The 72,089-nt window shown below is 32.8% G+C and overlaps 5 protein-coding genes and 1 long non-coding RNA gene across 7 annotated transcripts; 2 read left to right on the top strand and 4 right to left on the bottom strand.

Moving 5' to 3' along the window:
* Nucleotides 1-31,491: 31,491 nt before the first annotated feature.
* Nucleotides 31,492-34,599, bottom strand: LOC131629939 (amino-acid permease BAT1 homolog). 2 transcript variants are annotated; one of them, XM_058900744.1, is made up of 5 exons: nt 34,282-34,599; nt 33,926-33,988; nt 33,615-33,699; nt 32,930-33,250; nt 31,492-32,836 (listed from the first exon to the last, which is right to left on the bottom strand). In XM_058900744.1, exons 3-5 carry the CDS (start codon nt 33,651-33,653, stop codon nt 32,627-32,629), a joined length of 570 nt encoding a protein of 189 aa, XP_058756727.1. In that variant the 5' UTR covers nt 33,654-33,699; nt 33,926-33,988; nt 34,282-34,599; the 3' UTR covers nt 31,492-32,626. The 2 variants fall into 2 exon arrangements, with proteins under 2 accessions (XP_058756727.1, XP_058756728.1); XM_058900745.1 differs by lacking the exon at nt 34,282-34,599 and having other exon boundaries at nt 33,926-34,261.
* On the bottom strand, nt 32,007-32,579 carry LOC131629927 (cytochrome P450 71D9-like). Its single transcript, XM_058900734.1, has one exon. The coding sequence runs from the start codon at nt 32,577-32,579 to the stop codon at nt 32,007-32,009; it is 573 nt and encodes a 190-aa protein (XP_058756717.1).
* A 15,815-nt stretch (nt 34,600-50,414) lies between the features above and the next one.
* Nucleotides 50,415-53,454, top strand: LOC131629908 (UDP-arabinopyranose mutase 2). The gene is made up of 4 exons (XM_058900710.1): nt 50,415-50,806; nt 51,986-52,236; nt 52,448-52,616; nt 52,752-53,454. Exons 1-4 carry the CDS (start codon nt 50,495-50,497, stop codon nt 53,079-53,081), a joined length of 1,062 nt encoding a protein of 353 aa, XP_058756693.1. The 5' UTR covers nt 50,415-50,494; the 3' UTR covers nt 53,082-53,454.
* Nucleotides 53,455-53,691: 237 nt separating this feature from the next.
* Nucleotides 53,692-55,025, bottom strand: LOC131629909 (uncharacterized). The gene is made up of 2 exons (XR_009292141.1): nt 54,539-55,025; nt 53,692-53,984 (listed from the first exon to the last, which is right to left on the bottom strand). It is a non-coding gene; the product is annotated as an uncharacterized LOC131629909 (long non-coding RNA).
* Nucleotides 55,026-55,611: 586 nt separating this feature from the next.
* Nucleotides 55,612-58,502, top strand: LOC131629906 (COBRA-like protein 4). Its single transcript, XM_058900709.1, has 6 exons — nt 55,612-55,804; nt 55,884-55,963; nt 56,370-56,826; nt 56,976-57,123; nt 57,347-57,624; nt 57,956-58,502. The coding sequence occupies exons 1-6, from the start codon at nt 55,753-55,755 to the stop codon at nt 58,246-58,248; spliced, it is 1,308 nt and encodes a 435-aa protein (XP_058756692.1). The 5' UTR covers nt 55,612-55,752; the 3' UTR covers nt 58,249-58,502.
* A 137-nt stretch (nt 58,503-58,639) lies between these two features.
* On the bottom strand, nt 58,640-62,015 carry LOC131629905 (protein COBRA-like). Its single transcript, XM_058900708.1, has 6 exons — nt 61,737-62,015; nt 60,632-60,711; nt 59,862-60,318; nt 59,610-59,769; nt 59,243-59,520; nt 58,640-59,168 (listed from the first exon to the last, which is right to left on the bottom strand). Exons 1-6 carry the CDS (start codon nt 61,822-61,824, stop codon nt 58,879-58,881), a joined length of 1,353 nt encoding a protein of 450 aa, XP_058756691.1. The 5' UTR covers nt 61,825-62,015; the 3' UTR covers nt 58,640-58,878.
* Nucleotides 62,016-72,089: the final 10,074 nt, after the last annotated feature.

Raw genomic sequence — 72,089 nt, 5'->3', positions numbered from 1 at the left:
CAGAATCTGAAGAAGAAGATGAACTGTCCCTGATCTCCAGAAGGCTAAATCAACTCTGGAAGACCAAGCAAAGGAAGTTCAGAGGCTTCAGAAGTTCAAGGAAATTTGAACGTGGAGAATCTTCTGATGATAGAAGATTTGACAAGAAGAAGGTCATGTGCTATGAATGCAATGAGCCTGGACACTACAAGAATGAATGTCCAAATCTTCAGAAGGAAAGTCCCAAGAAAAAGTTTCATAAGAAGAAAGGTCTTATGGCAACCTGGGATGAGTCAGAAGATGATTCAGAAGATGAGCAGGCCAACTGTGCGCTGATGGCGACAGAAGATGACGGATCAGAATCTACATCAGAATCAGATTCTGAAGAGGTATTTTCTGAACTTACTAGAGATGAGTTAGTTTCCGGATTAACTGAACTTCTGGAATCCAAGTCTCAGATTTGTATTAAATACAAAAAGCTGAAAAAGCTATTTGAATTTGAAACAAAGAGGCTTGAATTGGAAAATTCTGAATTAAAAGAAAAACTTTTAAAATTATCCAATAATGTTGGATCTCCTTCTGATTCAGAAAAATCCACTCCCAGTCTAAACCATATTCTGAAAGAATATGATTTAAGTTTCAGGAAATTCTTATCTAGAAGTATTGGCAGAAGTCAGCTAGCTTCTATGATATATGCTGTGTCTGGAAACAAAAGAGTCGGCATTGGTTTTGAGGGTGAAATCCCATACAAACTTGAACCTGTTGATGAGATGAAAATCACATACAAGCCATTGTATGATCAGTTCAAGTATGGCCACTCTCATGATATTAGGCACACTTCACATGCACAAAGTTTTCACATAACACACACCAAGAAGCATGTAACACAACCTAGGAAATATCATGAAACTCATATTAAAAATTATCATGCTGTTCCTCCTATTGCTTACAATGTTAAATCCAAGTTCAATCAGAACTTGAGAAAATCTAACAAGAAAGGACCCAAAAAGATGTGGGTACCTAAGGATAAGATTATTCCTATTGCAGATATCCTTGGCTGCAAAAAGGACAAGGCACAACATGTCATGGTACCTGGACTCTGGATGCTCGCGACACATGACAGGAAGAAGGTCTATGTTCCAAGACCTGGTGCTTAAGTCTGGTGGAGAAGTCAAGTTCGGAGGAGATCAGAAGGGCAAGATAATTGGCTCTGGAACTATAAAGTCTGGTAACTCTCCTTCCATCTCTAATGTACTTCTTGTAGAAGGATTAACACATAACCTCTTATCTATCAGTCAATTGAGTGACAATGGTTATGATATAATCTTTAATCAAGAGTCTTGCAAGGCTGTAAATCAGAAGGATGGCTCAATCCTATTTACAGGCAAGAGGAAGAACAACATTTATAAGACAGATCTGCAAGATCTTATGAGTCAGAAGGTGACTTGTCTTATGTCTGTTTCTGAAGAGCAGTGGGTCTGGCACAGAAGACTAGGTCATGCTAGTTTGAGAAAGATTTCTCAGATTAACAAACTGAATCTGGTCAGAGGACTCCCTAATCTGAAATTCAAATCAGATGCTCTTTGTGAAGCATGTCAGAAGGGCAAGTTCTCCAAACCTGCATTCAAGTCCAAGAATGTTGTTTCTACCTCAAGGCCATTAGAACTCTTGCACATTGATCTGTTTGGCCCAGTCAAAACAGCATCTGTCAGAGGGAAGAAATATGGATTAGTCATCGTAGATGATTATAGCCGCTGGACTTGGGTAAAATTCTTGAAACACAAGGATGAGACTCATTCAGTGTTCTTTGATTTCTGCATTCAGATTCAATCTGAAAAAGAGTGTAAAATCATAAAGGTCAGAAGTGATCATGGTGGTGAATTTGAGAACAGATCCTTTGAAGAGTTCTTCAAAGAAAATGGTATTGCCCATGATTTCTCTTGTCCTAGAACTCCACAGCAAAATGGGGTTGTAGAACGAAAGAATAGGACTCTGCAAGAAATGGCCAGAACCATGATCAATGAAACCAATATGGCTAAGCATTTCTGGGCAGAAGCAATAAACACTGCATGTTATATTCAGAATAGAATCTCTATCAGACCTATTCTAAATAAGACTCCCTATGAATTGTGGAAGAATAGAAAGCCCAACATTTCATATTTCCATCCTTTTGGATGTGTATGCTTTATTCTGAACACTAAAGATCATCTTGGTAAGTTTGATTCCAAAGCACAAAAATGTTTCCTTCTTGGATATTCTGAACGCTCAAAAGGCTACAGAGTATACAATACTGAAACATTGGTTGTAGAAGAATCAATCAATATCAGGTTTGATGATAAGCTTGGTTCTGAAAAACCAAAGCAGTTTGATAATTTCGCAGATTGTGATATAGACATATCAGAAGTTGTTGAGCCAAGAAGCAACGCATCAGAAGCAGAGCTTCTCAGAAGCAAAGAATCTGAAGATCAAGTATCAGCTTCTCTGGAGGATCTAAGCATATCTGAAGAACCATCTGTCAGAAGATCATCCAGACTCACCTCTGGTCATTCAGAAGATGTCATTCTTGGAAAGAAGGATGATCCAATCAGAACAAGAGCATTCCTTAAGAACAATGCAGACTGTCAATTAGGTCTTGTATCTTTGATCGAGCCAACTTCTGTTGATCATGCTCTAGAAGATCCAGACTGGATAATTGCTATGCAAGAAGAACTGAATCAGTTTACAAGGAATGATGTTTGGGATCTTGTTCCTAGACCAGATGGATTCAATATAATTGGTACAAAATGGGTCTTCAGAAACAAGCTCAGTGAGAAAGGTGAAGTGGTAAGGAACAAAGCCAGATTGGTGGCTCAGGGTTATAGTCAGCAAGAAGGGATTGACTATACAGAAACCTTTGCACCAGTGGCCAGGTTAGAGTCTATTCGTCTATTAATTTCTTTTGCCACTCAACATAACATCACTCTCTATCAGATGGATGTTAAGAGTGCCTTCTTAAATGGTTATATAGATGAAGAAGTTTATGTCCATCAACCTCCTGGTTTTGAAGACTCTATGTCTCCTAATCATGTTTTTAAACTTAAGAAATCATTGTATGGATTGAAACAGGCTCCCAGAGCTTGGTATGAACGCTTAAGTTCTTTCCTTCTGGATAATGGTTTCACTAGAGGAAAAGTGGACACTACTCTCTTTTGTAAAACCTTTAATAAGGATATTTTAATCTGTCAAATATATGTAGATGATATTATTTTTGGAACATCTAATGCTACACTTGGAAAGGAGTTTGCTAAGTCTATGCAGGCTGAGTTTGAAATGAGCATGATGGGAGAACTCAAGTATTTCCTTGGAATTCAAATAAATCAAACATCAGAAGGAACATATGTTCACCAAACCAAGTATGTGAAGGAACTTCTGAAGAAGTTTAATCTTCTGGACTGCAAAGAAGCCAAAACTCCCATGCATCCAACATGCATCCTAGGTAAGGATGAGGTAAGTAAGAAGGTAGATCAGAAGTTATACAGAGGTATGATTGGATCTCTTCTATATCTGACTGCTTCTAGACCTGACATTCTGTTCAGTGTTTGTTTGTGTGCTAGATTCCAATCAGACCCTAGAGAATCTCATTTAACTGCTGTTAAGAGAATTCTAAGGTATCTGAAAGGTACTACTAATGTTGGTTTAGTTTACAGAAAATCTAAAGAATACAACTTAGTAGGATTCTGTGATGCTGATTATGCTGGAGACAGAATTGAAAGAAAAAGTACTTCAGGAAGTTGCCAATTTCTTGGAAGTCATTTGATCTCCTGGTACAGCAAGAAGCAAGCAACCATTGCTCTATCAACCACAGAAGCAGAATATGTCGCAGCTGCTGGTTGTAGTACACAGATGCTCTGGATGAAGAGTCAGTTAGAAGATTATCAGATATTTGAGAGTAACATTCCTATATTCTGTGATAATACTTCTGCTATATGTTTATCTAAGAATCCTATTCTTCATTCAAAAGCTAAACATATTGAGATTAAACATCATTTCATAAGGGACTATGTTCAGAAGGGTGTTATATCTTTAAACTTTGTTGATACAGACCATCAATGGGCTGATATCTTTACAAAACCCCTGGCTGAAGATAGGTTTAAGTTCATTCTGAAGAACATCAGTATGGATTTATGCCCAGAATGAGAAGATGAGAAGTTCTCATGTATGAGTATCTTCTGAAATGAAAATGGATTATTTTTCCAATCAGAAGTTCTGATTGAATTCTTTTAGAAATTATGATTCGGTTATTACTAACGTTTCATTGTCTAAGTTGATTCAGAACCTCTTTTAAAGCAAAACAGCTGTTACGTTTTATCTCGGGATGGTAAACCTGTCGTTACTATTCATGGATAAGCGCGCGTGCAGTTGAAGGGACGCCGACCATAGGTAACTGTGCTAGTCATCTCATGTGTCTTTATTATCTCTCCTCACGTCACGTAACATTAAATGTTTTTCATCATTCGTTTCATTTTATTTTCCTCTTAAATACTCCTCTAAATGGTTTTTGTATTTGCTAGGAATGTTTCTCATCTTGTTAAACATAGGAACCTTTTGTAATATCTTTTGATTATCAATGAAAAGTTTCTTTGTGTTTTACATTCCAGTAAATGTTTTCTTTTGTCTTATGCATCTGAATCTTTTGAAATATTCTTTTTGATGTTATGACAAAAAGGGGGAGAAGATAAATGATAAATGATTTGATTAAATCTATCAGTTGCTGGGTAAAAGCTCCCACACATTCACTAACAAGAACTGCAAGTTCTATATGGTTTAAGTGTTTTGCAGGTACAGAGAAGTGAAGTAAATCTTCAGAAGCAAACACTAGAAGCAAAACCATAAGAAGCGTTATTCTGTAAAAGGAATAAGCTCTTGGAAACCGAAGCAAGCTGAGTGCTGTCAAGCTTCAGAGATCAGAAGCGAGAAAGAAGAATGAATCAGAAGCACTGATAATAGAATTTGAATATCATTGTCTATCCTGTTCTGACAAAATTCTATTTGCTCTGATACATATAATGTTATGGCTCTGATACATTATTTGCTCTGATATATTATTTCAGCCTATATGGCTCTGATACATATAATGTGTTTCAAAAATACATTTTATGTTCTAACTCGTTCATGCTGACTTTTGTCGTTTAGTTTTTGTTCTGTAACATTTCAGGATGTAGAGATGCTCTGATGATGCTCTGGTACATTCAACAATGTTCTGATACAAATCTAGCATGAAGTGATGTTGGTAGACATTCAAAGTTCTGAAGCTATCCGAGGGAAGCAGAAATCAGAAGATGTGAATGTTCTAAAAGATCCAGAAAACTCAAGTTCTGAAGCTATCCTGAATGGAAGCAGAAATCAGAAGCTGTGAATGTTCTGAAGATCAAAGAAATTCAAGTTCTGAAGCTGTCCTGAATGGAAGCAGAAGTCAGAAGCTGTGAATGTTCTGAAGATCAAAGAAATTCAAGTTCTGAAGCTGTCCACGATGGAAGCAGGAATCAGAAGCTGTGAGTGATCTAAGGATCTAAAGAAATTCAAGTTCTGAAGCTGTCCAATGGAAGCAGAAGTCAGAAGCTATGAATTCTCTGAAGACAGAAGCTTATATGATCGTCTCTACCGAAATAATCAGGGAAGTCTTTTATTAAAGTTCTTCGAGTATTTATTTCAGGGGGAGATTATTTATCTCAGGGGGAGATTGTTAATCTCAGGGGGAGACATATTCATATGCTTATGCTATAGCTGTGTAATTTGTCTTTTGCCGTCTACTCTTTCTGATCGCAAATTCATATCATTTATATATGTTTTTGTCATCATCAAAAAGGGGGAGATTGTTAGAACAAGATTTGTTCTTATCAATTATCTTAGTTTTGATGATAACAATAATATGAATTTTGCTTAAGATAATATGGTACTCTAATCCAATGCAATTTCCCTTTTAGGAAATATATAAAGAGTACGCATAATTCAGCGCTCAGAAGTTGTGTCTCAAATGGTTCAGCATGCAACATCAGAACATGGTCTGGCAAGACATCAGAAGATGGTCGAAGCAGAATCAGAACATGGGTCTATGGAAGCATCAGAAGAACATGAGATCAGAAGCACTGAAGATCAGAAGATGGTATCACGCTCAGAAGCACTTCAAGGTCAGAAGATCAGAAGATGCTATGCACCAAGCTGTTTGACTCTGATGATATTCAAACGTCGTATTCACAAACATCAGATCAGAAGAAAGTACAGGTGGCAGACTACGCTGACTGACAAAAGGAACGTTAAAGCTACTAAAGGCTACGTCAGTAGACACAACGTGAACAAGGCTCGAGGTAGTTGACAAAAGCGTATAACATTAAATGCAATGCTGTACGGAACACGCAAAGCATTAAATGCACTCAACGGTCATCTTCTCAACGCCTATAAATATGAAGTTCTGATGAGAAGCAAGGTTAACGATTCTGCACCAAAACAACTTATATTAAACTTGCTGAAACGCTGTTCAATCAAAGCTCAGAATCTTCATCAAAGCTCACTACATTGCTGTTGTAATATTTTAGTGAGATTAAGCTTAAACGTTAAGAGAAATATCACAGTTGTGATTATCGCTTTTAAGAAGCATTTGTAAACTCTTGAATAGATTACATTAAGTTGTAAGGAACTAGAGTGATCGTGTTGATCAGAATACTCTAGGAAGTCTTAGCAGTTGGCTGAGCAGTTTGTAACTAGAGTGATCAGGTTGATCAGTAGACTCTAGAAAAGTCTTAGAGGGTATCTAAGCAGTGTTCCTGGAGTGATCAAGTTGTGATCTGTAGACTCTGGAAGACTTAGTCGCGGACTAAGTGGAAAACCATTGTAATCCGTGCGATTAGTGGATTAAATCCTCAGTTGAGGTAAATCATCTCTGCGGGGGTGGACTGGAGTAGCTTCGTTAACAGCGAACCAGGATAAAAATAATTGTGCAATTTATTTTTATCGTCCAAGATTTAAAGTAACACTTATTCAATCCCCCCCTTTCTAAGTGTTTTTCTATCCTTCACGGGCTACACCAAGTTCAAGCATTACAAGATACATTTCTTAGTCATATGACTTGGTTTTCCGCAGTTGAAACAAAGGGAAAACAATGTCATTTCTTTGAGGTGGTGTTGTTGTCTAGTTGGAGCAACTAGGGCCATAGAAGGGTTCCCATTCTTAACTCGGTTCACAATATTGCAGTTCTAATTCTATAATGTTTTTCCATATGGCTTTAGTGTAACACCCTTCTAAACCCCGCGGAAATTTTAATAAATAATCAGAGTAAAAATATAAATACAAGGGTGCCACAATTATTTAAAAACAAATAAACCAATCATGGTCAAGGTCATGCTTTATTAGGAAACGATTCACCAAAACACAATCATGTTTAACCCAGCGGAATACGAAACATCATCAAATACAACCAAAATGGGATCATAATCCAACACCAAATAAATTAGATAATTTCATAAAACTCTATAACTATCGTTCCCCAGTGTTACAGATCAGAGCATGACCGACACGACCCAACATAAACGGATAAACTCTATGAGTCATCCTCACCGAGCACTAATGCCGCTACTTCTCAAATCTGAAAAATGTCAACAAGTAAGGGTGAGTCTCATTCTCAATTAATCAATGTTATGCAATCATAAGCAATAAAACATCATAACATATCATTCATCCAATTTGACATATATTCAGATATTCAATTATTATTCATCTATCACAACAAATACAACACCAAACATAACACAAAAATCAACTTAATCATGTTATGACAAAGATGCATATGACCGACTGACACTATGCATGTGGTACCAATAATCCGTGGAATCAATCCACCTAACCGATCTACGCCTCATCGAGATACGGCCCACCGACACAATTTCCACACAATGGGAAATATGTCCACCAACGATCCAAACCTCACCGGGATCCAACATCAATGCATATGAATGAATGTACACATATACCATACTTAAAAACATCACCGATCCGATGCACCACATCGTCTCATCATAACTCACCATTTTCATCACCGAATAAGTATGTACACGCTGCACAATCATTCAATTATTCACGTATATTTACATCAAATATATCATTCAATCATCACCGTCATATTATCACAAAAATCATGATAATAGTCACAACAAATCTATCACCGCATCAACACATTGTCACATTCAAAAATATATGCACACAATGTTACATTCAATCATACATGTCCACATATAACATATAATCATCACATTAATAATAATAACGGTTCATTCACCATCACACTGAAACATTGTCATGTTTACACAATTCCACATACCAACAATGTATATCACCGAAGCAATTAAATAATCTTTTAAAAATAATTCGGGTCACTACCCATCTCACCAATTCATCATATAAAATATTTAATTTGCTTCACAACGCCCCAAACGGCACTAAGAAAGGATACACGGATCAAAAGATACGCTATTTCTAAGTTTGGAAAAATGTTCTGCCCAGCAAGGTCCGCTCAGCGGAGCACCAGCGGGACTAGGCAGAAGCAAACTATGTTGGAACCTCCGCTCAGCAGACCCCCCTCCGCTCAGCGGGCCGGCGATTTCAGAAATTCTCAGGTCTGTGACAGACATACGATTTCGCCTTCCTTTCACCCAAAATTCATTCCGAACATCATATAAAGGTATAAAAACACAGTAGACATCATCACACATCATCAAACATCATTAAAACACATTTTCCAATCATAATTTCATGCAATATCATCAATCTCCCCAAATCCAACAATCCCAATCCCAATATACTCAATCGAATCGAATCACATATCAATCTATTCTATTACCTACAATCGCATAATAGAAATTAACTAGAAGAGTCCCCCCTTACCTCGATTCACGGTTGGATTCTATTTCTCTTCGCGTTCTCTATACGTATTCCTCCATGTTCTTCGTGCCCTAGCTCTCTCCTTCTGCCTCTTCTCAAAACTTTAATCGTGCAGAATGATTCCCTCTTTTCTCTTTTCTCTTTTTACCCCTAAGACCCCTAATATGGTCTTCCCATATTGCCCTCAATTACTCTTCACAATTGACCACTCTTGCCCTTAATATCTCTAACACTGATATTGTTTTATTTTACTAATTAAAATAATTCCACTCATTATTCTAATTATTCTAAAATACACCAAAATTCATCAATACAGCTAAGCATCACGCTAAAATAATTAGTTTAGAATTTGGGGTGTTACATTTAGAACCACACCGAATTTATTTTTGTTGTTTAAAACAACCAAGACTTTTCTATTTAATCATGCCTTTGATATTCTTCTTTAATGAGAATAATCAGTCTCTAAATAAAAATTATTTTATTTTGTAATAAAACATAATTCTTAAAAACTTTCAAACTAGGGGCAGTTTGTCAATAATAAAAGAAATTCGAATCGCTTATAAATACATACCTTCAGTGATGATCTTATGAGCAATCTTTTGAAGTTCGTGACTGAGTTTCTTTGGACCTTTCAACTACCATCTGATACTTCACGTAGTTGCTAAAATCATTCTTCTGTTCTCCAGCTTCTTCAATGTCATACTTGTTTTTCAGAGCATCTTAAACATATTTTTAAGTATCACAGTTACTGTAATAGTCATACAGATCATTTGTGATTCCATTCAGAATGTTAAAATCATTCTTTCTATAAGGTGATTTCTTTTCTAAGCTGTAAATTATTCGCTTTAATTTGTGTAACAGATTCAACTTCAACACTATTACGTGTTCCTTTTGATCCTCAGATTTCTTAACGTTAGTTTGTTCGGTTGATCCAAAAGGAGCAACAAAATGTCGTCGGTCAAAAAGTTAGCTATCTTTTTCAACATTAAGAAGAAAATCATCATTTCTTGCCAACATTTGAAGTGACATTTCTCAAACATCAATAGTTTTTCAAAGAAAGTATCCGCAGAAGTACCAATAATTTCTTCAGTAGCCATGGCAATTCGAAACGTCTTAAAATTGTTGGATCACGATTCTAACAAGTTTGCCACCGAAGAAATTACCGGGTCGAGTCGCGGATCGGTATGCTTTCTTTAAGACGTTTCGCGGTACTGCCAAAATTATGCAAAGCAGCTCTTAATAACCACGACGCCTCCAGGATAAAACAACCCAGTTCTATACTATACGATTACTACTTGCACGGTAGATGATCGGTTTAGAAATACACCCTCAGATGGTACTAGGACCATTCAAATATGGTATGAATACCATTTTAGTATCTGGTATAAAGACCAGTCGTAGTAATTTCTCAAACCAAGAGAAATTTCAATAATTCTCTAAAGAGAATCCAAAAAAAAAATTATACTTATAATTTCTCAACTCAAACGAGGAGAAATTAACGTTATTCTCTAAAGAGAATTCAAGAAGGTACTCGGAAAATTCAACGAGTAGAAAGAAAGGGGGAGAAGTTGGCGCTTCGACAATTCGAAAGACGCGGAGTTATGAGAGTGAGGAAGGAAAAACTCAAAATAAGTTTTTGGTGTGGTTTGGAATGAAACAAGTGACTTCCTTATATAATGAAGTAAACAAGCCAAGATTTTTAATCTAAGCGATGTGGGACTAAGGAGTATTTTCAACTAACACACAATGTGGGACTTGACTTAGGAACTTTTTCAATTCATCTCCCTATTTTGGAATAATAACATAATGTTCCAACACCTTCCACTTTAACTTCCACCTTAACTCCATCATTATTTTGACTCTTATTGGAAGCCTTCTTAATAGCTTTAAAACTTTAAAGGTGGAGCATACAAGTTTTTTTATGCCTGTGACATGCTAAACCGAAGATAACACCAACGTATGCATTACTCTTGTCTCACAATGTGGTGTTTCAAATCTATGTAGAGAGGAGCACATTTAAGAGATAAGTAATTGTGATTTTGTTAGAAGATTCAATCACAATCATAAGAGGAGCACATGAGAAACAACATTGCTTGCACACAACAACCTATGTTGATCTTTGTTGTGTTGGTCTTTATTTTGCAGTATGGAAATTACCAGAGGAAACTACTTGCAGTATAGTCTTTGTTGTGTTGGTTTTTCCTTGCCTACATTACTATTCCCAATCTTTCAACAGTTTCATTCTACTATGAAACCGAGGTTCTAAAGCTTGAAGAATCTTTCTTAGGGACATCACGAGTTGTTGGGTGGTTAGGACTCATGCTTGGAACATTCACTTATAACAGTCACCTAAAGCATATGACGCTGCGAAGAATTCTCATGTACGCTCATGTTGCGTTGGCCTTCTTGAATCTTCTGCAGATTGTTGTTGTGTCTAGAAAAAATATTGCCTTTGGAGTATCAGACAAGGTTATGGTGCTCTTTGGCTCAGCTCTTGTTGATGCAATCAATCAATTCAATATTGAACATAGATTCAAGATCTTTTGACAATATTCTGCAAGTTTATTATATGGTTGTACTTGTAGAGTCCCACGTCGAAAGTATTTTACCAAAAGAAAGAGTTTATAAACCTCTTTTATACAACAATGTTTAAATAATAAATATTGGGCTTTGTGGAATGTCAATGGACTTAAAGTTCCAAAATATATTGTAGTAATTGATTTATCGATAAATAAATACTTATAAAAAATATTAATAAAAATAATTTAAGAAAAAGTAATAAAAATTTAATATATATAAAAAAAGGAAAAAAATATACTAAAAAAATTATTAATGAAAATAATTTAACAAAAAGTAATAAAATATAATAAAAATTGTATATATAAAAAAAACTAAAAAAATTTCCACGTGGAATTTAATTAATAATTAAAAAATGAAATAAAAGTCCACCTGGAAGTCCATGTCACTAAATAAATAGAATCTGAGATGAAATAGTGTGCACGGGGTCAAATTGACGATCTGAGTATTACGAGGGGGGAATCAAAAAATATTTTTTTACAGGGGCTAAAATCAAATCTCGCTAATATTACAGGGGGATTTATATATTTAACCCTATTTTTAATAATAAATAAAAGGGTATTTTTGTATTTTAAGTAACTTGTACTATGGTCAAAATGTTGTCATATGGTTTAGTGAATGAATTTTAGTTTTTGTCTAGTCCATAATCTTGATTTTTATCCTGTCCCATAAATATTTTTTAAATCAGACGTTATACAACTAGAATTGTGATGTCCAGTCCCTTATTTTTTTAACAGATCAAACACACCCATAATGTTAAAAAGAAGCCTACAAAATATAAATTAGTAACAATTCTTTAATACAAATTTACTATGGATAACTAGGGCTAGACAATCGGTCGGTTTAGATCAGTTTCGGGTTTAAAACTTAAATCCGGTGTACACCGCAATTTCATTTTTAAGGTCCAACTCCGACCGATAAATTTTGGTTTTTGACGGATTAGATTAACTCGGTTTGGCGAATAAATCAGGTCGGTTTAGTCGGTTTAACATTTATTAAATAAATTTATAAAAATGACTCATCATTTATAAAATTCAAAGACATTTAACTTTTAATGTTTTTTTTAAAAAAATTATCAAAATTTGAGAATAAACAAATGAAAAAGTATTCTTTATTATTGAAAAAAATTATTATTATGTTATAATATTTTAAATATCATTTAACGTTAATTTGACCATTGTCATATTTTAAACCACAAACTAAATAATACTCAAATTTTCATGTTGCATATGTAGTCTTGTGATTAGACAATGACGCAATTACATTATAAAAATTATAATAATCTTATAATATTATGAACCCCATTTTTATACTGAGTCAATCACATAGTAATAAAAATAAATAAAATAATTATTAATCAAGTTCGATCGATTTTGGTTTTCGTCGGGTCCTAAATAATCATCTGAACCCGATCGAAACAACCATATACTATCCAAATTAAACAACGGAATCAACCCGACCCGATCCGTTTGCATAAAAAAAACTATGTGTCGGTTAGTTTGAATCAGACTGTTCAAATTTGTCCACCCCTATGAATAACTTTAGGATTCGATTATGAGTACAAAGCATTTTTTAAATATGATTACAATATTATAATAATAACAAATTTATTTATAAGCAAAAAGTTTATCTTTCTATCATTTCATTTGTCACTTTAATAGGAATATGAATGACTGGATTGCAGAAATGGTCAATTCAATGTAGGGATGGCAATGGGCAGGGTTTGGGCAGGGTACTATAGTACCCATCCCCATATCCGCAGTTAAAAAAAAACCCGTACCCGAACCCAAACCCGCGTGGGTATCAATATTCATGCCTGTACCCTGCGGGTACCTCAATGCCCATACCCGTACCCGTTTACCCGCATTTATAGTAAACTTAAATCGTTTCATTACAAAATATCATATAATTCAAGTCTTTTTAACAATATTAAAAAAATTATGTATGTTATTGTTGCATTAAGAAACAAATAAACACTTTTATTAAAATGTGTAATGATTTAATAGCGATATATTTTTAAAAAATTTAGAATCATGCATTTTTATATAATAATATAAATGACATTATAGAAATATGTAGTGTGGGTATGTGGGGCGGGTTGGGTAGTAAGGTACCCGTGTCCGCACCCATACCCGCATATTTTAATGGGTAATTACCCGTGCCCATACCCATTTTTATGGGTATTTACCCTACCCGATATGGGGTTTTTTGTGGGTACCCACTGGGGATGGGCCAAATTGCCATCCCTAAATTTAGACATTATCGGTTCATTGCAGAACAAATTCAATTTGTGTTTTGTAATACACTATTCTAGGATTATTTCCTAAGTTAGAAGAATAGAGTATTTGTTTTATAACTGTGATTTATCATGCCATATATTTAGTAATTATACAAGCACTTGGGAGAGTGTTTGAGTGAAAGTAAGAGGGGTCTCAGACTAAGGCAAAGTCTAGATCAAAGATCTTGGGTAGTATTATGAAAAGGGCATTGAACTGGGAGAGTTCAGATGAAACTGTCTTGTTCTATTGACTACTAAGAGTGAATTTCCTTTCATTTAACTGATGTCCTCTAAACGTAGGTGACTTTGTCCCGAACTAGGTTAATGATTCTTGTGTCATTTACTTGTTTGTTATTTTTGTTACGCCTTTTTATTGTCATACACATTGTTCCAACATTGTATGTGAAATCCTATCACATATCAAACAGAATTTCACATTTACACGATCGAATCCTAAAGTTCAAATGATATTTTGGAAGTTATGAGATGCGTGAGAGGGGTGGGGGGAATTTCTCATGAAATTTTTGAATAGCGAGTTAGACTAAACCTAAAGAGTAATCGATAAAAATCATTTTCGTTGAGAGATTTTATTTTTAAATAACTAAGAATTATTTCATATATTTATTCCATAATTGTTTGATTACTTTTAAATGGCTCAGGACTCAGTTTGTTACTCAGATCTATTAATGATAGCCTAAATATTTAAGGGGTCATTTATCACAGGGAAGAATGTGAAAAACTTAATTTTCATAAATTAGATTTTTAGGGTAACCCTAATTTATCTTTGGTAGTTTTTGAACCCATTATAATAGGTGTTTTTGTTCCTTTACACAATATTTTCTAAGTCGACTAACCATTTCTCCAAAGATTTTGAAAAAACTATTTAGGCTACCAACCAGTGCCTAGGTGATCTAATTCAAATCGACAACCAAGCTCTTGAAATAACCATTGGAACCAACAACCAACCCAAATATGCAATTGGGTTAGATGAATACTAGGTTGGACAACTAGAATGAGCTTGTAAGTTCTAGGTTTGAAACTCTTACATTCACGTTGACAAATGTTTTTGCATCCTTTGCAGTTTCTTCCTCCCATATATCAGTTTCGTAAGTATATAATCTTCTTCATCAATTCCCTCTAGTTATAAAAATATTTTTCACATTCATCAAATTTTCCTACTATGTTTCCTCGCTCATTACCATTGCTTATACTAGTCAGAGACCCGTGTTGTCGCCCGGGTGCATTATTTGTGGTGTAATATTTTTTGAAAAATACGAAAAAAATATGAAGTAAAGAAGTTTGACCGGATTGCATATGTAAAATAAAAATTAACCATTTAAAAAAAATTATTAATAAAATATTAATAGTATAAAAATTAGGTTCTAATGAGATTTAATAGCTAAGTTATAATGAGAAGTTTTAAATTGTGAAATGGAGAAAGAAACTTGTGACATGGGAGAAAGAAAAAAATCTTGCTTGGAGCTGGATCGGTGGCGATCGCTTTGTATTAACACTGTTGTTTTGATCTATTGATATATCCTTATTTAAGAAAAAGTAATAATTTGATAATGACCCGTAAGATTAAAAGTTAATTGTTTGAATGACTATGTAGTATTATTCAGTTTGATAAAATACATTTTTAATGATAATAAACAAAAAATATGATAAAATTATTGAATTAATACATTTAAAAATACTGATTAGAAAGTATTGTTCATGTGGTTATATATAAAATAATAGAGGCCATGAAACAAATAGACATGAAACAACAAATAGAAATTAAGGAACAAAATTGCACCCAAAAGTGATAATACATACAAACTACAGCTCTCCAAAGTAATACACAATAAAAATGATAAGACACAAATTTCTTTCAAACATCCTGATATATCTACATTTTCCAAAATAAATAACTAACATAATCTTCATAACATTGTAAACCAAAAAGTTATAGTGTCATATTCTGATGCACTTTGTAATAAAAAATTATGATAGATGTATATATAGAGTTTTAGTCTACCTCTCCCTTTCTAATTCAAGACAATGTAATGTTAGATATTTTTCTAAGTTGAATTACAGCCAATTGCAAAGAACTACTAAGACAAAGGCATCACATTTAGGTCATAGAATGTGGCACGACCTTAAACATACCATATTGAAATATATATCTAGCACTTCTCAGAATTCTTGTTAAGTATTAGAAATTCAAATATGCAATTACATTCTGGCAGGTTTTGTGTTAGATTAAGTGAAGACAGTAGGAGTAAAATTATATTAAACCTATGTAACCTTAAATAAGGTTTTAAATTGTGTCTTGTTTCTAGATAACACCCCTTCACCCTTGCACAGTAAACATATATTTCAAGTATACCAGGTCATATATATATATATATATATATATATATATATATATATATATATATATATATATATATATATATATATATATATATATATATATATATATCATCTACACAACAATGAACAATTGTTAGTGCATATTCTCCGACATCGGTTGCAACGGAAACAGGCTGGTGGACAACTGCAACTTTTAGCATCAGTTGATGCCTTCCACAGCTGCCGTTGCTGAGAATGCCTAACAATTTCTTGCATCAAGTTTTATACTATCATCATCCCAGCTTGTCGTTAAACACAAATTTAAAAAATGTTAAAGCATGATCTTTAGCTCCTGAAATCGTCAGCAGATAAATATTAGAAGACTTCAAATATGTTTAGTTCTTAGGCAATCCATTAAGATAAAGAATAACTTTCTTTATAGATATAACTATGAGACTAATTTATCCTGTCAAATTCTAATTGCAAACACTGAAACATTTCATATAAAAATCTTATAGATTTAACGTTTGGTCGTGTTTGGAAGTGAATTCTATATCGTTGGACAACTAACTACACGAGGCTCAATTATACCTCTACAACTAATTAAACTATTGAGGACCATGGTTAGTGTATGTACGTAAATCCTAGTGTTACTATTACTATGGAGATTTTTTTAATGGCTACAATCTTCTACCGTTGAAATTTAACTACTGAGAATCATGGTTAGTGTATGTACGTATATCGTAGTGTTATATATGAGAAAACACAACCCAATAGTTTGTCACTCACCTAACATTGAGAATAATATCATAAATCCAACAGAAACTTGAATGACTCTTCGACTTCCGACACATGTAGGAGCACCCCATTTAAGAGGGTATGGAATCTTTATCCAGCAGTAACATGTTCAAGAAATCAACATCTTCTTTGCTACACTGATACATAATAACATAAACATATTCAACAATCAAGATGCTATTGGTACCAACCAAGGAGCAGAAGAAATGAGATTAGCCCAATCTGTCCTATAATTATGCACCCATAAATCCGGTCGGTGTTTGTATGCTCCACTCACTATCAATAGATGTGCATATGCCCATATCACCGTTGTTGATATGAGCAGCGCAAATCGCTCTAGTATCGGCAAATGTCTTGTGTGAAAGTTTTTCAAGTACTGCAAACAACATTTTATAATACATTAAAATCAGTTTCATTAAAAACATAATTACTAAAAACATAAACACAAAATTATATAAAAGCAAACATAGAAAAACACCTGATAAAATGCATAAGAAAACACTTTAATTAATACCATCTCTTACTTAATCGGAAATGATTTCTGATCCAGAACTGAGATTGTGTTAGCTTCAATACACACATAGACAACTAATGAAATTTGAAGCATTGCCATTAAACTTAATGTATTGAAATAGATAATGTAGAGGTCATTGATCTTGGAGTTGATAAGATAAAATAAACTCCAAAGATAGAGTAAATTGAACATTGAACACCCTCATAGATTTACTTTGTAATATACAAATCTACATCAAGCAAATACTGAAAGTAGTAGATTTAGAATCATTAACACGCCTTCTTAGAAATAATTTGTTTTCCCCTATTTTCTGCAGCCGTAAAGAATCACTTAAATCTACTATATAATGAACAACAATATATGAGACAAAAAAGTTATATAGTAAAAGTTAGGTGGTTTCTATGTTTTACTAAACCACAAGAAAGCCTCTGTCAAATAAACCAAAACCAACTAATGTAATTACTGGAATCATTCCAAGTGGGCTGAAAAATCTGCATTAAATGAAATATGGCGTAGTTAATTTCATACTTGATAGTAATACATATTTTTATATAATAATTTTCACTCTTTTACTTCAAAAGAAAGGTTTACCTAGAACAAATTGTATTACTTTGACTAAATCCCAAAATAATTTTTATACTTGGTGCTATAATTCTACTCTTTGCAAAAGCAGTAGAAAAGAAAACCTATTCAACTAAAACTCAAAGGAAAACCATAATAATTAGTCAGAGACGAGGAAAACTACGATGCAAATATAAAAGAACATTTATGTCCACATAAATCTATAACGAAAAATCATAAAAACCAAAAAGAAAAAGGGAAACGAAACCCAGGAGACAAGAAAAAGTATATTCACCTGTGAAAAGCTTGAAATCAGTTGTTCTACTTCTCCTCTGTGTAACCCAAAACACATCTTGCTTCTTATTCATGTACGACCCGGGATCAACAAAGTTCTTCACTCATGAAAGCGGCTGCAGTATTAAGGAATGACAGTTTAGGTAGAATGGTGGATGAAAGCGGCGTCATTATTAGGGTTTGTACAGACATTTAGGGTTTGAGGAGAGAGAAGAGGGAAGGAGAATTTGAATTGTGAAGAGAGAATGAATTGTGAAGAGAGAGTGAATCGTGAAGAGGGAAGATAGAAGAAAGAGTGACACCTTGCAAAAGCATTCATTTTCATTGGACAATAAAAAAGTGATAGGGTTATTTTGTTAAATACTAAAATGTCCAAATTGTAGTGTTAATTTTTTTGAAGGGAAGGGTAGTTTAGGTAGAATGGTCAATTTCATAGTATATGTTTGTATAGTAGATAGTAGATAGTAGATAGACTAGGAAAAATTAACCCACTACTAACCTATCTAGTCATCCACCACTACCATCTTTTACACCACGCCCCCGATTTAATGTCGGTGCCACTACAACTCAAGAACCACAAGTATATTTCAACCTCACCTCTCTTCATCGATCTCACATATTCCCCTTTTAAGCAAAATCATCACTTTCCACAATCCTCACACTGAAAACCAAAATTGAGCAAATAATATTCTATAAAATAAACCTTATAAAATGGTTATTTTTAAGTAGTCAGTTTTTCTCATTTTATATTATTTTGTTGAAAAATCACTTAACCATGGTTGCATTTTGTAATAAAGGAATTTTTTAAGTTAATATAAGTGGATGTTTCAAAACCACTAATTAACTTATAGAAATGTTTTTTTTAATATTCATGAATTAAGATTGGAATCATCCATATATGAAAATCACCAAACTCAAATATTCAAACTTAGACGACAACCATTTACTTAGACAAAATACCAATAAAAAAACATGGAAATTAGTAATTGATATTATACTTTCAAAATAAAAGACCACACCTTACAAGAAATTTAGTATAAAAAGAAAACAACTGTTTAAGAAATCTGACATAATATCATTTTTGTCCTGTATGTTAACCTCATAGTTCATTTTGGTCCCCTAAACTTTAAAAAGGTCCATATTAGTCCTTTAACTTTTCAAAATGTATCATGTTAGTCCTTTTTGTCTAATTAGCAACGAATTTAGCGACCAATTTCTAAGTTTTTCTGTCGCTAACTAGATGAAAAAGACTAACATGAAACGTTTTAAAAAGTTAAGGGATCAATATGGACCTTTTCAAAATTCTGGGACCAAAATGAACCTCGAGGTTATCATACGGGACAAACAAGGATATTATGCCAAGATATTTCCATACTTTCTAAGAGATTATTGACCAAAAAAGGGAAAATAATAAGGAAAGAGTGACATAAAACTTAATATCCATCAAACAAATAGCAAAAATGATAGTTAGATATGTCCAACCTATCCCACAAAAAAATTTCAAAAGCACAAATAGGAAGTGAATTTCACCAAATATCCTAATCCAAAAAAAAATTCTACATTGGTTAATCTACTCGCACAAACATTATCCTCTCTGAAAATATGAGATATCTTGAATTTAAATAAACGTATAGTGTGTACAATATTCTTTGGTTTAATTAAAAGATACCAAGGGATAATATTCATATTAGAAAATGCACAACTAGCCAACATTGAGTCAGTTACAAGTCAATGTTTTCTTCAAATCCTTCTAATAGCATATTCAATAGAAACCATGATTCTATGCAATATATAACATCCCGATTTTATTAATATTTTTATTAATTATATTAGTAATTATACTATTTGGTATTTTTAATAATTATTTATTTATTTAGTTATTATGTGATATAATAATTATTTGAAATATTTAATTGTATGTGTGTTTGTGTTATTTGGGTTAATTAAGTTGTATGAAAGATATAGTTAATTGGGCCTTAGTAGTAGAAACGTAATAGATGGATTATGGGTTGAGCCCATTAAGAGAAAAGAGATAGTAAGAGGAGAAAATTAGGATTTTAGAGTTGGAGTCTCATAACTTATTTTTGGGGAGAAAGGAAAAACAGAAAAGAGAAGAGAAAGAAGGGAGGAGCACTTGATAGAAGAATAAAATTATGGAGGAAGCCTTAATTTTTGCAGCAAGTTTCGGCATAGAGTCACCTTGGCAAATCCGGCATATCTCTCAATCCAACCGTTGGATCGTTATGGTACTTGGACACAACGTTCCTGACTCATAGAGGAGTTCTGACCGGAGTGATTTTGATTTTGAGGGTTTTAAGTTTGTCTGATAAGCTGATTGCCGAACTGGTGTTTAGGTGTGTCTCCAATTGATGTTAGAAAGGATTTCTTTTGGAGAAAAACTTAGAGCTATGATGAAAGAGTCAATATTTACCAAGGTAAGGGTGGGGTTCGAATTATATAACCGAGAATATGATGATTGTATGTGGGATTATGGTGTATTTAGTTATTCGGAATTAATTGAAAATTGTAGAGGTAGTTCGTATATGCTAGTAGGTGATTGTGATCGGCTTGTTTTGTGAATTATGATGAGTACATTGTGTTGTTATTTCTTTGTGATTTTTGAGGCGATGTGTATATTGTTGTTGTTTTATGCGAAGTTGAAGGATGTTTCAGTGACGATGTATACCTCTATTTATTGGTATAGCGACGATATAGGCTTATGCCTTTGTGACGATGATGTTGTTTGTTGTGTGTGTTTGTTGCATTCATATACATATGCATTTTTGGCGACGGCCTGAATTGACAAATTGGTGACGAAGGCTTATGCCTTGATGCCTCTGTTAACTGGCAATTGGCGATGGGGGCTGAAGCCCTGTGTACCACATGCATGTGCAATTGTAGAGTCTCATTATATGTGGCATGAGTGTGATTTAATTGTGACGTGATGTGACTTGAGTTGTTGTTGAATATGACGATGTGAAGTGAATTGTGATAATGTGAAGTTGTAATTATAAGCTGTTATGCTAATGACTTGTTGTGACAGGTACCGTCTGGAAGATGAAAAATAGTTGTTATAACTATTATTATTATGTTGTTGATTTTGTTATTATAACTGTACAGTTTTAAATTGTTGTTATAGCTGTCGTCTGAAAGTTGTAAAGTGATAATTTTGTATGATTTAATTCTAACATATTAATTATCATACTTTTGTATATTTTTTGATATCTCACCCCTTCTGAATGATGTTTCCCTTACTGTGAGAAACGGACAGGTACTCAAGATAGCGATGGATGTTTTGAAGTGATTTTATGAAGTCTTTAGTTGCTGTTAGTCGAGTTGGTGTCTTGCTCTGATATGTAGCACTCTGGGGGATAAAACGATTGTTTTAATTATTATTTCTTTTGCTGAATTTTTATATGGTTTTGGTTTAAACTGTAACTTAAAGTTACAGTGCAATGATGCAACGACTTGAATTGAATATTTATGAAGTTTGTTGATTCCGCTGCGAGTTAATTATTGAATTTAAACAAAGTGATTTTTAGTAATGATTTTATTATCGTTTTAAATTTTTGTGCTATGTATCTATGTGAAGGCAAATAATCCGTAACTATTTTTGAAATGACGAATATGTGATACCTCAAATGAACTTGTTTGGAATTTATACTCTGATTTCCGTATAATTTATCGGGTAGATTTGGGGTGTTACATTAGTGGTATCAGAGCAGGTCGGTCTGTCTGGCCAGAGTTGTCTAATTGTTGTTTATCCCTTAGTACGCGACAAGTGTGTACAACACTGTCAGTATTTGTTGTTTTTGATTGCTTGTTGTAGGAGTTGGTTTGGAACTAAGTGAGGGAGAAACTGTACTCCTCTGTTATGATTCGGCTGTAAGTTGTTGGTGCTTCGGTAGCGAAGGACACCTAAATATGGAAATAAGAATTGCGTATGCGTTGGGTGTGGAATAGGTTGCCGAGGATGATGAAGTGAGATTGTATAACCAGATGTAAGCAAGTGGTAGTTTTTGCTACGTTGTAAGATGTTTCAAGATATTGCTTAAATGGTTGGCAAGTTAGTAAGGATTATGTTGCAATCGTATTAGAAGATTGATGGTATAAGTACTAGATTTAAACCGTGACTGGGTTGTCGTTTGATCGAAGGATTGGATGTGAAGGATGTGTTAAGTATGGTGATGTCGTATAGATTTTCGAGGACGGAAATATTCTAAGTGGGGGAGAATTGTAACATCCCGATTTTATTAATATTTTTATTAATTATATTAGTAATTATACTATTTGGTATTTTTAATAATTATTTATTTATTTAGTTATTATGCGATATAATAATTATTTGAGATATTTAATTGTATGTGTGTTTGTGTTATTTGGGTTAATTAAGTTGTATGAGAGATATAGTTAATTGGGCCTTAGTAGTAGAAACGTAATAGATGGATTATGGGTTAAGCCCATTAAGAGAAAAGAGATAGTAAGAGGAGAAAATTAGGGTTTTAGAGTTGGAGTCTCATAACTTATTTTTGGGGAGAAAGGAAAAATAGAAAAGAGAAGAGAAAGAAGGGAGGAGCACTTGAGAGAAGAAGAATATTATGGAGGAAGCCTTAATTTTCGCAGCAAGTTTCAGCATAGAGTCACCTTGGCAAATCCGACATATCTCTCAATCCAACTGTTGGATCGTTATGGTACTTGGACACAACGTTCCTAACTCATAGCGGTAAGTTCTGACCGGAGCAATTTTGATTTTAAGGGTTTTAAGTTTGTCTGATAAGCTGATTGCCGAACTGGTGTTTAGGTGTGTCTCCAATTGATGTTAGAAAGGATTTCTTTTGGAGAAAAACTTAGAGCTATGATGAAAGAGTCCATATTTACCAAGGTAAGGGTGAGGTTCGAATTATATAACCGGGAATATGATGATTGTATGTGGGATTATGGTGTATTTAGTTATTCGGAATTAATTGAAAATTGTAGAGGTAGTTCGTATATGCTAGTAGGTGATTGTGATCGGCTTGTTTTGTGAATTATGATGAGTATATTGTGTTGTTATTTCTTTGTAATTTTTGAGGCGATGTGTATATTCTTTTGGAGAAAAACTTAGAGCTATGATGAAAGAGTCCATATTTACCAAGGTAAGGGTGAGGTTCGAATTATATAACCGGGAATATGATGATTGTATGTGGGATTATGGTGTATTTAGTTATATTCGGAATTAATTGAAAATTGTAGAGGTAGTTCGTATATGCTAGTAGGTGATTGTGATCGGCTTGTTTTGTGAATTATGATGAGTACATTGTGTTGTTATTTCTTTGTGATTTTTGAGGCGATGTGTATATTGTTGTTGTTTTATGCGAAGTTGCAGGATGTTTCAGTGACGATGTATACCTCTATTTATTGGTATAGCGACGATATAGGCTTGTGCCTTTGTGACGATGATGTTGTTTGTTGTGTGTGTTTGTTGCATTCATATACATATGCATTTTTGGCGACGGCCTGAATTGACAAATTGGTGACGAAGGCTTATGCCTTGATGCCTCTGTTAACTGGCAATTGGCGATGGGGGCTGAAGCCCTGTGTACCACATGCATGTGCAATTGTAGAGTCTCATTATATGTGGCATGAGTGTGATTTAATTGTGACGTGATGTGACTTGAGTTGTTGTTGAATATGACGATGTGAAGTGAATTGTGATAATGTGAAGTTGTAATTATAAGCTGTTATGCTAATGACTTGTTGTGACAGGTACCGTCTGAAAGATGAAAAATAGTTGTTATAACTATTATTATTATGTTGTTGATTTTGTTATTATAATTGTATAGTTTTAAATTGTTGTTATAGTTGTCGTCTGAAAGTTGTAAAGTGATAATTTTGTATGATTTAATTCTAACATATTAATTATCATACTTTTGTTTATATTTTTTGATATCTCACCCCTTCTGAATGATGTTTCCCTTACCGTGGGAAACGAACAGGTACTCAAGATAGCGATGGATGTTTTGAAGTGATTTTATGAAGTCTTTAGTTGCTGTTAGTCGAGTTGGTGTCTTGCTCTGATACGTAGCACTCTGGGGGATAAAACGATTGTTTTAATTATTATTTCTTTTGCTGAATTTTTACATGGTTTTGGTTTAAACTGTAACTTAAAGTTACCGTGCAATGATGCTACGACTTGAATTGAATATTTATGAAGTTTGTTGATTCCGCTGCGAGTTAATTATTGAATTTAAACAAAGTGATTTTTAGTAATGATTTTATTATCGTTTTAAATTTTCGTGCTATGTATCTATGTGAAGGAAAATGAGCCGTAACTGTTTTTGAAATGACGAATATGTGATATCCCAAATGAACTTGTTTGGAATTTATACTCTGATTTCCGTATAATTTATCGGGTAGATTTGGGGTGTTACACAATACAGCTTGAAAGATGGACAAACTTTAATCTTAGCTGAGAAAGCTCCCAAGAATGTTCCTAAATTATCCTTAAATATGTAACTATAAGTTGATATTTCAAGATTTCCTATTGAAACTCTACCAGTATTGCATTTAATCTAATTATGACTAGGAAAGCAACAATTAACTTGTATGATTCTATGTGCGGGAGGAACTCAAAATTTGATGTCAAAGCATATAATAATAATAATAATAATAATAATAATAATAATAATAATAATAATAATAATAATAATAATAAGGGGTGTTCAAAACCAAACCAACCCAATAGAAAACTGCAAACCAAACCAAACCAAATCGAAACCGCAAAATATCACATTTGGTTCGGATTTGTTTGGGTCATCTTTTAATAAAACTGCACGGTTCGGTCAGTTTGCAGTTTGTATTTTATAAACCGAATCAAACCGCATTATGTTACAACCTAATTTTTACTTAACTCACATCCAACCTAAAGTTAAACCTATTATACCTTAGCCTTATGGTTACGAACAATTTTCTCATCCTTACACATATGATTTCAGTCCCGATCCTCTGAAATCTCTAATAGCATTATCGCGTCTTCTTTGCCACATACATCTTCCTTCTTCTTCTCTAATATCTACTCTCTTATATTCTTTCTTTTTCACCTTCTCATTTTTATGAAATGTTCCCTATTTCAGTTTCTTTTTTATCGCGCATCTTCTTCTTTAATATCTCAACTCTTTTGTTTTTTCTTTTTCATCTTCACTAATCTCTCGTCTCTTCTATTTTTTTGTTTCATTATAATAAATTTTATATTATTTTATGCTATTATTTTATGTTTATTATTCCACTTTTGTCTAATTTAATTTTTACATTTTAAATAGAAAGTTGTTGTCAAAATATGACAAGTTTTGTGGTTATTTGATAGTGTATGAATGTGATGTAGGAGGATTGTGCGTATCAAAGAAGAAATCGCACGTCAGAAAGCATTTTAATATTTAAGCAATTTTAGTTTTAATATTTAAGCAATTTCTATTTTATTTGTTTTATTTAATTTTATTTTGGATTAAAGGCCCATAAGGCCCAATAGGGTTTATTTGTTTTCTGTATTTAAAAACCTTTGGCATGGCCATAAGGATTATCTTTTTTTGTTAGAGTAGAATCCAAAGTTTTCTTTATTCCTGGTGAATTCCAGAGCTTATCTATAAGGTTTGCGCTTGCAACCCTGTTTTCATCCAAGGTTTAGCGCTTGCTATTCCTTTGGGCGGCTTCCGACTGCGTCAGAATGTCTAAATACAAAGTTATGTTGTCATCTATATGTTTATGTATGGTTCAATAAAATATTTGTAAAAAATCGAACCAATCGAACCGAACCAAACTGCACGATTTTTTCTCTTGCGGGTCAGATGATTTTTTTCGTCAAAATCGCTCAAACCGCACTGCGAACACAATAATAATAATAATAATAATAATAATAATAATAATAATAATATAAAACTCGTGAATTGAAGAGTACATGTGTGCCTTGAAAGAAGAATGTCTCTATCAAAGTCAATATTTCCATTTTGAAACCTTTAATCATATCTCATTTGTCAAATTTTCCAAAGAATTGTCATGATAAGAATCATGGTCAAGTTCTTCTTCAATATAGTCTGACATTAAAAATTCATTTTTCTTTCTGGAGGAACATAGTAAATGGTAGGTTGGTAATGGGAAGGACATTGATTTATGAATTGAAAATTGTTCGATATACAAAATTAGAGATTAAATAGTATTTCCAGTGAATATTCAATTTATGCAAACTGTTAAGGTCAACTCAATTATCCAAGACATCAATTGGAGCATTCCTTCTGACATATCTATTTTGGCTCCTTAAACTATTGAAGACATTTTGAATATTAACACACACAATGATTATAAAAAAAGTACGTATTTGGAGAATACATAACCCTCTTGTTCCACCAAAATACGATCATGAAGAATATCTGACATGTTAAGGTCTATCTTCACAAGCACAAATTGCCCCCAAATTCTTTTTCTTGTAGACTCGTTAATTGATAAATAAATGACAATACCAAAAACAATTGAAAATAAAGTAGTTGGGTTCCCAATGCTCAAAGGATGGACCATGCATCCTCGGCCAGAATTGAACATGTGTAATCTTCAAATTTTCAAATTCTATTTCTTACAATTTTCTCTATACATATGCAATTTCCTCATATTTTCATTCTCTAAACGATATTTACATCTATTTGTCATTTTTTTAAAAAAAATTAGTAAAAACCACACCTCATTGCTCCTCATCTAACTACTAGTTAACGTGAATTATAGGGTAAGTTCAAGATTCTATTTCATTAATTTTTAAATTATTCAATTTATATGAATTATTAAATACAACTACTTACTTCTCTATAATCATAAAATATTTTTAAAAGTTTTCAATTGTTAAATTTTTTTTATTAGTTATATATTTTCTTCACTTTAATAATATAGTATAATAAGAGAATATATTTTTTGATAACAAATTTTTTTAAGAAAGTCATTAATACATATTAAAATTTATATAGAAAAAGAGAGACTTATACTTTAAAAAAAAGTAAAAATATATATATTTAGAAAACATTTTAAATAAAAATAATATTCTATAGAAAAATTAACCATTTCATTTCAATTTCTAAAAGCATTAACTATGCACATTTCCAAAAAAAATTACTATTTTAAAGTCTTAAAATGCCTTAAGGCGGTGGTTAATATTTCCCTAACATTAATATAAAGTCAAACATTGGTGTTTAAATTAATTCAACTAATTAACGTAAAGGTGAAGACGTGAAAAATGGGATGCAACGTGTAGGTTTATAGATACATACGTTTTCCAAATTCCTTTTCTGCCATTTTCGTCGCATTGAAGGGCACAAATTCATTCCATAAGTCACCTCAATTCCCTTCTTTGCACCCCTAATAGGGTTCTTAAATTATTTAATACTCTATTGACCAACTCATTAATTAGGCATCTCTATATTAGAGCTAAATGACACCTAGGAAGGTGAAACAATAACAATTGATGGTAGGTTATAAATTTTAGGTGGGGTAGTAATAAAAATTGAATTTAGAATTAATTAATATTATTAAATTGAAAAATAAATTTCAATATAAAAATTATATTTAAAGTTAAAAATTATAAATTCTAATTTTAGTTGAAATCAATTCTAAAAATAAAATTAGAGTGAGAGTTATAGCTCAGTTAATTTGAATTAAATGAATTTAAATTAGAATTTAATAGAAATGCACCGACAGTATAAAGCAGTTTTACACTGTCATTGAAATCCAAACCGTTAAATTTTATAAAAATTTGATTTTTTTTTCTTTTTTTCAATATAAAGTATTTATTTTTAAGGGTTGTGATGCACTGACCGTGTAAAAAATTTTATACCAACAGTACACTACTTTAACCCCTTTAAATTATTAGTCCAAAGCTTAATCTATAACATCAACATTTTAAAAGAATATATGCACTCATAACTGACATAATGTTCAGGCTGAAATCCTTAAAAAATGGAATTATATTTGATTGAACTAGCATATAATTAAATTTTTTTTTTTTAATAATCAGGTTTTGAAAAAAAAAACATCAATAATTAGGTTTTGAAAAAACATCAATAATCAGATTTCAGAGGAAATTATGCAAATAACCAAGTTTCAGAAACGGCTCAAACGTGCACGTCAGTTGAATTGACGCATGTATGCAAAATTAACACGTGACGTCACAAAGATCGGAAAAATAAAAGATTACATGATCGGAAAAATAAACGATTATCACAAAGATCTAATTTTTATGTCTTCGTCCTCTCCTAGTAACCCATTATCTAAGAATTTTCTGTTGTGATTGGGTCGAAGACCCCATAAAATCACTATGATTTGAGTCCATGAAATCCAACTATTACAGCAAAGATCTAATTACTTTCACATTACACTAACTTATTTGTATGTATTCACTATTCACTATAAATTTACATTGTTATTTTTTAATTTTTTACCTCTTCAATTTCTTTTTTTTTTATATTTTTCTAATTCAATTTTTTTAATAAACAAAAATGCAATAATGCAAGTACAAGAGGTACTTAGCCTTAATACAAAGATGATCAAAGAAAGAAAGTCTTACAAGTCACTCAAAACTGCAACATACAACTCGTCAGATTAATAAGTTAGTCGACAAATTCAAAATCAACTAAACCTCCTTTTAAAGCCCCAAACCACTCACATAAAAATATGCTTTGCTAAGGAAACAATATCCTCAACCCCTTTACAAACCTCTTTAAATAGAAGAGTTAAATATGTTTGTAATTCTTCTAAATATTTTAAATTTCACTTTTAGTTCTTCAAAAATATATTTTTTTTAAAATGGTTTTTTTAATATTTTTCATCCATATTTTTGGTTCTTTCTGCTGCTAACGTTCATTAACAAAACTGACGTGACATTGATATGTTGTAATTCCAGCACGACAAAAATGCTGATTTGGATGTTATATAACATTTTGTCCTCATTTTATATTATTTATGTAAGTTTAATTTATAGTGACAAATATTTCATTGATAAATCCATCACTAACATGAACACTATACAAAAACTCAAAAATTGTAGATAAACAGTAGATAATCTATGGCTAATATGTAATTAATTTGTAGTTAACGTTAATTCCTAGTCAATTCAAACACGTCATTCTTATGACCTATATTTTGTTTGTTTTTTTATAAGTTTATTATATTTTAAGAATCTCTCTCACAATTCTCATGACTTATACTTCATTTTGTTTTTAAGTTTAACTTTTTTAAAGAAAATTTATTACATTATAAGAATCTCTCTCACAATTTTTTTTAAAAAAATTGAGATGAATTAAATACAAATTATTTTACGAGTCTATTTTCTATAAACATAAACAAGAAAAATATTAATATACGATTGAGTTTTAAATTGTTATTTTTCAGAGAATTATCTCATATATATATATATATATATATATATATATATATATATATATATATATATATATATATATATATAATATATATATATATATATATATATATATATATATATATATATATATATATATATATATATATATATAATCTGAAAAACTTTTATTTTATTCCAAATAAATCTCTAATAATTTGAATATTTCGATCACATTTTTGTGAGAAACTTTCTCAAACACCTAATACATGTCTTGCATCAATCACCTCTAATCTTTAGGATTATTCCCTGCAACGTTCTAATCAATTATATTATAAAATCATTTCTCCATTGCAAAGAAACCGGGAACTTTGAAACAAATTCATTTCTCAAATTAAAAAATTAATTTTTACATGTTTAAGGAAGAAAGAAATCAAGAAATATTAAAAAGTCTTAAATAATATTCATTGAATACACTTTATATTGAAACTAGCGGGATACCGTGTCTTCGCACGGGTACCGGTCGGGTACATTCATTGGTTTAAGACATTATTCTTTTTAGATAAAAGAATAATTAAGTATTATTTTTATTAGTATGTAATACAAATTGGAAAGATTAATTATTTGCCTTAAAATATTACTGTTTTACCAACAATAAAACAAAATGTGACCCGCATAATAAAGAATAAACAACACAATGTCGATTGTCCAATGCAATAAACTTAGTCACATTTACTTTTAACATATTAACATCGCTTCCCTTTAACATTCAATATTTTAATTAATAACTTCATGTTCTCGTTAATATTCAATAGTTTGATCAATAACTTCATGTTCCCGTTAATATACAATATTTTGATCAGTAGCTTCATGTTTTCGTTAATATTCAATATTTTGATCAGTAACTTCATGTTTTCATTAATATTCAATATTTTGATCTGTAACTTCATTTTCCCGTTAGTATTCAATATTTTGATCAGTAATTTCATATTTCCGTTAATATTAATATTTTGATCAGTAACTTCATGTTCCCGTTAATATTCAATATTTTTATCAGTAACTTCATGTTTCCGCTAATATTAATATTTTGATCAGTAACTTCATGTTCCTGTTAATATTCAATATTTTTATCAGTAACTTCATGTTCTCGTTATTAGTAAATTCATGTTCCCATTATTATTCAATATTTGTTCAGTAACTTCATGTTCCCGTTAATATTCAATATTTTTTATCAATAATTTAATATTCCCGTTAATATTTGACATTTTGATCACTAACTTCATGTTCCCGTTAATATTAATGGAAGTAAGTATATTATTCCATATATAAAAATATTTGAATCAATCGAATAATTATTCCTATATATAAATAATTTTGTTTTGGAATTATCTCTAAAAATATTTAAATCAATAGTAAACTTATTATTGTTGTTATTCAATATTTAATTAAATGTGTTAATATCAGTACCATATAAGTACCTGTGTGTATTTGTACTATATTATTTCGTATTTTAATGGAATTGGCCCATTAAAGTTTTAATTTGAATATTTCAATTATTTTATATTACATACATAAATAAATATATATTGATCATTGATGAACTTGTCCGATTAAAAGTTTAAGTTTTATAAATAAGAAACAAATTGTATGATTAATAAAAAATATCATACAATACTTATGCAATGAAAAATATGAAAAAAATAGATATAAATATGAAAGAAATATTTATGATATTTGTTTCAGAACTCTTTTTTCTTACATTGAGAAGCAAGATTGAACATAACATTGAGATGGTTTCGAGAAAAGGGATAAAAGTCTTAAAACAAAATTATGCAAGAAATGCTCTGAGTCCTAATTTTTTTTCAATTTGGTTGTCAAATGGTTACAATTGTGGTACTATAGCTTTGTTCTAGTGGAATTTATAGAAATTGATAATGTTTTGCATACACAATTAAGTGAAAACTGTTGTCAAATTGTCGCATAAGCAGTGTTATAGCACTTAGTGTAGCGGAAATTAATCAGGCTGCTATTTTCCAATCTGCAATTGAAGCCACTGCTTTCGAATGGAAATAAGTGTGTACAGATAATCATGAACATGATGGATCACATAATTATAAGAATGGAATACTTGATTTAAAGTGATTTAAAAGCCATACATATTACGTGCAATCTAGAAAGTAACCCAAAAGTACGATCAAGAAAACATGGTTAAGTTGCACAATCTTTATTTATTTTAACTCTTATAGTTTTTCAGTTTCCTCATGTGAATCTCACTTGACATTCAAAGGATGATAAACAAAAGGGAGCAGTAAAAGATCATCTTTTCTTCTCACCGCAATTCTGAATTACTCTGTCATGTCCAAATCTTCACTTTAGGTTCCACTTGGAAGCTTCTAGTCAAAATGATATAACAACACTACAAGCGTAAGGTCAATATTTCTCAAACCAAATGTGCTCCCTGGGCATATTCTTCTTCCAGAACCAAAAGGAATGTACTCAAAATTACTCCCTTTATAGTCAATATTGCTGTCAATGAATCTCTCAGGATAAAACCTCTCTGGTTCAGTCCAATCGTTTGGATCTCTTGCAATAGCCCAAGCATTGATTATCACCTTAGTCTTAATCAGTATGTGAAAGCCTTTTATCTCACATGCTTGACCATTTTCTCTTGGTAGAAAAAGTGGTACTAGAGGGTGTAAACTCAGGGTTTCTTTGACAACTGATTTCAAATAATTTAATTTGTCGATGTAATTTTCACCAACCCTTCCTTTAATTTTGAAAACCTCTCTCACCTCATCTTGTGTTTTATTCATTATTCTTGGATCCCTTGTCATTTCTGCCATTGCCCTATCTATGGTGCTTGATGATGTGTCACCTCCAGCCCCAAACATATCCTGAAAAGTATCTATCAAGTCAAAACCTCCTGCAACCTTTATCTTTGGCGTCAAGTTATGACTGAGAGTCATTAGAACAAAAGCAGCAACATGTAAAGCTCGTGGATTCCATCAAACTTTCACGGAGCTGCATAACCACCAACCCAACCAATTGTGCATATTGAAGTTATTGTAGTAAACACTACATTCACCTTCAATATTGGTAGGCCAAGAAGAATGCATATTGCTGCACATAGCCATACAACATTTGTAGGAACCTTGTGTTTTGGATGCAATTTTCTCCATAATAATGAAAACGACACTCCCTTATCTATTGACGGCGCATAAGCCTGAAAAGTAGTTACGTGTTTCGTAACTGTTTATTGTTTCCGAGATAAACTAAAATAAATCAATCATAAGGCTTGTAGGGTTGTAGTACTTACGACTTTGGCGGAACTTGTGGTGATTGAAAGTCCACCAAAGAATAATGAACCCCAAATGGCAAATAGTAGAACTATTACTCCTGCAGAATTCTGATACCTTACATGGAATGCATCATACAATATCTGAGATGGCACAAATGCACCAGCAGTCTCATTGTTTGGATCATAAAGATACGTGAAATCCTGAATCAGAGTTGAAAACCAGTTCTTCTTGATGTTTGTGTGGCTTTGTGTATTCAGCTTCCTCCCTCGCATCCACAGGAAAAACTCGAAGCTCACGCAAGTCATTACAAGTTGCAGGCACTGGCAGAATGCCTTCAACTGCATTTTGACAGATAAACACCAGCACACAATTTCATATCAGTAAAATTACCTAACAATAAATTTATGTTTAAATCCATCAAATTATATAACAGTAAATAAGAAGTTGTATATGAGATAAATGCAAATCAGTAAGCAAAATATCTCCCTCAGAAGTTGAATTAGTCATTTTTATATCACTTTGTGAGAGCCGTTATGTTCGCCTCTGGCTAATTTGACGCAAAGTCGGTATCCCGTTATACACAGATGTAAAAAGCCAATACTCGACCCAAGTAAAAATGCTATTTGAAAGTGCTAGTGTTATAGCAGATGCTTTAAGGGATACAAAGCTAATTATGAAACCAATTATAACAGGTGCAAGTACCTTGCAGGTTAGATCGTTGCGTCTCGTAACTGAATTCATCTTTGTTAGTAAATGCGGTGGTTGACCTTCGGATATAACCAACAACCTGTATAATAAAAACATAGTTTACATAGAAAAGTCAAAACTACAATCCTTATTATAAACAACTTTATATCATAGAAATTTAAACCCAAGCAAGCAGCATCCATATTTCCATATCTCCATATTTCAAAAATTGTTTTCAGATCAAGGAAAACGGAGACATCTTTTTAACATCAACAACAAATACCAAAGTTCATTTAAATAAGAATGCATGAAGGAGAGATACTTACACCGGGAGTCTCGAGACCTTCTTGCATTGTTAAAGTTTTAGCTTCAGATTGTTCCTCCAAAACCTATACAATACATGTTGAATCACTAATAGAAGAAAAGAGTTTGGCTTTTACAATACATTGTTAAAGACTTTAAATTGTTGTTGCTTATGCTAAAGACGTTCTGATCATCTCTTGGGATAGATTGTGGAAGGCCCCTCAACAATCAGCAAACACAGCCAATCCAATATGACCAATCCAATATGACTTGCATACACACATTAAACCAACATAAGTCATGCATCACGTTCAATGTCCAAACAGTGATGCACATATTAACCTAATGCCAATTTGTAAACAATCATCAAAGTTCTAACCAAAATTCAAATCCAAGCTAAAGCACCATGACTTCATACATCCATATGTTCACCGAATTAATTTCGAACTTCACCACATTCTAACCTGCATAAAACACCTCTGCTTCTCCTTCCATTTATAAGCCTGCACAACAAAAATTAAACACAATGGTGTTAATGAGTGAGGGGATTTATCTGAGATATGATTGTGAGGGAAGTGTAAAGATGAAGAAGTTGTGGAATAAATTGAAACGTGGATGGTCATCCCATCAATTAGCCAAAGTGTAACCGGTGGAGGTTGCAAATTCCATGATAGTAAGTGCAGGAAGTTATGAATTGAAGAACAAAACAATAGTAAGTGCATGAAGTTATAAGAAGAACAAAACATTAAGACTGATATAGAATTTTGTAGAGAATAGCTGATGTGACATCATGAGAAGATTGAAAATTCTTCTTTTTTTATATGATAGATATCAAAAAATTGTATTGAGTTAAAAATTTATCACCCTCTATGTGAGAGTCATACTATAAAAACTTAAATATTTTTTAATCATTTTATTATAATATTTGAAAAGACATTACTCAAATATTTTTTTTAATCATATTATTATAGCCAACATATTTGAGAAGACATCATTCAAACTTTTTTTAATCATTTTATTATAGTCAACAAATTTGAGAAGACATAGAGACTTAGTGAAGTCAAATTCTTTGTATGAGGAATCTTAATATTTATAATTTATAATATTATACTAATAATAAATTTAAATGTTAAGGAGCTTTATAAAAATCAATTTAAAAATGATACTTATAGGAGCTTGATGAATCAGAGGATACAAATAAAAAAAAAACAAAACAATATTTGAATAAAATAAAACCTAACCAAAGTTTCAAATAAAATTTATGAATTTGTCTTCTAACCAGATAGGGGATATACTGATTCCTCCAACTAACATGCCTTTGCAGAAATTAACCTTAAGATAATAAAATAATTCAAAGAGAACAATAACATATTTTATTAATAACTGATGAAAATAAAGAGCTACCGAACACAAGCAGAAGTAAAAACTAGATGGAGCTTCACGTATGCATGGTCACTATCATGTGTTACTCACGTGTGCATGTATGTAGTTAGTTAGAATAAATGACGTGGCATTAGCTTACTATATATGTACCATACAGTGTAACCGTTTTCAGTTAGAGAGTATAATGAGAATCACTCTTTCTTCTCCATCTTTATCAATTTTCATTCATTGTTTTACCTCCATTAATGGAGTTCTTAGATTGCTTTGATGGTATCAGAGCAGGTTGATCCTGCTCTGTTTCCGCTGCGTTAACGAGTTCTAGATCTGATTAATTGATGATTGATGACGATCGCAAATTCTTGATCGTTCGTTTCGTTTCGTTTCGTTTTTTCTTGATTCGCGTTTTCTTGTTATCTTTCTCTTCTTCTGCGTTTTGTTTCTTTGTTAATCTTTCTGCATATAGCTATGGCGAGAAACACTAACAACAGCAACAATGGAAATCAAGTGGATCAACTCGATCCTTACTATGTTCATCCATCGGAGAATTCATCTACAGTCTGTGTTACACCAGCTTTATCTGGTGATAACTATCACGCGTGGTCAATGAAAATGAGGAGAGCGTTGGCTATGAAGAACAAATTCAAGTTTGTTGATGGTTCCATACTAGTACCTAATGAAGGTGATCTCAACTATGCAGCATGGCAGAGATGTAACAACTTAGTACACACATGGATCATCAATTCAACTGCGCCATCAATAGCTCAGAGTGTTGTGTTCATTGATAATGCAATTGACATGTGGAATGATCTTAAGGATCAGTTCATGAGAGGAGATCGCATTAGAGTTGCACAATTGTATCAAGAAATCTCCAATCTCAAACAAGGTAACAAGAAGATTACATATTATTTCACTGAATTGAGAGGATTATGGGAAGAATTAGACCAATATAGGCCTGTTCCAAATTGTACTTGTCGTATTCCATGCACATGCTTAACTATGAGAATGTTAAGAATTTCAAATCTGAGGACAGGATAATTCAATTTCTGATTGGATTGAATGAGGAGTATCAAGGTGTAGCATCGCAAGTATTGTTGATGGATCCTATGCCTCCTATAAACAGAGTTTTCTCTTTGGTGATGCAACAAGAGAGGAAGCTGCAGTATGGAGCAAGTGTCTTAGGCACGAGTGTGACTGATGAGAATGCAGGATTAGTGAATGCTGTAGAAGGACAAAAACAATATGGAAGAGGAAGAGGAAATGGTAGCCAATATCAAGGAAGAGGAAGAGGAAATATCAAGGTTTGTACCTATTGTGGCAAAACTGGCCATATTGTTGATGGATGCTACAAGAAGCATGGTTATCCTCCAAACAATGGTAGAGGAAACTCTTATGTGAATCAAGTTGAAAGTGATGAAGCAGAGACAAAGTCATCATTTGGATCTACTAGTGAGAGTGGAAGTATGACTCTAACCAAGGAGCAGTATCAATCCTTGATGACTTTGCTGGAGAAGAGTACAGGTTCTATCAATCTGACCAAAGGAGGAGGTAATTGTTCTATAACCTGTTTTAGCAGCCATGATAAAAATGATTGGTTACTCGATACTGGAGCTACTCATCACATTTGTTTTTCCATAGATTGGTTTGATACATATACTGAGATAAGTCCTATCACTGTTAACTTACCAAATGGGAATTCCATTATAGCTTCAGTTTCAGGCAATGTGAAACTTTCAGAATTGCTTACTATTCAAAATGTGCTTTATTTGCCACAATTTGAAGTCAATCTAATATCTGTGTCAAAGCTTTGTAGAGAGCAGGATTGTAATCTTGTTTTTAGTACTGATGGCTGTATGATACAGGGAAAGAAGGATTTGAAGAGGATTGGTTTGGCTAAAGAGCACAATGGACTATATCGCTTGGATGCAAGAAGGAACAATGATGTAGGCCTTGTTTCTAGTGTGTTTGTAAATAAGAAAGTTGTAAATGAAACAAAGGTGCCACCTAGTGTATTGTGGCATCTTAGACTAGGACATCTATCTTTTGATAGAATGAGTTGTATGAGTAAAATGTACAACTACATTCCTAGTGGTATTCATGGTGCATGCGATGTTTGTCAGCAAGCAAGACAGAAAATTATGCCATTTCCCATCAGTAGTCATAATGCAAACAAAGTTTTTGAACTTGTGCATTTAGATATTTGGGGACCCTTTAATACTCCTTCTGTTCATGGTTATAGATATTTCTAAACCATTATTGATGACTGTAGTAGGCATGTGTGGGTGGTAATGCTTAAAACTAAGTCTGAAGCACCACATAAAATCAAAGAATTTATTAACATGGTAGAGACACAGCATGAGTCCACAATTAAGATTGTTAGAAGCGACAATGGTGTTGAGTTGGCCATGCCCGTGTATTATGCTTCTAAGGGAATAATCCATCAAAAGAGTTGTGTGTACACTCCACAACAAAATGGTAGAGTTGAAAGACGACACCAACACATTCTGAATATTAGTCGTGCTCTCATGTTTCAATCTGGATTGGCCAAAGAATACTGGTCATATGCAGTTCTTCATGCAGTTTTTCTTATGAATAGGATTCCAACAAAGATCTTGGCTAATAAGTCGTCTTATGAGGTGTTATATGGCTCTGCCCCAGACCTCAGTTCTTTAAAGGTGTTTGGTTGCCTGGGTTATGCCTCGACTTTACCAAACAATCGCCACAAATTTGATGCAAGAGCACGCAAGTGTGCTTTATTGGGTTACAAGCCAGGTATGAAAGGTTTTATACTTGTGGATGTTATTGATCATGACATCCTCATGTCTCGCAATGTGAAGTTCTATGACCTTGAATTCCCATTCAAAACTCTTGGTAATGATGATGTTCCAACAGATATTTACCTTGACCAGGATTGTATTGATTGTTCTGAGCATAATTCTTCACACTCTACCACTTATTCTGACCAAGGGCAAACTTATTCACCATCAGTTTGTGACTTGGCCATTCCTCATAGTAATGATGCCTCTCCTATAGTGGAACCTGTTCCGGTTCCACCTCTTTCCAGCATTGAACCTCAAAATACCTCTCCTATTTCTTCTTCATCTGAATTGTCATTCACATCAGATGATGCAGCCACTCTTTCTAAACCTTTATCACCATCATCCACCAATACTTCTTCTCAACTTGCATCCAGAAAATCCCTTCGAGTTGTAAAGCCTCCCAGTCATCTTAAAGACTATGTTTGCAACTCCTATACCTCTCCATCATGCTCCTATCCTCTCACTGATTCTATCTCCTATTCTGGAATTTCTTCCAAGCATAAAGCATACATCATGGCATTGGCTTCTGAAGTTGAACCTTCTAATTTTCTCAATGCTTCTAAGGATCCTCGCTGGGTTGCAGCTATGGACAAAGAAATTGAAGCCCTGAACAACAATAACACATGGGAGTTTGTGGATCTGCCACCTAACGCTATTCCCATTGGAAACAAGTGGGTTTTCAAAATAAAGAGGCATGCAGATGATTCTATTGAACGGTTTAAGGTGCGTCTTGTGGCTCAAGGTTTTAATCAGACTGAAGGGTTAGATTATTTTGAAACCTTCTCTCCTGTAGCCAAACTTTCAATTGTTCGTGTGCTCCTAGCCTTAGCTGCCATTCACGGGTGGTATTTACATCAACTAGACGTAAATAACGCCTTCCTACATGGTGACCTACACGAGGCAGTCTACATGAAAGTGCCCAATGGTGTGTCTTCTCCAAAACCTGGCCAAGTGTGTAGATTAATCAAGTCGTTATATGGCTTAAAGCAAGCTAGCCGACAATGGTTTGAAAAGTTAACAACGTTTCTTCATGCTCAAGGTTTTGTCCATGCCCATGCAGATCACACGTTGTTTACTAAATCCTCTCCTACTTCATTTACAGCTCTCCTTGTGTACGTTGATGACATAATCTTGGCAGGCACTTCTCTCACAGTTTTTGAAGAATTAAAAGCTGCGTTGGACCACACATTTCACATCAAGGACTTAGGTCAACTAAAATTTTTTCTTGGGCTCGAGGTTGCACGCTCATCCAAGGGCATTACTCTTTGCCAAAGAAAATATTGCTTGGAGTTGCTCCATGATTCAGGTCTCAGTGGCTGCAAGCCTGCTTCAACTCCTTTAGATGCCTCCACTCGCCTCTATCAAGACACCAGTTCTGCTTTCACGGACATCACTGCTTATCGACGTTTGGTTGGAAGATTGCTCTATCTCACTACAACCAGACCTGACATTGCTTATGCCACTCAACAATTGAGTCAGTTCATGAGTGCTCCTACTGAAGTTCACTACCGGGCTGCTCTCCATGTGCTTCGTTATCTCAAAAGATCACCTGCACATAGGATTTTCCTGCCCAAAGCTTCAAGTCTCCAAATTTTAGGGTTTAATGATGCTGATTGGGGAGGCTGCATTGACACACGACGCTCTATTACAGGTTATTGCTTCTTTATTGGCCAATCGCTCGTGTCTTGGAAGTCTAAGAAGCAAGCCACCGTTAGTTGTTCTTCTACTGAGGCAGAATACCGCGCCCTTGCTTCAGCAACTCGTGAACTCCAATGGCTATGTTTTCTCCTTCATGATTTGCACCAACATCCGTCTCGTTTGCCTGTTCTTTATTGTGACAATCAAAGTGCTTTACATATCTCTGCTAATCCCGTGTTCCACGAACGGACGAAACATCTTGACATTGATTGTCACTTGGTTAGGGAGAAACTGCAGGCTGGCCTCATGCGTTTACTCCCGGTTACTTCCCAACAACAAGCTGCAGATGTGTTCACAAAGTCCCTTGGCCCACGTCCCTTCTTTGATTGTATCTCCAAGCTTGGTTTGGTTGATATCTACCAGCCTCAAGCTTGTGGGGGGGGGGGGGGTAATAACTGATGAAAATAAAGAGCTACCGAACACAAGCAGAAGTAAAAACTAGATGGAGCTTCACGTATGCATGGTCACTATCATGTGTTACTCACGTGTGCATGTATGTAGTTAGTTAGAATAAATGACGTGGCATTAGCTTACTATATATGTACCATACAGTATAACTGTTTTCAGTTAGAGAGTATAATGAGAATCACTCTTTCTTCTCCATCTTCATCAATTTTTATTCATTGTTTTACCTCCATTAAGGAGTTCTTAGATTGCTTTGATTTATAACTAATATTTATCTATGATTTATCTCTTAATATTAAAATGTCATCAACATATTAAAAATAAAAACTGTTAGAGAAGAGTCTCCTCCCATCAGATAACATATGAACAAATATGCTTCCACCGACACATTTAACATGACCTTAATTTCGGTAGCTAACAAGAAAAATAAGCATGACAAAGGATTGCTAAAATGATTTTCCAAATTATTATTTTTATATAAATTAAATATTTTCTGTGCGCAACTATAAAAATTAACCTTAGAGTCGAAAAAGATCATAATAGATATGGATGGTAGACAGCCCAAATTCGCGGGATCCATCTGCACTCGAACCCGAGTTAACGGGCGAAAATCCGAGTTTATTGAATTTGGTTTCAGGTTCGGGTGTCATCCGATATTTCGGGTGCGAGTTTGGATAGTGTGAAACTCGCACCCGAAACTCAAAACCACATCCGCTTAGACCTGAAAATACATAAATGTCCCTAAATATATATAATTCTACGTTATATTTTAATGTTGCTGTTGTATTTTATGCCCCTAAATATATTTTAATTCTACGGTGTTTTTCCACCCGTTTAGATTGATGGAAAATTTCAATGTTGTTATTGTATTTTATATGTTTTGCTACGGGTTCGAGTTCGCGTGAAAAAACTCGAATCCAACGAATATGGACGTGGGTGTTATTTTGTCACCCGAATAATTTTTGAGTTTAAATTTGAGTTTGAATAATAATTTCAAATACGAATTTAGATAGTATAAATCCTACCCATTGTATCTCTAATAATAGATGGTAAAATTCTCTTTTAAAATTTTTATCATTGACACATATTCGTCGAATCCAGAACCTGATCTTATTAAATTGAAATAGATTTTTATCATGTCAACTAGGGGTGGAAATAGGCTAGGCTAGGCTAGGCTTTAGAAGGCCTGAGCCTGGCCTACGATAAACTTAGAAGGCCTAAGCCTGGCCTAAGACCTATCATAGGCTCGGTTTTTTGGTCTGGCCTGGCCTTTTTAAAAGCCTGGCCTGGCCTGAAAGCCTATATAAAAAGCCTGTATCTCATTAAAGTTTTCAATTAATTTATATAATTTAAGAAGTCTTGTAGGTCGACCTATATATACATATATAAGTGGACCTATTTAGCATTTGTTATATATATATATATATATATATATATATATATATATATATATATATATATATATATATATATATATATATATATATATATATATATATAGGGTAGTCTATTTAGCTTTTTTTTCTTTTAATATATGCATACATGGACCAACTTATTTAACATATCTTTAATATATATGAAAATATAGGCCGGCCTATAAGGCTTCATAGGCTTTTTTAGTAGCCTAAGCCTGGCCTATTTAATGAAATAGGCTTTTAAAAAAGCCTAAGCCTGACCTATTTATTAAATAGGCCTGGCCTGGCCTAGGCCTATGTAGGCTGGGCCGTAGGCCCCTGTAGGCCGGCCTGGCCTATTCCCACCCCTAATGTCAACCAAAAACTTTTGGGTTCTCTAAATTTAATTTGTTGTAATATTAATTTTTCAAACCTATCATACGAGTATTAATTTTTCAAAAATGTTATAATAATAGTATCATCAAATCTAGACCCTTATAATTTTTTATTAGACAAATTTATGCATTGCATGGACCAAAAAAAAAAGGATTGTTTTTGTCCTAGCTTGCGTTAAATAATACTTGTGCATATTTTATTTTTTTTAAATAAGAAACACATTGTGTCAATTATTAGTACTCCTATAGAGCTGTGATCATTGTTATTTGATTTGAATTTGAATACTGTACTCTTTTGGCTTGACTTAAATTACTTTTCTAATCATGACAGAACAAGAAAAAGAAGTTTAGAAATAAGAAATAAGAATAGTCTTCAACGACCAAAAAAGGAAAGCCCACTAATTTAAGGGAGATTGAGAGAAATTATTTTTCAACTTTGACCAAGCAATCATGCAAAGATTTAAGGAGTACTATATTGGAGAATGACACTTTTTAGCTATGTAAAGGCTCTTCTGCTCTATGGCCATTTTTTTCTTTGGTATATGTCTACTTGTCAAAAAAATAAAAATAATTAAAATAGAAATCTTACTAGCTTGTGTCAAAGGATGAAATTTATATTGATAAAAATAATTTTTAAATTTTATTAGAAATGTTATATAATTATCTATGTCAATCTCCTATCAATTATTCCACTATCGACGTTTGAGATTTCACAATCATATCTTCGCTGAGTTCGAATAGATATGAATGGAAGATGATAGGCCGTAAGTGTAAAGTGTTATTATAATAGGAAGAAAATATCGTTATGTTAAGTATCATTTGGAATATTGAATTTGTCTATCTTACTAATTAGCTAAAATGATGATCAAGTTGCTTTGAAATAATTTTGATTGATTTACCTAAGATTATGATTTCTACCCTCTAGACATATCAAATAAAGCAGTGTTCTTAACTTTATTTTTAGAAAAATTTAGTTTTCAAAAAATTATCGAAAATGATAGGCTTCATCTTCTTTCAAAGCATACAGTTGTATCCTCAATCAATCAACTCCCCTATTTTTATGGCCTGGTTCAAGGACATGATCCGTTAAGAGTAGCTATTTGCATTTGTGTGTGCTTTCTCAAATAGGACTAAACCATTTTGATGTGTCGGCCTATTTGTATGGTTTTTAAGTTCGGATATAAACCTTCAACTTTCGGTCCATTAGTTGATATTTGAAGTTGTTTCTACTTTCGTAAAGAGATCGTTAGGTGCATACAAATCATATTGTAAAACAAGATTTTGTAAACTGAGTTTTGAGACAATTTGTTTTACTCATGTAAAACTCTTGTTTATCAATTCATTATGAGAATTCATGTTTTGCATAAACGAAATAGATAAGATTGATCATATCTCCTTTTGTAGCGTAATTCATTCATTCAAGATCTTTTAAGAAAAACTATTTTTAAAAGAGTTTCATCAATTAAAACAAAGACACTTTCATAACCTCAATTTAATTGTCTGGTCTTTTTAGCTCTGATATCAGTCATAGTCTTTCAATATGCGACTTATGTCTAAGGCTAACTCTGCTTTCGTAGAGATATATCCATTAAATTCCAAAAGACCGGAGCAATCATATTTGGTTCTCATAATAGAAATCAATTTAAGATAAATGAGATAAATGATGAGTTGTAGGATGCTAGAAAATATTAAACAGTGTAAAATATATTTCAAATACAACATAATTTTTCATATGATTATTTCCAAAATCAATTTAATAGGTTATATGTTCAAAGAGGGGTTACTGAAACAAAACAATCGATATTAGATATTATAAACCCAACTCAAAGGAACAAGACGAAATATGCATTAAAAGCATAATCTAAATATCAATATCAATACTCAAACTCAATAACAACAACTAAACTAAAACATCTAAACTACAACATATAAATTTTCATAACTTTGTGTAGTAGAAAATCTAAACAACAACAATAAAATCAACGACTCAAAAACAACAACTTATATTAAAAAAACTCAAAAAAAATCTCTCAACAAAACTACATAAATATCATCAATAAACCTCTAGGATTTAGGGTCTCACCAACAACAACAATAAGATTAGTATTGATGTTTGACGTACCAGATCTTTGAAGAAGAAATGAAAGAAAATGTTTTGGATCACTGATGAAGAAACGAGAGTCCTTAACACATATCATCTTCGTATTGAAAATGATATATGTTTATGGTAGGGGTGGCAAAACGGGCCGTGGCCCGCCGGGCTGGCCCACGCACCCGTTAAAAAATGGCGGGTTGGGTTGAGATTTTAGGCCCGCCGCTCGCCAAAGCCCGCCCCGCCAAACCCGTCACCCGCCATAGTCCGCCCCGCCAATGCCCGCCGCCCGCCAAAGCCCGCCCCTCCTCCAAAATTTCATCTTTTTTAGTTAATTCTAACAATTCCAATTCTTGATGGTTTATTTTATATATTTATTTGTAAATATATGTAATATTTTTTGAAGTAAAAAGTTGCTTTTAAAAAAAATTGTTTTAAAAAATAAGTGAAAAAATTAATTAAAAGGTAAAAAAACCTATTAATCTTAAAAATATAAATAATAAATAAATAAAAATAGGCGGGCAAGCCCGCCGTCCGCCGCCCGCCAACCCGCCATCTTGGCGGGGCGGACATAATTTGCATGCCCATTTCACTTGGCGGGCATGCCTGCCCTGCCCGTTTTTTGGCGGGCGGCGGGCGGGGCGGGCGGCCCATTTTGCCACCCCTAGTTTATGGCCCTCGTTGTTTACGACTCTCTTGTTGGCTCTCTTCAAGCTAAAATTTTATATCAGGGAAACAATTTCACCTCGGTTGGGAAACAAAACCGAGGTGAAAAGTTGCTTATTTTTAGATTTAAAATAAAATATTCAATAAGACACCATTTTAATGAATTAAAAACATTATCTGAAGTTGCTGGTATTTGAAGCATGTACACTAAATTAGTTTATCCCTCAATTTTCGAGAAAAATTGACGGAATATAGTGTATATTTTTTTAAGAAAAAATAATACGGCGTCTCCAAGATATATACCTCAGTTTTACGATATGTGAGGTAAAATAGTTGTCATAAAAAGTAGTTTTTCTAATAGTGATAGTATTGTGACTCTATGTACTAAACATGTATAACAAATTTTGATGATGACAAATGGAATAAAGGAAAAATATCATAAACATCATCAAGTGAAAAAAAAATGGTTGAAGTAAATAAAAAGCGAAAATTTTATGATGGTTGGCCTAAAAGAATCATATGCTTAAGAACATCATCAAGAAATAGTGTCAAGAAATAGTTATCACTATATGTATTTATCAGTCTTAAATGATCATGTGTAATATTATGTGTTAGTAGGTATCAAATTAATAAGAAAATACACACAATCAAATTTTTTCTTCTCGAAATTTCATCTATTTTCACAACCTTCTTATACGACAAAAAATGACCTATAATCAACTATAGATCATATTTAATTGATTATGGGGGTGAGACCACTCAATAATAAATTATGCTTTTGATCCAACAATATTTTTTCTATTTTACTAAGTTATAATCAATTAGAGTCACAATATAATCGATTATAATATGAAGTACTCAAATGCTCTAAAAAGAGGAAACATCTTAACCAACTAGCAAAGACTTTCACTTTCTATTAAAACGTTACATATATCGAGAAAAGCGTTAAATGCGCTTGTTCCCGACGACAGTGTTGTCATATCAAAGACTTTCACTTTCCTAGATCTAGTGACTTGGTTGGAACACGTATAGAAAAACCTTGTTTTGTAAATGAAAGACAGGGCTTGAGGGTTAGTTGTTCTGGGCCGTTGCAACACCAAAGACAAAGGCTCAATGATATAGTGAAAAATAGTCAAGCGCGTCAAATGAGTACACCTTTTCCTCCATGGAGATAGGTTATTCCGCTCACGGGAGCTTTACCGACCATCCAAATCCATATGAGAGTTGACCGTCCACGCCCTACTCCACGCTTTCAATTATCAACAATCAATTTCTCCTATTTAAGAGGGAAAGCACATTATTTCTCAAGCATTCAAATCCATTCCCACTCATATATGTCACTTTTCACTCCCTTACTTGAGAGCATTAGAATACTAGTCTTGCAGGTCAACCCCTCTCCACAGTATTAGAAGCTCAAGATCACCGCAACAAGCTCAACTTTTCCATTTACCGATCTATTGTGGTTCTACTATGAAACACTAATAAATAGTTATTTTTTTTCACATTTCCACACGTCATAAAAATGTAATCATTGATGTAAGAATTTTCTTATAAAATTGTCATTTATCCTTTAAGTTCAAGATATCTCACATTTTCAAAGAGAAAAATGCACGTGCAAATATATTAATAGATGCCCTTTTTTTTTACTACTACGCTTGGCGGAATTCGCTTTCCATTTGTATTTTTTAAAAAGTTTTTTGAAGAAATATTGGCATGTTCAACTAGTTTCTCTCAGATATATAACCGGTTAGATTTTATATCTCATCTTTTCTCTTTTCTTTAATTTAATATATATTTTTAAAATATGAAGAAAATAAATTAAAAAAATTAAAACAAAAAATATTTCTAAAAAATATAATAAAAAAATAACATTAATAATAATGTGATACAGTAAAACTACACATAATTTGATACAATTGTTTTTCTAAAATATCCTAAAACTAAAAATGAAAAGATTAGCTTTTAGTGTTAAAAAATAATTAAAGTAACCTTACTTTATTTTTTTTTAATATGGTGTATTTACATTAGTAATAATAGTTAGTGATTTCTTTCTTTCTTTTTTTTTAAACTTTGATAGCGAGTTAATGATTTCTTATCAAAATTAATTAGTTGAATACTTTCTTCTTCATGCATAGCAGACCAAACAAAATTATATATATTATATTTTAACACTTAAATTATTTTTAATAATATACACTATATTACTTTAAAAGGTAAATAATTCCACATATGAAAAAATTATTAATTACTTTACAAACTTATACAAAATTAAAGTAATTAACAATATACACCTTATTACTTTTAAAAAGTAAATATTTTTAGGCAAGAAAAAAATTTAAATTATTTTACAAACTTATAGAAAATTAAAGTAGTTTTAACAGTATACATCATATTACTTTAAAAAGTAAATAATTTTACATATGAAAAAATTATTAATTACTTTACAAACTTATACAAAATTAAATTAGTTTTAACAATATACACCTTATAACTTTTAAAAATTAAATAATTGTATACAAGAAAAAAATTCTAAATTAATTTACAAACTTATACAAAATTAAAGTAGTTTTATCGGTATACACCATATTACTTTAAAAAGTAAATAATTTTATACATGAAAAAAATTATAAATTACTTTACAAATTTATGCAAAATTAAAGTAGTTTTTAACAGTATACACCATATAAGTTTAAAAAGAAAAATGTTAATATTTATTTGATATATATTCTAAAATGATTTACTAATTTAACTTTTTTTTTTTGTAAAATAAATCATAATTTAAGCCAATAAAGTGTTTCTTTTTTAAACTCATACCATAAATTTTAAGCTGAAAATTTCATTAAACAAATGTAATTAATACTTTTTTTAGGATTAATTACATTTTTAATTCCTTATTTTCTCTATAATTTAAGGGGACCAAACTGTAATTTAGTTTTTTTCTTTTACTGAAAAGAGTAAAATATTCAGTACATATATTAATATTTGTTTAATAGTTTGATAGTCAATACATAATTGTTAAGCAAATGTTAATGTTTCATTATTTGTTAAGCAATTTTGTTTATATTTGTTTAACTGTTTCATTATTATTAAGCAAATGTTAATATTTGTTTTTAGATTAATAGTCAATACATATTTAATTAAATATTTAAAAAGAAAAGAAAAAAATAGATGATCCAGATACTATCACAAGTTAATGTAACATTTTGAATTAAAATAAGGGTCATGCTAACATGTGCCCTAAGGGCACTATAACTAGTAAAAGTTAAATGTAATTAAATGTAATAAAATCATATTTAAAATTTCGATACATTAAATGCACGCGTTTCAATAAAATATTTCTATAAATACTTCATTATTTTGTGTCCTTAGGACACATGTTAGTTTTTCCCTTAAAATAATAATGAATGTAGCATTAATATGTTGGTTTTATATAATAATGTATGTGATTTACTTAACAAATTTTAATGTGGTTTTCTAAAATTTTAATTATATATGGCCTATCACTTTAAAAACTCCATTAACCATATATAAAATAAATTAATTATAAGTTACCGTATAAATTTAGAAAAATTTAATAATATGAAAGATATATTAATATTAAAAAACTTATAGAGAATAACTGATAAAATAGAAAATTAAATTTTTATTTTTTCCTAAATTAAATAGTTTAACTATTTAAATAAATATGAAAGTAAAGAAATAATTTATCTATAATCTTTTTTTATTAAATAAATACATGAAAAAAATTTAAAAAATAAAAAACTTAAATATTATTATTAAAAGATGTTATAAGTTTGTAAAAAAAAAAGAAGCTATAAACATGAGAAAAGCATATTTCCTGCCATACAAACCCATTTTGATCATAAATATAAAGACAATTGAGTCAACAAAAATAAATGTATTAATTTTAAAATTTAAACTAAATACATAAACTTTTAGATTTTGATTCAAACTTTGAATTAAAGGATCTATGGAAATATTTCTTTTTATTTTTTAATATTTTTGAAAATACTTTTAGAATTAAAACTATACATATAAAAAACTTCAAAAAATTTAAAAACTTAAATGTGATTATTAAAAGATATTATAAGTTAATAACAAAAAAAAAACTATAAACATGAGTAAAGCATATTGCCATACAAATCCATTTTGATCATAAATATAAAGACAAACTAGTCAACAAAATTAAATGTATTTATTTTTAAATTAAATTAATACATCAACTTTTATATTTTGATTCAAACTTTGTATTAAATAAATTAATGAATATATATATATATATGTTTGAAAATAATTTTTTAATTGAAATTATACATAATAAAATTAAAAACTTAAAAGTTATAATTAAAAATGATTATAAGTAAGTAAATAAAATAGCTGTAAACATGAGTAAAGCATATTGCCCTATAAACCTATTTTATTCATAAATATAAAGACAATTGATCAACAAAAATGTATTCTAAAGTTAAATTAATGCATCAACTTTAATATTTTGATTCATACTTTGAATTAAATTATTCAAGAAAATATCTTTTTTATTTTTCTTATGTCTAAAAATAATTGTCACTTTATAATATTAATACAATATTAGTATTTTAAAAAAAGCTGTAAACATAAGTAAAGCATATTGCCATATAAACCCATTTTGGTCATAATTCATAAATATAAAGACAATTGAGTCAACAAAAATAAATGTATTTATTTTAAAATTAAATTAATACATAAACTTTTATATTTTGATTCAAACTTTGAATTAAATTTTTCTAAAAAATATTTTTTTATTTTATACTTTTTAGCTGTCTAAAAATAATTGTCACTTTATTAATACAATATCATAATTATTTTTTCTATTAATATATTTTTATTCATTAACTTTGATTCTATTAACTATAATAATAAAAAACTGCAAATAATATTAATTTATCATTAAAATTATTATAAATAATGTAATTTAAACATGATATTATTTATGAAATTAAATTGAAATAATTTTTAAGAAAATATATAAGGAATAAGCTAATAGCTAAAAGAGTGTTATAGGTAGGGTGATTTTTTTTTAAATTTTTAAATTTACTCAACCTAAATTATAATAAAAATTTATTCGAATTAAACCGAACCGTTTCAATTTATATAAAACTGAATCGAACCATAACTATTGGTTTGATATACTATTTCAAAAATTTAAACAGTACTAAATTGTTAGAAGTTAATTTTCTCAAATTGAACCATTTATTAAAGAATCGAACCGTTACACTATTTTTTATTTTTTTAAAAATTAAAACTTATTTTTTAATTTTAGTTTCAGTTCAATTTGATTACAATTTCGATTCTGTTCTAGAATTATTTGTGCAATATAATTTGATTCACTAATCAAATTTTAACTTCGATTCGGTTCAATTTAATTAGATTTTTTTTAACAACCTAGTTGTAGTATTGGTATATGAATAGTGGAATGGTCCATTTAGTAATAAGTATTGAAAAAGTGATTCCAAGATTTGTAGGGCAACCAAACAAATCCCAGCAAAATTTGGAAAGTTTGAACCAGTCTCCCTTAACCTTTACAATTCCTACACGTGTCTTCACACAAACCCCTTCACTCGTGCCGCTTTCATCGCTTTCACACGTGCCACATTTTCCCCTACATAGTCTCCTTCATGTCCCATCCCATCCTTCTCACATTCATCTTTCAAATCTCACTCTCTCTCTCTAGAATTTTCTCTCTCTAGAATTCACCACTGCTGTCATGGCTTCACCGACACCGTTGCTGAAAGATGAACTCGACATTGTGATTCCGACTATCCGTAACCTCGATTTCTTGGAGATGTGGAGGCCGTTCTTCGAGCCGTATCATCTCATCATCGTGCAGGATGGTGATCCTTCCAAGACGATTAAGGTGCCGGAAGGGTTTGATTATGAGCTCTATAACCGGAATGACATTAACAGGATTCTCGGTCCCAAGGCCAATTGTATCTCGTTCAAGGATTCTGCGTGTCGGTGCTTTGGGTACATGGTTTCCAAGAAGAAGTATATCTACACCATTGATGATGATTGCTTTGTAAGTAATTTTGAATTTTGTAGTTTTGAAATTTTGGATTTTTTAGATCTTGATCTGGTTTTTTGAATTTTGAAAATTTTGGATCTTGTTATGATTTTTTAGATCTTTGTTTTATTGTTGTTTCATGAATTGGATCTTCATTTGATACTACATTGACACTCAACATGATATTGATATGTAGATATAGACTCTGTAGCACTGATACTTCTGAAATACGGACACTTGTGATTATTATTTATGTTGATGTGTTAGTGTCGTGTTTTATATAATATAGATACTTGTCACGATGCTGATACTGACATGTTGACGCGTTAAGTGACATTGATAGACACATGTTTCATATCAATTATGAATTATGTGATATATAGGTTTTAAGTGTAAGTTTGGATGACCTTGAGTTTGATCAAAATTGCTTTGAAAAATCATACCAATTTGAAAGCTTTCAAGTAGATACTTCATTGTTTTCATGTTTTGATATGGTTTTTGACCTTGTTTTGATTTTCTAATGTAGATTGAAACATTTTACTAATTAATGTTGAATTTTAAAATTTGGAATTTTTATTAGATTTAGGAATTTGGATTGTGTGTGACTAGCTAATCATTTGCATATCTCAATGCATATTTTGATTTTTTAAATCTAAAATATGGATCAGCTGATTATGTCTCCATGCACATTTTTATTTTTTAAATCTAAAATATTGAGATTGAAATATGGACGGTTTGATCTAATATGGATATGATTAACTGATGACACATTATCAGCTAATCATGTCCATATCTCAATGTACATTTTGAATTTTTTAATTTAAAATATTAAGATTGAAATATGGACGGTTTGATCTAATATGGATGGTTTGATCTAATATGGATATGATTAGCTGATGATGCATAATCGGCTAATCATGTCCATATCTCAATGCATATTTTGATTTTTTTTAAATCTAGAATACCGAGTTAAAATATAGATTGTTTGATCTAATATGATCGGATGTGATTGACTGCACTCAGTCACATTCACTGGTGTGCGGGTTGCAACTGAGCACAACCCAAATCTTTTTTGGAGTTTGTATCTAGTACATAATAATGTGAAATAGATTGAATCATTTGCTATTGATTTGAAATGTTAGGATTCATAATGGTTTTATTGTTATTATATATTTTGTTGTTGGTGTGGTTTAGGTTGCCAATGATCCAACAGGGAAGCAGATCAATGCACTTGAGCAGCATATCAAGAACCTTCTCTGCCCATCAACCCCTTTCTTCTTCAACACCCTTTATGAGCCTTACAGAGAAGGTGCAGATTTCGTCCGTGGCTACCCCTTCAGTCTCCGTGAAGGTGTGCCAACTGCTGTTTCTCACGGTCTTTGGCTCAACATCCCTGACTATGATGCTCCTACTCAGCTTGTGAAGCCTCTCGAGAGGAACACTAGGTACTTTTACTACCACTTGTATTCATCAACATTTAAATAGTAATTCGATAATTTTGATTCTGACTATAGAATATTGATTCTGAGCTCTGTAGCCCACATTTGATTTATTATTTTTTCAAACTATTACCGGTGTTGATGTGTTAGTGTTGGTGTAGTGTTTCTGGTGTCTGCGCTTCATAGATTCTAAGTACTTGTGATTGTTGTTTTGAAGGTATGTAGATGCTATTCTGACCATTCCTAAGGGAACTTTGTTCCCCATGTGCGGAATGAACTTGGCTTTCGACCGTGAGCTCATTGGACCAGCAATGTACTTCGGTCTCATGGGTGATGGTCAGCCTATTGGACGCTACGACGACATGTGGGCTGGCTGGTGTATCAAGGTCAGTTGGCTCTTTCTCTCCCTTAAATCTATTGGAAAATATTTAGGGTTATATTTAAACCTGTTTTGATAAACACTTAACTAAGTGCTGATCGAATAAGTGCTTAATTGAGATATTTCAATGATGATTGTGTAGGTTATCTGTGATCACTTGGGATTGGGAGTCAAGACTGGTCTTCCCTACATCTACCACAGCAAGGCCAGTAACCCATTTGTTAACCTGAGGAAGGAATACAAAGGTATCTTCTGGCAAGAAGACATCATTCCATTCTTCCAGAACGTTGTTCTTCCAAAAGAAGCTACCACTGTTCAGAAGTGTTACCTCGAGCTCGCCAAAGAAGTCAAGGACAAACTTAGCAAGATCGATCCTTACTTTGACAAGTTGGCTGATGCTATGGTTACCTGGATTGAATCCTGGGATGAGCTCAACCCAGCTGGAGCATCAGCTGCCAACGGCAAAGCATGAGTCAATTTTGGTTCGCTTCAAATTACTGTCACGTAATCTGAAGCGAAACTATTTCTATAACTATTTTTTTAGTATTTATTTCAAAATTTTAATGTTATTCATGGATTGGAATTTGCAGCATTGTTAGCTGTGGTTCTGCTTAGTAATTTCATGTTTTGAGCTTAGAAAGCAATAAAAGATTATGCGGTCTTAGGTCTGTCTTAGGGCAAACGGAAGCATCTGGTTTCATGCCATACGAGTCTCATAGGAAGGCTTTTTGACTTATGATACACTAGCTTATGTTTCTGTTTCTGTTGTTTTTACTTAAGAAGTGTCATTTTTGTATTATGTATCGTACAATTTATAATAAGATTTCATTTATGATTTTGGTTCACATTTTGATTCTCTCATTTTGAACTTATGTTTTCTGAAACTGTTTGATATGAAATTAGTAGCTGAGATTCTTTACTGCTTGATATTGCTATGACAGGGAATTTGGTCTGGAAATGATAACAAACACGAACAATATAATGAGCCATTTTCTGTATTTTAGATATAGAATTATTTGAAAGCCAACTTTAATACAGAGCTGTTATTAGACAATGTTTCTGAATTTCGAAACTGGTAGATAAAAAGCACCAAATGCATATGTTGTCATTTGAAAATGAGAGTAGTTTCTGCATCATTTGGTTTAACATATTTCAGTGATAGTAACATATATTTGAAAGTAGATGCTATAGGACTCCCCCTTGTGGTATTAGGAGAAGTTGACGTACCTAATTCTCATAGTGTTTGCGCATAAGTTATCTTCGTCGTGGCAAACGGCATGGACGTCCCGTTTTGGCACGTCACATATGCACACCCCATAAGTTTGAAAAAAAAGACGGAATAGTCAAGGGTGTTGACTTAAAACTTTGACCTGTCCTGTGAAAAAAAACGAAAGTGTGTGTGTCAGGAATGCAGGTCTTGACTCTATAATTTAAAAATTGCAAAAGTTCTTGTTAATGTTCCTGAAAAAAACGAAAGTGTGTGTCAGAGATGCGGTCTTGACTCTCTATAATTTAAAAATTGTAAAAGTTCTTTTGTTAATGTTTCTGTCCGCAAAAGGTCTTGACTCTCTATAATTTAAAAATTGCAAAAGTTCTTGTTAATGTTCCTGTCCGCAAAAGTAAAAAAAACGAGGCGGAGCGGGAAAGACATATTGGGAGTCTATAACTTCGGTCAAACACGTACATACTAAAGAGACCGTATTCAACGGCACTAAATAATCCAAGACACAAACATACACACCTGATATTATAGTAAAGAGATATTAGCATATTGAATTGATGAATCCAGAAACACAATAACAGGTTCAAGATGCAAAAATGACTACTAAAAGTATTCTAGAAAATGTATTCATTGAATCCAGAAACACAATAATAGGTTCAAGATGCAAAAATGACTACTAAAGTACTCTAGAAAGTATATTCACTAACCTCATCAGCAAGATGAGACTCCATTTTTGAACATACTACTGAACAATTATTGCTTTTGAAGTGTTGCATTCTTAAATAATCTTATTTGGCTCTTCATATGCTTCTGAATCCTTATAGATCTATGATCCTTAGGTAGACATGAATAAGATCCATCCTCAATATGTGGTTGATGTGATCGAAACTTCAGTTGTGATGTCGTTGCAGATACCTAAAAAATCTTTACAGTATTTACAGTGCGGCCGCAATTTAAAACTATGTATAGATATGATATTTGTTCATTAGCATAACTTGGTATGTATTGTGTATGTTATTTTTGAGAAGATGATAATATCTTAGAGAGTGAAGTATGCAGTAGTTGGAGTGTCATTATGTCAGAAAGGAACTCAATAACTCTCCCTACTAAGCTTGCTTGATTCAAACTCATTCCTCTGACTCAACATGGACACTGAAAAATTAGTTGGTAAGGTGCAGAGAAGTGAGAGTATTACCTAATCTGATCAAGATGTGTTCACATAAAGACTATACTATCACATGAGGTTAATTCTTATGTATTATTAATTGCAAAAATACTAGTTATCGAAGAATAAAAGTTAAAGATATGTTCCAGAAGACTAATCCCACCGTCCACTGGAGAGGACCATTTAAAGTCAGGGCATAGTTTGGATTGATCCATCACTGAAAATTGTTAGTATCTAATAGAATTCGAACATGAGACTTTGAGATGAGCATACTCTCAGTAACTAAACCCTGGAATTAAAAATGAGCTCAGATCTCTTATGTAGATCTAAGGTATAAAGTTCGAGCTTTATGGTTGGAGAAATTTTGGTTGAGATAAGTGACTCTAAAAATATTCATTTTGATTGACCGAATTTCTCGACGAAGATTAGTCATTAGTAACCATTCAAACACTACCTTTGAAGTGTTATGTTCACTCTTGTATTGTATCTCCAAACTCTACCTTATTTTAGTCAATTGCTGTTGCTTTAAGAAATGAAAATTTCAAAGATAAAACATCAAATATATCAGTGAGAGAAGTATATAAATTTGCATGTACCTAACAACCATTAGGTAAGCCATCACTAAAATTTCAAAGAGAATTTCCTTGGTTATAACATTGGACTGAAGATTACTACAATCTTATTCAAATAAGGTTACTAAACCTTGCAGCAGATTATCATAATTTGATAACATTATCAAAGGCACATATTCAAAGAATGAGGCTTCTTATATCAGCTCTATGTGTCACTGTACTATGTTCTTATGCAGGTATTCTTTATCATTTTCTTGGTTTTTTCATTTTCCACATTCGTATTCAACTGATTTCTTGAACGCGTTTTGTTTGTAGCGGCATATGATCCTTTGGATCCTGACGGAAACATAACGATCAAATGGGATGTTGTCTCGTGGACACCGGATGGCTATGTGGTCAGTACAAACTTCATCCTTATTTGCTTTATACCAGTATTGAGAACCTGTGCAAATGCGAGAATAAATTCGTGATAAAATAGATATTACGAATGCATTTTAATATCTGCTAGAGATACTATCAGTTAAGGCATGACAGTTAGCGTTTCTGCCAGATGACATGTTAGTTTTTGTTATAATAGTTATAGTAGAAACTAACAACATGTCATCTGGCACAAGCGCCAGTTGCCATGCCTTAACTGACAGTATCTCTAACATTTTTACATAGTGACATCTTTCACGTTACAAGTCGGTTTTGAAAGGTTGTGTTAGGCCTAACACACATTTCTTAATAATATCAACTCGTGAATTCCCCATCAATGATTCATATAACTTACTTGATTCTATGCATTTCATTTTCCACCAGGCGGTGGTAACGATGAGCAATTTCCAAATGTACCGACACATAATGAATCCGGGATGGACATTAGGATGGTCATGGGCTAAGAAAGAAGTGATATGGTCAATGGTAGGATCTCAAACAACTGAGCAAGGAGATTGTTCAAAATTCAAAGGAAATGTACCTCACTGCTGCAAGAAAACTCCAACAGTTGTAGACCTTCTCCCTGGTGTACCTTACAACCTACAATTCTCAAACTGTTGTAAGGGTGGAGTTGTAGCAGCATGGGGACAAGACCCTTCATCAGCTGTTTCATCTTTTCAAATCAGTGTTGGACAAGGTGGTACTTCAAACAAGACAGTTAAACTTCCTAAGAACTTCACTCTCTCGGCTCCCGGACCTGGCTATACGTGCGGTCCGGCTAAGATTGTTCCGTCCACCACTTTTCTTACCTCGGATAAGCGCCGCAAAACTCAAGCACTTAGTAAGTTTCATATCTTCATATACAAAATACATCATGCGGTCAATTCTCAGGTGTTGGCCTGTTAACGAAGGCTTGAGTCTTGAGAGTGTGCTCCTCTCAATATGAAACTATTATTGAAGTTTAATATTTTTTCTTTCTACTTCATGCAGTGACATGGAATGTGACATGTACATATTCACAATTTCTTGCAAGAAAAAACCCAAGTTGCTGTGTTTCTTTGTCATCTTTCTATAATGAGACTATTACTCCTTGTCCTTCTTGTGCTTGTGGATGCCAGAACAAGAAGAATTGTGTCAAGTAAAGTGTCATCTTTCAAAACAATGATCTTTCGTTTCTAAACAATGTTTTATAAGTCAGACCGAACAAGCTGGTTCAACTGGTTAAACCGAAACCATATAAGCTTTCTGATTCGGTTTAACTAGTTTAATCGACTGAGTCAACTAAACTATGATTTAGAAATTCAAATTTCGGTTCAACTAGAAAAACTAATTATTTTCCTAAATGTTGGTATGGTATGCAGGGGTCATTCTAAATTCCTAGACATGGTAGGGTTACATACACCAAAGAGAGACAATGAACCATTGCTACAATGCACTCATCATATGTGTCCTATAAGGGTACACTGGCATGTGAAAGTTAACTATAAGGACTATTGGAGAGTCAAGATAGCTGTGACAAATTTCAATTATAGATTGAATTATTCTCTTTGGACTCTTGCTGTACAGCATCCAAATCTTAACAATGTCACCCAAGTTTTCAGCTTTGATTACAAGCCTTTGCTTCCCTATCAATCCATAAGTAAGTTTTAACAAATAGATCTGTTAAGAGTCTCACATCAGAAAATTCATAAGATTTAACAAATCGATATGTTAAGAGTCTTATATCAGACAATTATGACTTGAACATGTACTTATAAGTGGAGACAATCATCACCCTACAAACTAGTTTTGTAGGGATAAGTTAGGTCCAGCCATACTTTTTAACATGGTATCAACGTTGGGTTTGAAATCCATTGAACCACCTGCTATCAAACTTAGGCTATCGAGGCACGCACCATTTATTTCTATGCTCTACATATCTAATAAGAATATGAATGACTGATTAAATGTTTTTTTTGTTCTGAATACAGATGACACAGGTATGTTCTATGGCATGAAATTCTTCAATGATCTCTTGATGGAAGCTGGACCAAGTGGAAATGTTCAATCAGAAGTGCTTCTTCAAAAGAACAAGGAAACATTCACTTTCAACCAAGGATGGGCGTTTCCTAGGAGAGTCTACTTCAATGGTGAAGAGTGCATGATGCCACCACCAGATACCTACCCTTACCTCCCTAATTCTTCCCCTATGAATGCCCTCAACTTCCAAGCACTCATCACCTCATTCCTTCTCTTGCTAGCTCTTTGGTGTATAGGTACATAAACATGTTTGGATTTTCATATGAAATTTTGAAGCCAAGTATTGTTATCGTCGAAATACGCGACAACAGGTATGTACTATGAAGACTCTTTAAGACATTCTTGTAAAGCATCACAAGACTCATGAATGTGTTGTAATAGGATGATAAGTATAACTCATCTATGATTCTTGTTTTATGTAAATACTTATATTGCAATGTTGTTATGAATGCCTCTCTTTTGTCTCTAATACAAATTTTGTAGCATCAACCCGCTCAATGTGTGTCTGTATCAGTGTCAGTATCGCAAAAGTGTTGATGTCAATAGATAAGCTCGAAGAGAATATAAAAAGACACAAAAATGATTCCAAGCAAGACAAGGAAAAAAAATGATTCTAATTAGAAAGACCATTAGCATTTCAAATCCACACAAGATTCATCTAGTTTATATTTTCATGTAATGTTGTTGTATATATTTGTTATAATTACAATGATGATACATGTAACATTGCATCACAGAAGTTACAGATGACAGCAGTAACATTATTCTACCACCAATATGTCGAATCCTTTGTATCAATCGCGGCCACTCGGGTGCTGTCCTTCCGATTGCCTTAAAAACCAAATTAGTTCGACCGAAAATTTTCTATTAAATCTTAAATGTATGCGTAAAATACAAGGACTACTAAGGAGGTCATCAATAAAGCGAACAACGAAACCTCTTGCCGAGAACCAGCATTAGGCAACCATGGATAAGCATCGGGTGGTGGCATCACACAGTTGTCGCCGTTGAAGTAGATTCTGCGAGGGAACGCCCAACCCTTATCGAAAGTGAAAGTCGATTTATCCTTTCGGAAGAGTAACTCCGATTGAACATTGCCACTAGGGCCGGCGTGATTAAGAAAATCGTTATAGAACTTAACTCCCCAAAGCATTGCCGTATCATCTGTTAAAAGCAACTTATATCAGTAAACGCGACGCGGATTAAACATGAAACGAATAAGTTAGGAAAATACTTACTTATCGAACCATAAGGATTTAATGACTGGTAGTTGAAACTGAACAGCTGAGTAATATTTTCGAAGTTCGGATGCTGAACAACCAAGTTCCAATCGGAATAATTCATACGGTAATTAAAATTCGTAATCGTAACTTTCACACGCCAGTATTCCTTGTAGTTAACTTTAACATGCCAGTGGATTCGAATCGGACACATATGGCTAGTACATTGAACCAAAGGCGATAAATTATTCTTTCCGTTACCAGAAACAACCGATGCCAAATGCGGCGTATTTGGACTGTAAAGTAACCACAAAGAAAATCAATATATGAGTGTACAAATCAAAATAAGAAGGAAAACACCGTAGCCCGAGTAAGAGAAACATACTTTACACAAGTCCCCGACTGAGACGCATTACTCTGGCAGCCACACGCACATGTTGGGCACGGTACGATGGTTTCGTTGTAGAAAGACGAGAGCGATACACAGCATGTGGGTGTTTCCTGAGCTAGAAATTGCGAATATGTGCACGTAACATTCCATGTCACTGTGAAGAATCAAAACAACGGTAAGAGGCAGAGGAAATTTAGATAAACATATTGAAAACTGCGAAACATGCGTAAAAGTTGATTAACTCACTGAGTGCTTGGGTCGTTCTTCTTTTGTCGGGTTGAATAAACTGAGTTGGTCTAACGACTTTCGCCGGGCCACAAGTATAACCCGGTCCGGGTGCTTTCAAAGTGAAGTTTTTCGGGACTTTAACAGTTTTATTTGTGGTTCCGGCTCTACCGACACTCACTTGAAACGACGCGACCGCGTTCGTAGGATCCTGAGCATATGAACTAAGCACTCCACCTTTGCAGCAATTCGCAATTTGCTGATTGTAAGGTGTTCCGGGAAGTAGATCAACGACAGTTGGATCCTTTTTACAGCAATGTGGTACGTTTCCTTTGAATTTCGAACAATCGCCTTGTTCGGTCGTCTGCGATCCCACCATTGCCCAGATTACCTCCTTTTTGGCCCATGTCCATCCTAGCGACCAGCCAGGCGAAGCGATGTGACGATATTGTTGGAAGTTGTTCATCGTAACAACGGCCTGCACAATCACCGATACACTTCGATCAATAATTAATACAAACACAAAATCAACATGATCAAACACTTATAGCATAAGCGCTTATTATATAAGTGCTTATCTATAAGTTACTTTTATAACAAAAACAAAACAAAATCGAACTGGTTTCATAAACTATCTTAAAGCATTTATGAAAATAAGTTGAAAACAACTAATTGATATAATCATAAGTTGTTTTCACAAGCTCTCACAGACAATCTTACAAGTACTAATATCGGCGTAAAATTCTCGAATGAGTCTAGAAATAGGTGATATTGTAAAAGAAACAACTTACAACATAACCATCTGGTGTCCAATTTATAATATCCCATTTGATTGTGATATTCCCATTTGGGTCAAGTGGGTCATAAGCATCTGAAAAAGTTAAAACCAACAACAACAAGTATATCAATTAATGATCAAAGAATAGAAGCAAATAACAAATACATTGATCAAGTCTTAGTCAATGGCTATTATATGAAATCATAATTTTCCATTTTTCATATTTAATTTCTATAAGATGAATGATTCATAACTCTCACCTTTTACACCCAAGATAATCTATACTCTTAATCACAACCTATACTAATTTTCCCTTATTATAGGATTTTTAACCACAAACTTCATATGAACAATTATAATTTTAACTTTCGCCTTGATCTGATTTTACGGTGAAAAAAATTAATTTTGACTGAATTGATGGAATAAAATTGATTCTAGTTAAAAGTGAGTTGAAGGTAAAATGATTAATGTTTAGATAAATTTTTGAAAAACTCAGTAAAAAAGTAAATTTCATAGTAAAAATCACGTTTAGGCTCAAAAGCTACAAATCCTAATATTAAGTAGAATCAATTCTAAAAAGCATAATAATTCCACTCGAGAGCAACCAAACATTTTGTTAAAATCAATTTTACACAAAGATAAACAATTCCTAGTGCACTAAACATACACTTAATGAAAGGCTTATATAAGTGTTTTTCTATAATTTGTGTATATAAAATAAAATCAAATAGGTTTCATATAAGCTATAAGTTTTTTTTTACATAAACTAAAAAAATAAAAATAACTTATGAACATGTTCATAAGCTATTTCTATAATCTCTTCTAAAAAAATATAAGCGCTTAAATTAGTAGTAAATAACCTCAAATTAAACCAATATAAATATCCTCAAAACACATTCCAAACACCAAAATAGAAAAACATCACATACATAGTACTACCTAGAATTCACTTACAAACCAAACCAAAAGCTAAAACAAAAATTCCACAATTTTTTTTGTTTCATATGCAAACTTCATAGCAAGTAGCAACAAATAGTCATCATCATCAACAGAAAAAAAAAATACCAAAAACTAATACTTGATAATGAAAAATTACAAATTTATAGAAAAAAGTGAACCTGTTGAAGTGAAACAAGTGCAAGAGAGTAGAAACAAGAACAAAACTATACAAGGTGGTGTTGGTTTTGGTAACAAAGAGAAACCCATTTTTTTTGTTGCTTGAAAAATGTACGTGGGGAGTTATGGGGTTTATAAGAGAAGAGGTTAAAGTTGAAGATCTGTGGAAGAGACGAGAAGAGTCGGAATAAAGAAAAAGAAGAGAGAGAAAGTGATGAGAGAGAGTGTGGAAATACTGACTGTGTTGTTGTGTCTCACAGTTGGATCCTCTCTGTTTAAGAAAGGTATTTTAGTTTGCAAAATGACCATGTTTTTTGTCTCTCGATTTTTTTTGGAGTTAAGTATGTTTGTCACTACTAACATTTTAATTTTGAATTTTAATTCTTATAAAAAAAATATTTTTTAGTTTTTAGTACAAAATTAGTTAAACACGTAATTTAGGACTAAAATATCGTGCAAAATCAATTTTATAAAGATTAAATTTTTTTTATAAGAACTAAAAGTCAAAATTTAGACATCTATAAGGACAAAAATATCCATTTTTTTATATATAGAAAAACTTCTCAACCTATTATAAAAAGTTGTATATCTTTAAATAATTACAAGATATTATTTAATTTTAATATATTTAATTATTTATTAAATAATATAATTATTTATTGTTTTCAAAGAGATTTTACTTTATCCAACATTTTGAATTGATAGATAAGAATTCATTTTTTTTTTATATTTGTTTAATTAAGAAACAAAACGAAAATAACAAAGGTTAAAACTCATCTTTTTATACAATTTTTATATATATTTGTTTAGTTAGGGAACAAAACAGTAATTGGAAAGGTTGAAATAATGCATTGTTATGGTGTTACAAGGTTTTGATGAACTGACTTGTAAAGTTAGCAATGTCATATTACTCATTCCCTTTTTTTATAACGGTCATTTTTTTTTCTTTTTATACATATTAAAAAAAATAATAATAATTATTGTTTTTTAAATAATAACTTTCATTTTATCTATAATACTCTTAACTATTTATTATTTCAATTTATTTTTTTTCTCTCTCAATAATCAATATTATGGGTAATTTTAACAAAACAACAATTATTACTACTCTGAACTTTGAAAATAACAATTAAAAAATATAATTTTTTTTATTAAAAGTGACCATTAAAAAGGAACAGACGAAGTAAATAGGTGAGACTAAGAAATGTAATATTATTAAGAATGAAATTTGTACTTGAATATGGTACATTAGCCCTTTTTTTAAATAAAAGAGTTTGTTAACAACTAAAATGATAAAACGAGCGTGGGTACAGATGACCGTTAGATGGATCTAGACTGTGGAAATGTACTTTTTGGATGAGGTGGTATAGGGGCGTATCGCTCAAAATCTCTATATCGTTGACTTGCTTTTCCTTTCCCTAGTGTTTGGCTTTTGTGCTTTTTAGGGCATTTTGTTAGACCAGAAGAGTTACCCCTTCCCAAGCTCTTGTCTTCTGTTATGCAGGGCAAGAGTTTGCAATAGATGGTCATGTACGCCCGTGAAGTCATCTTGTGGAGATATAAAAAAAATTTCATATGGATTTAAAAAATAATTAAAAATTAAAAGAAAATACCACATGGACTACCACATAGGCAGCAAGAGAGAATTTTTGCTGCAATGTGGCAGTCAGGGGGTAGTTAGAGTGTTATATATTTAACCCTATTTATTTAACATTTTATTTGTTATAATTTACAAAATTATTCATTGTATTTGAAATGATTAAACCCATGAATTGTTGAAATTCGTGAAATTCAAACCTAAAACCTAATAAGAAGCAGATTCATTATTCTTCACCAGAGGTCGGAGAAGTGAAGTGATGTGTAGAAAGTATGAGGCTTAGAAATGGTTAGTTAATTATCCCATGTGATTTGAAAATCTCTGTTTGATTATCATCAAATTGGATCATTCGATCACAAATATCTTCTTGTGTGTTGTGGGTCGTACAAATACAATAACGCTCGGCCTTTTGATCAACATGTGTTTTGGCCCTTGGCCAAGTTCTAAACAATTTATTTTCTAATATATAATCAAATGATTGACAACATGTTGATAATCTTGGTTTGGATGTTTGGTTAACTAATCTTAGTTTGTATGTTGGTGTGTAGTTTCTTAGTTTTGTGTTTGATCTTTTTCACCGTTTACCTTTTGTACTGGGTTGCACAATTTGTGCTTATAAATAAAAATGAAAATGATTGACTAACATATTTAACTTAGTCATGTAGTTTTCTCATTTTAAATCCTAAATTTCATGCTCACCTCATTTTCTCATATAATATCAATATTAATTTTACTTTCATGTATCCAATAACAAATTAATTTATTTCAAAATGAAAATATAAATCATTAATTAAAGCAATACTAACAATCATTTTTCAATTACTTTTAAAAGGATTTAAACTCATTTCTTACAAAATATTATGAAATCGATATGTACAAAAGTGTTCAATCTATCAAAATTACATTAGTTCAAATAGATTCAAAGACATGAATTTGAGCTTGTGAATGAAAAATATAATTGAGAGAGAAAACCCTAATAAATAATGGTTAATCAGATATTTCAAAAGAGATTAATCGATGGGAAAGTTGGTGAATAGTGCATGTAATAGTACAATTTTAAAAGTGTCTGATTTAAATCGAGAATATATTTGAATTGATGGAATATGATGAAGTGGAGCAGAATAAAATGAAATAAGGTTATATTCTATCGTTTGAATTGATTAAAAACGGATGGAATGTAGTGATATCGGATGAAATGCATTCCAATTTACTCCATTACTTTTCATCATTTTTTGTACTATCTGATTTAGACGGAATGACAAAATTGTTGTACTCTATCATAAAATATCTAAATAATAAAATGACATATTTATTTCATTCGACTCTATTACATATTGCTCTTTCATTCTATTCCATTCTACTCTATTATTTTTACTATATTCAAACATAGCATGCTATTAAAGTTAAATGAATGATTAACTAAATACAACAATTACATTTCAAATATATTTTATTTTTTATTCAAAATTTTGTAGCTTTCAAAATGTATTTTCGCAATGTTCTTCTTTGAAATATAAAATCAGTAAAAGAAATTAAACATATTTTAAAAAAGTTTAGTTACACCTACCATATATATTTATAATGAAAAGTGTTTTTCACATCGTTTTCTATATATGTAACAATCGAACATGACTAATTCAAAAGAAGTACAGCTATTGATATATCATAGTCTTAATCAAACCACTAAGTCTCAAGATTCATGAAAGCAACCTTGGCCATTTGGTCAACTCGTCTATAATTTTGTTTTGTTTTTTATTTATTCACAAAATAAAAATTTGTATTCTTTAGAATAATAAAGCATGTCCTCTAAAATAAATAATAATAAAACGCTTCATAATCAAACATGTCAAGTTGTGGTGTGGTTAGTCCAAAATATATGAACTGAAAGCTGTAAACAGCATGTTGTGAAGTTGAGGTTTTTAGAATTTTAGTTAGATTTTTGGTTGGTTTGACTTATTGGAGTAACAGAAAATGAACATTAGCAATTAGCTATGATGAAGAAGAAAGATAGAAAGGAGCTAATCTTCATTCAAAGTGGTGAAAAATTATCTCAACCACACAAAGTATTACAAGATAGCTTATATACATTTTGAATATAAAAAGAGCGGGAAAGTATTAAGAAGAGATTAACCAAGTTAATCACTCAACTAATTAACTATCTTAACAGTCCCCCTCAAGCTAAGCATGGTATATATTGATCATGCCAAGCTTGGAAACGAATTTGTTGAAAGTAGCAACGGGTAAAGCTTTAGTGAGAAAATCTGCCAGCTGCTCATGTGTGGAGATGGGGAGCAACCTGAGCAAACCTTGCTGTAACTTTTCGCGAACTAAATGGCAGTCAATTTCAAGATGCTTGGTGCGTTCATGAAACACCGGATTAGATGCGATGTGTAGAGCGCTCTGGCTGTCACAGTATAGTACAGGAAGCTTTGAACAAGATATTCGAAGCTCTTTTAACAAATAGGTCAGCCAAATCAATTCACAAGTAGCAAATGAAAGAGCTCTATACTCAGCTTCAGATGAGGACCGTGATATGGTCTGCTGTTTCTTTGCCCTCCATGAGATGAGAGAGGTGCCCAAAAAGAAACAATATCCAGAAATTGACTTGCGAGAATCAAGGCATCCTGCCCAGTCAGCATCTGAGTAGCCCAGAATTTGTAGTTCAGATGTTTTAGGGAACAACAAGCCTCTCCCAGGACAGCACTTCAAGTACCGCAAAATACGACAAGCAGCTTGATAATGGATCATCGTTGGGCAGTGAAGGAATTGACTGAGTTGCTGTGTAGCATATGTGATATCTGGCCTAGTAGTGTTGAGGTATAAAAGACGGCCAATAAGTCTTCTATAGGCACCAATGTCATCGAAAGGTTTACCACTATCAGCATGTAACTTGATTGAAGGGTCAAGAGGAGTAGCTGCAGGCTTTGAACCAATGAGACCCGATTCTTGGAGAAGATCAAGGCAGTATTTCCTTTGAGACAAAGTAATTCCTTCCTTGGAATGAGCAACCTCAAGCCCCAAGAAATACTTCAACAAACCAAGATCCTTGATACTAAAATTGGTATCCAAACAGACTTTAATTTTGTCAAATTCTTCCATAGAATTACCAGCCAAAATTATGTCGTCTACATACACCAATATAGCAGTGAATGAATTAGCAGTACTAAGAGTGAACAATGAATAATCAGCAGAAGACTGAATGTATCCTTGTTGAATAAGCAAAGCAGTTAGCTTCTCATACCACTTTCGACTTGCCTGTTTTAAACCATACAAACTCTTCATCAATTTGCAAACTTGATTTGGTTTATCACAAGGAAGTCCCTCTGGTATGGTCATATAAACATCCTCTTGTAAATCCCCATGCAAAAATGCATTATTCACATCAAGTTGATGTAAAAACCAACCCTTGATGGCAGCAGCAGCTATAAGTGTTCTAACTGTGGTCAGTTTTGCAACAGGGGAAAAGGTGTCAAAAAAATCCAGCCCTTCAATCTGATTGTAGCCTTTGGCTACTAATCTGGCTTTATATCTCTCCACAGAGCCATCAGCTTTATGTTTGACTTTGTAAACCCATCTACTCCCTATAGGTTTGACATGAGGAGGTAGGTCTACAATGTTCCAAGTCTTATTTTTAAGTAATGCCTCTATCTCAGAATTCATTGCCTTTACCCAATTTTCAGATAAGCAAGCCTCTTTGTAACTTTTGGGTTCAATGTCATGTGTGATTGAAGTAGTAAAAACTCTATGGGATTCAGACAAATGAGAAAGAGAATCAAAGGCAGAGATAGGATACAGAACATTAGTAGAAGAATTGCAGGATGTATCAACAGAATTATGGGAAGCATGACATACATAATCAGAGAGATAAGAAGGAGCATGCTTGTTCCTAACAGGTCTACTATTAGCAGACTCATGTGCAGAGTTGCCAACATCAATGTTAGCATGATGATGCTCAACCACATCAGTGATGTCTGAATGTCCCATATGAACATCATCCTGAATGTTAACTAATGGAGGAACTGAAATAGGAGTAGGGGAAGCTGAAGTATCAGGACTGAATGAAGCATCAGAACTGACTGGAGACTCTACATGCATATGATAATGCCAAGAAGGATGATGATCCCCTGAGTAAGGGAATATATGTTCATGATGTGTCACATTTCTGGAAACAAAAATATCATGAGTATGAATGTCATATAATACAACTCCTTTCATGCCATTCCTATATCCTAGGAAAACACACTTTCTACTTCTAGGCTCAAGTTTAGTTCTATTTATTTGAAGTGTGGAAGCATATGCCAAGGAACCAAAAACTTTGAGATTTTGAATGTTAGGTACCTCATGATGTAAAAGGAAATGAGGTGACTGATTATTTAGGACAGGAGTAGGGATTTTGTTGATAATAAAAGTGGCATGTAAAAGAGCATAGGACCAAAATTTCTTTGGGAGTTTAGATTGAAAAAGAAGTGCTCTTCCAACATTTAGAAGGTGTTGGTGTTTTCTCTCCACTCTACCATTTTGTTGTGGAGACTCAACACAACTAGTTTGATGGACTATGCCATTTGTGGCATAAAATTCAGACATGTTAAATTCAGGCCCATTATCAGTTCTAATGATCTTAACCTTAGCAGAATGTTGTTTCTCAATGAGTTTAACAAAATTAATGACATGCTGCCTAGCTTCTGACTTAGTTTTCATTAGGGTTATCCAAGTATATCTGCTGCAGTCATCAACTGCAGTGAGGAAATATGCATGACCATGGAAGGATTTAATTGCCAAGGGTCCCCAAATGTCAAAATGCAACATATCATAAGGAAGTGAGGCTCTACTTGAGCTATCATGATATGGAAGTTTTCTTTGGCGAGCAAAGTGACAAATGTCACATACATCTTTATTATTAACAACAATGAATGGATACAAAGAGTGTAAAGCAGATAATCTGTTTTGAGACAAATGTCCTAGCCTAAAATGCCATAAGGCTTTATCAGGTAAAGAAACAGAATTAACAAAGACATAAGAAGAATGATTAATGAATGGCTTATCTTCTATGTGTAAGTAATACAAGCCATCCCTCCTTTTAGCTGAACCAATCATCATCAAGGATGTGGTGTCCTGAATATAACAATGTGCACCAGAAAACTTTACATTATATTTGGAATCTCCACATAACTTGGACACAGAAATTAAATTCAAAGTGAATTCAGGAATGAACAAAACATTGGATACAGAAAATTGAGGAGAGAAACTGACAGTTCCAGAATATTTGGCAAGAAGAGAATGACCATTAGGTAGTTTAACATGTATGGGAGGGATAGCAGTATAATTTTGGAACCAAGAAAGAGAACCACAAATGTGATCACTAGCACCATAGTCAACTATCCAAAAACTAGGATTATGAATGGTTAAAGGGGATTGGATAGTACCTGAGGATGTGTTAGCAGTAGCAACTTGATTAGAGGAAGCATTCCCAGTAGCATGATTAAGACCAGATTTTTGGAGTAACTCCATCAGGGCATTGAACTGATCCTGAGTCATAGGTGAATTGCCACTCTTCATGTCAACAGAATTAGAAGTAGAATTTGAAGTAGATCCTTGATCTCCTCCTTCAGCACTAGCATTATTCACAGAAGTGGAGTACTGTTTCTGCATATGAGGTGGAACTCCATGCTTCTTGAAACAATTCTCAACAGTATGATTGGTCTTTCCACAGAAAGTACAGACACGAACACTTGTTTTATTGAATTTTGAAGGAAACCTTTTCGAATCAGCAGCATTTATCAAAGCCTGGGATTCATCAGGGGAAGTTTGAATGGGATTTTGTCTCTCATGTTGGATTACCATAGAGAAGATCTTATTCAAAGGAGGCAATGGTTCCATTAGAAGAATTTGGGATTTTACCACAGCAAAACTATCATTTAGGCCAGTCAAAAACCTAATAATATGCAACAATTGATGATTTGATCTAGCTCTGCGCATGGCTTCACAAGAGCATTGGATGCGACAGGTACACATTGGTAAAGGCAGATATAAATCAAGTTCTTCCCACAAGATTTTCAATTCAGAAAAGAAAGAAGTAACAGATTTATCTTCTTGTTTGAGACTAAAAATTTCTTGTTGTAATTCAGAAATGCGAATCAAATCGCCTTGTGAAAAACGTTCTTTAAGATCGTTCCACACATCAACAGCATTCTCAAGAAACACAATAGATTGAGCTATAGAATCAGAAACAGAATTCATGATCCAAGAATGTACCAGCATATTGCAACGATTCCACGCGCGAAATGAAGGATCGAAAGAGTCAATCGGAGGAGGAAGACTTCCATCAATGAACTCCAGCTTCAATTTTCCACCAAGAGCTCTCTTCATCGATCGCGCCCAAGAATGATAATTGGAACCGGTGAGTTTCGGAGAAACGGTGACTGAATTGGGACCGTCACTTGGATGAATGAAAAACGGTGAGTGAGGATCGGAGAGAGGATCGGAAGGTTGATTCCTCGGTGGAGCCATGAGAAAGGGGAAAAAACGATATCAGAGAGTAACGATTTGCGGAAGAAGGATCAAATGGCGAATGATACCATATTGGAGTAACAGAAAATGAACATTAGCAATTAGCTATGATGAAGAAGAAAGATAGAAAGGAGCTAATCTTCATTCAAAGTGGTGAAAAATTATCTCAACCACACAAAGTATTACAAGATAGCTTATATACATTTTGAATATAAAAAGAGCGGGAAAGTATTAAGAAGAGATTAACCAAGTTAATCACTCAACTAATTAACTATCTTAACATGACTCGTTTAATCCTTTTCATATGAATCCGGCTATTAAATGGTATGTGATATACTATTTTTTATATATTTTGTAACTACAATTTTTTCCTTAAAATTTCACAATAGACAAAATAGATTGGTCCAGGACTTCGGTTCATATACTAAACTTTAGTTATAATTTCTAAATTGTATACATTCTATCACATCTAGATTATTTAATCAATATCAAATAATGTAAAATTTAAAAAATATTTATAATTTTTTTTAAACATCCACAAAACTCAGAACGAAAGACTCAAGATCAAAGTAAGAAAGTATTTGTGAGGGACATATGTTCCTCCATCTTCACCTAAAATAGACGATTCTTTCTCTGAAGCACTGTCAACTGTCAAGATCAATTAGACGACTCAATGTGATCCACGTTGCATTCCACGCTTTCAGGTTAAAACTGTTCCCATTATATATGGGGGAAAATGTGTCATTCTCATTCTCACATCACTTTCCATTCTATCATTGACTTGGGCGTTTGAGTGCTAACCTTGCAGGTCGACCACTTCTCCACCGCTTAGAAAGCTCAATTCTATCGTAAGAAGCAGTACTTCACAATTCACCAAATAATACTGGTTTCACCACAAAACAGTTGTGTCGTCTGTGGGAAGAAAAATATAATCCACTTGCTGCAAAGCACTTTCAAAAGAGTCGTGCAAAAGAGTATCTCATCTTTGAGTAAGATCCAAGGGCCGGTTCATTCATCAAGAGTGTCCTCCGCCCTAGATAACGACATCTGAGCATTAACTAAGGTCTCGTTCTTCTATGTCATTTCCTGAGCAAGCATCTTCACTTTTTCAACGAGAGTGCCAGGATACCCGAAAGGCTCCACGACAACCTGTATACCAAAAGTGAGGTAGACGCTTCCCGAATTTCTTCTAAACATTAACTTTGCTCAATGGTAAGGGCATCAACACGCTCTTTGAGCACGCAATTCTCCCTCTAAAGGTGGTCATGCAGGAATGTTCCCCCCCACCCGGCAGCTCTAAAGGCCAGGGCGGCTGATGCCTGACGGGTGTAGTACGCAAAATTCGATAAGTCCTCATGCCGAGCTTCCTTAAATTTATTTGAAAAGTAATAATAATTTTCTTAGGAGATGAAAAAATAGAACCCCCTATCCGTTCTGATACCAGGGTGAGCTAGATGTATAGAAGGAGGCCTAGTTGGAGCCCACACATGTTCCTTAACGAACCTCACCCGAGGATGCTTAGTAATCGGCTTGTCCACTTGAAGCTCGTCAAGATCAGAACTAGGTCCCAAGTATCCTCCATCGTTTGTCCGTGGGGATCCCGAAGTATGTTCCATGAAGCATGGGCGGGTAATCCCGAACTTCCACCTACGTTAAAGTGGGCACATCTCAAGTCACCTCATTGGTAACAACGAATGGAAAGGGAATGACTCTAGAGGTCCTCTTCATTTGCAACATTGTTTTCTCACATTTCATCTTATCTACGGGAAAAGAATAGAAAGGTTACATGAGGTATCACATAACAATATTCAAAGAAGAGGGTGTTCTACATCCACTTACCAAAAATATCCTTTCTAGTCTCTTTCGAGTCGGCTTCCACTAGCAGCCAAGTCTCTATGAGTCGCTTTAATTTTGTCTTCGATGTTGTGTCAAAAGAGGTAACACCCCCCACGTAACCTATAGCTTCACAAAATTTCCCCAACTGTCTCTTCAGGAATATGTCTTATTTAGTCAAATCTCCCATCTTTTAAACATATGATCTAAACTCTGCCAAGAAGTGGCTTTGATGCAATAACTTAACAAATATGCCAGAGCATTGGTAAGGCGGTCTAGGGTCGACGTAGAAAATTTTAGCATGAGCCTCTTTGTTGAGAGAGAAGACCAAGAAAATTTGGTCCTTAAAGTGTTTCACTCTAAGTAGATCTCAAACATTCTGGCGCACTGACGAAGAGATATTAAGCCTTAACCTTTC

The sequence above is a fragment of the Vicia villosa genome, unplaced genomic scaffold (assembly GCF_029867415.1).
Source record: "Vicia villosa cultivar HV-30 ecotype Madison, WI unplaced genomic scaffold, Vvil1.0 ctg.000622F_1_1, whole genome shotgun sequence".
Classification (NCBI taxonomy): Eukaryota; Viridiplantae; Streptophyta; class Magnoliopsida; order Fabales; family Fabaceae; genus Vicia; species Vicia villosa.
The sequence above is the reverse complement of the archived record's forward strand: the minus strand, read 5'-3'. Positions and strand labels throughout refer to the sequence as shown.

What these genes read in the sequence shown, in the direction of transcription:
- LOC131629927 (XM_058900734.1), bottom strand. Translation starts at nt 32,579, where the DNA reads ATGACTCTCAGTCATAACTTGACGCCAAAGATAAAGGTTGCAGGAGGT.
- LOC131629939 (XM_058900744.1), bottom strand. Translation starts at nt 33,653, where the DNA reads ATGAATTCAGTTACGAGACGCAACGATCTAACCTGCAAG. An exon ending in GCAACGATCTAACCTGCAAG is followed by an intron (nt 33,251 to 33,614) that starts GTACTTGCACCT and finishes GTCAAAATGCAG; the next exon opens with TTGAAGGCATTCTGCCAGTG. An exon ending in CCACAAGTTCCGCCAAAGTC is followed by an intron (nt 32,837 to 32,929) that starts GTAAGTACTACA and finishes ACTACTTTTCAG; the next exon opens with GCTTATGCGCCGTCAATAGA.
- LOC131629908 (XM_058900710.1), top strand. Translation starts at nt 50,495, where the DNA reads ATGGCTTCACCGACACCGTTGCTGAAAGATGAACTCGACATTGTGATT. An exon ending in CCATTGATGATGATTGCTTT is followed by an intron (nt 50,807 to 51,985) that starts GTAAGTAATTTT and finishes GGTGTGGTTTAG; the next exon opens with GTTGCCAATGATCCAACAGG. An exon ending in GGGCTGGCTGGTGTATCAAG is followed by an intron (nt 52,617 to 52,751) that starts GTCAGTTGGCTC and finishes ATGATTGTGTAG; the next exon opens with GTTATCTGTGATCACTTGGG.
- LOC131629906 (XM_058900709.1), top strand. Translation starts at nt 55,753, where the DNA reads ATGAGGCTTCTTATATCAGCTCTATGTGTCACTGTACTATGTTCTTAT. An exon ending in GGACACCGGATGGCTATGTG is followed by an intron (nt 55,964 to 56,369) that starts GTCAGTACAAAC and finishes ATTTTCCACCAG; the next exon opens with GCGGTGGTAACGATGAGCAA. An exon ending in AACAAGAAGAATTGTGTCAA is followed by an intron (nt 57,124 to 57,346) that starts GTAAAGTGTCAT and finishes TATGGTATGCAG; the next exon opens with GGGTCATTCTAAATTCCTAG.
- LOC131629905 (XM_058900708.1), bottom strand. Translation starts at nt 61,824, where the DNA reads ATGGGTTTCTCTTTGTTACCAAAACCAACACCACCTTGTATAGTTTTG. An exon ending in GGACACCAGATGGTTATGTT is followed by an intron (nt 60,319 to 60,631) that starts GTAAGTTGTTTC and finishes GTGATTGTGCAG; the next exon opens with GCCGTTGTTACGATGAACAA. An exon ending in CAGTCGGGGACTTGTGTAAA is followed by an intron (nt 59,521 to 59,609) that starts GTATGTTTCTCT and finishes GTTACTTTACAG; the next exon opens with TCCAAATACGCCGCATTTGG.